The 72,089-nt window shown below is 33.2% G+C and overlaps 6 protein-coding genes, 1 long non-coding RNA gene and 1 pseudogene across 7 annotated transcripts; 6 read left to right on the top strand and 2 right to left on the bottom strand.

Moving 5' to 3' along the window:
• Window positions 1-25,023: 25,023 nt before the first annotated feature.
• On the bottom strand, window positions 25,024-28,635 carry LOC149056748 (uncharacterized). Its single transcript, XR_016191110.1, has 3 exons — window positions 28,548-28,635; window positions 26,554-26,592; window positions 25,024-25,606 (listed from the first exon to the last, which is right to left on the bottom strand). It is a non-coding gene; the product is annotated as an uncharacterized LOC149056748 (long non-coding RNA).
• A 6,753-nt stretch (window positions 28,636-35,388) lies between these two features.
• Window positions 35,389-36,267, top strand: LOC149056747 (uncharacterized). Its single transcript, XM_089223169.1, has 2 exons — window positions 35,389-36,135; window positions 36,211-36,267. The coding sequence occupies exons 1-2, from the start codon at window positions 35,389-35,391 to the stop codon at window positions 36,265-36,267; spliced, it is 804 nt and encodes a 267-aa protein (XP_089079295.1).
• Window positions 36,268-36,780: 513 nt separating this feature from the next.
• LOC107171974 (uncharacterized) lies at window positions 36,781-37,830 on the bottom strand. The gene has a single exon (XM_015522236.2). The coding sequence runs from the start codon at window positions 37,828-37,830 to the stop codon at window positions 36,781-36,783; it is 1,050 nt and encodes a 349-aa protein (XP_015377722.2).
• Window positions 37,831-48,509: 10,679 nt separating this feature from the next.
• Window positions 48,510-51,063, top strand: LOC107170445 (uncharacterized; annotated as a pseudogene).
• A 75-nt stretch (window positions 51,064-51,138) lies between these two features.
• Window positions 51,139-52,212, top strand: LOC149056746 (uncharacterized). The gene has a single exon (XM_089223167.1). The coding sequence runs from the start codon at window positions 51,139-51,141 to the stop codon at window positions 52,210-52,212; it is 1,074 nt and encodes a 357-aa protein (XP_089079293.1).
• A 28-nt stretch (window positions 52,213-52,240) lies between these two features.
• On the top strand, window positions 52,241-53,845 carry LOC149056745 (uncharacterized). The gene has a single exon (XM_089223166.1). The coding sequence runs from the start codon at window positions 52,241-52,243 to the stop codon at window positions 53,666-53,668; it is 1,428 nt and encodes a 475-aa protein (XP_089079292.1). The 3' UTR covers window positions 53,669-53,845.
• Window positions 53,719-57,195, top strand: LOC107172117 (uncharacterized). The gene is made up of 3 exons (XM_089223165.1): window positions 53,719-53,820; window positions 55,348-55,657; window positions 55,769-57,195. Exons 1-3 carry the CDS (start codon window positions 53,719-53,721, stop codon window positions 57,193-57,195), a joined length of 1,839 nt encoding a protein of 612 aa, XP_089079291.1.
• A 2,320-nt stretch (window positions 57,196-59,515) lies between these two features.
• Window positions 59,516-61,057, top strand: LOC107172118 (uncharacterized). Its single transcript, XM_015522393.2, has 2 exons — window positions 59,516-60,040; window positions 60,182-61,057. The coding sequence occupies exons 1-2, from the start codon at window positions 59,516-59,518 to the stop codon at window positions 61,055-61,057; spliced, it is 1,401 nt and encodes a 466-aa protein (XP_015377879.2).
• Window positions 61,058-72,089: the final 11,032 nt, after the last annotated feature.

The raw sequence follows: 72,089 nt of genomic DNA, 5'->3' as shown, positions 1-72,089 counted from the left end.
ATCTTCAGCCATCCGATCAATCTTCGGATACATCTTAGATTTATATAGTCCTACTTAAATAGTAAAGTTTAGCCCCGCTATCCTCTTAAATCTCTTATTCTTCTTGAATTTTACGTCAATGTTATTCGCCCATTGCAATGATACATGATTAGGTATTACGATACAATTGATAAAATTGTTAGTTTTTTGCTTAAAATGAATTGTTTGTACAGAGTATTCAATAAATTAAATTTACGTGTGAAAAAATAATAAAGAAAAATAAATATATTTAATACAATTGCTTGCGTTATAAAGAGCAAAAAACATCATTCACTTGCAAAATATGTTTGAATATACAATTATTTCTACTTGAGTTCCACACATGGTTGTTTAGAACATTTTTTTTTTTTTTTTTAATATGGTGACTTAGTTATAATGTGGCTACGAGATTTGCACACGTGCAATACAATCTTCTTGAAAAAGAAATATAAATAACTATAATTGAACTCAAATAAGTTATTATGGAAAAATAAATCTATATTTGTTAGGAACTAAAAAGAATCCAGATACGCGTTTGTTAAAAACGCTGAAATAGGGAGAGAAAGGAAGAGAAATTGAGATGGTAAGAGAGATGCAGAGAAAGAGAGGGTTGGCAGGAAAGAGCGAGTAAATGAAAAATACGCGGGGAGTATAAATTGAACTTTTATATATTGTATAAAATGAAAAATAATATTAATAATACTAAACAGTTTTTGGCGTTAACCTTTATGGCATAAAGAAGAAAAATGATTTCTCTGTTTCGCAGGCTCTTCAATTTTCATAGTACGACTTAAACTTTTTTTTTTTAATGCATAAAAAAGCTTTTACATTGTGTTCCAAAACCTTTTCGTCAGCCAAAATCACGACCGTTAAAAATCGTTTTTTTATTCGTTGTTATTATTTCATTTTTTCCTCTCTACCGGTCATATTCGCTTAATTAATTTCCATCAGTCGCGTTTCGCTTATGGAAATTATGTAAATCACCAGAGTATAAAACGTTCGAGACAGAAAATAAATAACACACGCGTGGACATTCAAAACGAATAAAATAAAAATGAATATATAAACGCTTAGTTACGCGGACGAACAGTCCGAACAGATTATATATTAATAAATAATAAAGGGAAAAAAGCGAATATATTAACGCTTAATTACGCACGGCCGGATTTAAGTAGTTTATAATAATTTGTATGTCAGTCGTCGTTGCGGAGTGACGTGCTCGAGGGGAGAACGGAAATAATAATTACCGGATAAGTGACGGGTTTTGGAATCGCGAAAAATTAAATGTCACAACGACGAATGGAAATTTAGCGTGTACCATGCTTTTAAGTTGCCGCCTCTAACACGCCAACCCTTCGCAAATCGCTGCTTTTGAATATTTTACATCGACAGTCATTGTAAACGTGTGTTCTGCAATAGTTATAAGTTATAACTACTTATAATTTTATAACATACCCTCGTTTCGTGGAACTAGAGCAAAACTATGAGTACATAATATACGGTGATTAGGTTTACGATATGAATAATATGTTATATCATCGCTTTTAACAAATAAAGACTGTTGTTCTCTAAAAATTCCTCGCAGCACTTATATTATAAAATATGATTATTGAATCGACCGATATAATAAATAATATAATATTCTGCTCGAAATATTGATAGAGTTATCGACCTATTTCTTTCCGTGGTACGCTACCAAATGATCGCATTATACTAACGATTTTTCCGGACTTGACTCGCGTAGAATTGTGTAATTTATTTATTTAATAATGTAATTATTTTAGTATCTCAAAATGATGACGGTGGTGAAGTAAAACTTCCAATTTTTGATCGATGAAATCAATATATAATGTATAGTTTGAGTTTCAACCGTAAAAGCACGTCGTATCATACCTTCTTTTGTACTCATTTCAGCTGATTATACCACAAATCGTATTAATTATTTACAAAATATATTTTTACATGGGTACGTATAATAGCTAGTCGTCCGACCCACCGACCTTATTAGTTTAAATTAACAAATAACTGTTGTTTTGTGATATTTTAACCAAATTAATTTTAAACTTGATATTTTTTCAAATTCCAGATATTTCTAAATTATATGTATAGAAATAGAAGATGCCAATAAACGCTACCTAATATTATTATTAAACAACAATCATTAAAAAAAATAACAGACATCCATGACTCCAATCACACTCAATATTCTAAATTACGTTTTATTCTGCCATTGTCGTTAGGTTAGGTGCTACAAAATGATGTACGGTAGCCACTATGTACATATGTATGTATATATGACTGCATTTAATATATAATATTATAAAATATTATGTTAAGTGTAATACGCGTTTCCAAATCTCTCGCCTATCCGTACATTTATTATAGCCATGGTAGTTGTTATCCACCAAACTAAACCGTTTATGAGGTCAAAATAACGTGATTTCGGGTCAGTATAAAATGTCTAGTTAAACTGCACCTGTCCGATGTAAAATAGGTATACATATACACATGATGGACAATGTCCTCTAATTATCATTAAGCTTTCGGCTCTCGCGCACAATACGTTTAAATTGTATGCCTCACATAGCCGCATATTAATATATTATTATTATCAATTTGTCATGAATTTGTGTTGCATTGTAATACTTCAACTATAATATATGCTATACATTTTACAGTATATTATAATCTTAGCATTTCGAATATGTTACATATTATACGAAACGTTTTTCGTATCAGATTACACATAATAATTGAATATAATAAATTATATAAAACAAGCATTACACCAGACACCTATACTGTAATTTTGATTCAACCATAGAAAACAGAAATAGACGCCTAACAATAGTTGATGAAAATGTTCTGTTAAAAAAAAAAAAAAAACAATTTCTCTAAGTATACACTATAAGGTTAAGGTTAAGGTATCAAATGAAAAATATTAACAATCACGATAGACGTTTTAGAGTTTAAATATACCTATTTCAGGTTGGATGATATTAACAAGAGTTATACCTAAAACATAAAATACCTACTGAAAATTTGACATTAAAAATTAGAAAAATCACAGTACATAAGTTATAAATTATAGTGTACCTATGTTTATAGAATGTTGTATAAAATATATTCCGGGATGTAGATAATGAAAATACGCAACTATTACAATATTACTTTTATGCTACAATTTTTCCAATCCATATAAGTGTATAAAAATAGTTCAACAAATATAAATAATTAAGATAATATGATATGATAAACAATCTACGTTAATTTGTGTTTAACAAAAATAAAACTCAATATATTTAAACTAACGTATTGCTTATTTTTTAAATAAGGATAGAAAAGACAATTTACTAATTTCACGTAGTTAAATATTTTAGTTAAACTGTTAAACTACATTATAATATAAACCTAAAAATTAATTGTATTGTTTAAACGTTCCGAGTTCTGAAAAGTTCAGAAAAAAGTTTTTCTAAGACAGGATAAAAATATGCAAATGCATAATGTAATAATAATAGCCAATAATAAGAAACTTATAGTTATTACTCGGATTGAAGTCCAAACATTAACATTCTTTTTATTTAAATAGGCACCTTTTATTGGAGTTTCAACGATACCACCAACAATACGAGATATTATTGTTACACAAACAATAATAATGAATGTTATTGTCGGTTTGACGATAATATTTTTATGATTATTTATTTATTATACAGCGAAGACGAAAAAATGTATTTTATAATTGGACGTCTCACACTTGTATACAATAATAATAATGATATTATAATGTATAGTATTTTCGGTCACGATAACAGCTGTATAATAATACTCGTTACGGCGATAATCGGTTTTCGTGAGGTCTGTGTATAAATATTCTACACACCCCGCTCGGGGGAAAAAAATTAGCAGCCAATAGAGAGGAAGACTTATTCTCTATATGTATGCGCATATTATGCATATAGATCATGTACAATTTAAAAAGGTATAGAGAGAGAGAGAGAGAGAGTGCGGAAACAAAATGTTTGTACATAATGATAATATGACGTATGTATTTATTATATATGTGTATATTTACGTCATCATACACATTCGTAATTATGTGTTGTGTTTGTATTATTATAACCACCGTGGGCCCACGGGGCGTCATCGGGTACGATTACGCCTACTATACATATAACGCTGCATCAGCAGCGGCGGCGCGTTTCCAAAACTAAAATAACCGGGAGGTTTTAGTGGCGTAATTTATTTTCTCCGTAAATAGGGGTTTTTATTTTCGGCGTGTCACGGTCGCCGCATACACATCGTTACGGCCATCGTATGATCTAATGACTATAATAATATTAATACCTATACCAATTATATTATGTACACGTCGTCGCGATGACGCGATAACGATAAAAAAAAATTTAGATTTCAATTAAAAATGAAATTATATACACTCGTGTTGTATAATATATACAGTGAAAACTCTCTATAACGAATCTGAAGGGACCATGTGATTTCTTTCGTTATTGAGAGTTTTTGTAATAGAGAGTAATTAATAGGTTTTAAATCAAACCAACCATTATAATTTAACTTAATGTTATTTACGTAATATAGAGTTTTTTGTTATAACGAGTTTCGTTATAAAGAGTTTTCACTGTATTATGTGTAGGTAGCTATAAGCATTAAGCACAATACGCATATAAATACCTACTCTGCAGCATCGGTTACGACGTATTCGTGCAAGTCCTTGTACTTCCGCCGGACACGAATATAATATATATTTTATATTTATTACAGAGGATATTATGGGTACTTAGGTATCGACACTGAGCTGTTTGCTAAGTATACTGATGCTGGATATCCTGCGATCGTTTTGTCAATCGTCTCACGGGTATAACAAACCCAATTGATATATCGTACGGACGTACGGTCATAATAATAATACCTAATGATAATATACATATTACATGCAGTGCATAACAAAAACGACAATAATAATAATAAGAAGCATTGAGTGTGTTAGGATACTGTACACTATAATATTATACAAATATTCGATGATGATAATAATAGGTAGTTACAAAGTTACAATATTATTATTTTTTCATATAATAATATCATACCTATAACAATCTCAAAATATGAAAACACGAACACGATTGTCGTACAGGTAATATACATATTATTATTTCACCGAAACGAATATTTTAGCTAGTACTGAATAATAATATAATATATGCTGCAGTACCTACTCTATAATGCACACACGAGATTAATGTCAAATAGGTTTCATATATTATTCGTACGAAAAAGAAAATCTTAGCATAATATATTATTACAATATTATATTATATTATATTCCAGACGTCGTCATCAGGATGCAAGAAGAGTGGATAAAACAGCCTAAGTTCGTTTTGATAATACTTGGAAAATGTATAAATAATACCATTGATTATAAATACTATAGATCGCTCACTGCCGTGTAAAATCCCCTGCGCGTTCAGCGGCGTTTGCCACTATAAGCCGCTGTAGTCGGATTTGAGTACAATGGTGGGACTAATAAAGCGCACTAGCGATTCAAACGTGAAACGCCGGTACTCAAATCCGACTACAGCCGCTGTATGTTATAGTCAGTGTTGCCAACCGTACGGTCCCGGTTGGGGAGGTACGGTAATTTGGCCGTCCGTACGGTGTACGGACGGACCTGTCAAAATCATGGTAAAATACGGTAATTCTATTTACTGACGTCATGATTGTCATTATTCTGAATATTTAAAATATTTATTATTTTTAGGTAATAAACTTTAAGTTATAGGTTTAAACCATTTAACCATGTAACTTGTAGACTGTAGTTAAATTTTTATGATGTTTAATGAAAGTGATGATGACATTGATGCACCTGCGACATCAACACCGCGTGGTGAAAGCACCCATAAACTTGGTCACAGAACGCAGAAGTATAGGACGGAATGGGAGCAGCTACCCTATTGATCTATCCTATTTACATGTTGTACATATTCCAGTATTTATTAACATAGAAAACATGCCACAGAGCTAAAGGTACTAACTACTAGCTACTAGTACCTAATACCTATCTAATATAGTAATAATGTAATGTATATAGTTATGAAGAGTAAATTATGTAACAAGGAGTACAGAGTACGGTCGTGACGTCGAGTTAAAGTACGGACTGGTATAAGTATAAATGTATAATAATAATATAATATTTTGATTTTGATAGTATAGTAAACTTTAACTGATAACAAACATTGCGATACTATAGATTACTATAACTTTTAGTATGCTTATAGTGGCAAACGCCGCTGAACGCGCAGGGGATTTTACACGGCAGTGAGCGATCTATAGTATTTATAATCAATGATAATACATATATTATTATATAATACGTTTCGTCGACCGAGAAGATATTTTATTGGGCGAACGGCAAATTAATAATAATAATATGAGTTACCCTAACATAGGTAGCGATAATAATAATGGGATTTGCGCACGACGAAATACTCAAGCATATTATAAAAATCTTCAACTGAGGTCAAAAAAAATTATTAAACACTTAAAAGGAACATTTTTTTGGTGGGAAGGGGGTTAATCTAAGTAACATGTATAATAAAAACAAGTTCACTAATGGTGTGGATCCGCTGTACTGTTGTGTATAAAACATTAAACTTTATTGACATTCATTGTACCTAGGTAATATAATATGAATTGTACAGCTGCTTATTCTTAGGAGTTATGACCAGTTCATTTATATATTTGAATGTCTTTAGTATAATAAGATATTAAGCAAAATGTTTTCGATTTATTTAATTTAGATAACATTTTATTTTTACTTTAAAGCAAAATAGGTTGATGTCTTTATCAATGATACATTTGAGAGACAAGAATATAAACGAGAATCGAAAATTAAATAAAAATTTTGCTTTTTCCCCATATATAATATAAAATAAACTAAATCAATAATTAATTAATTATTAAATAAAATAATACAAGCCTAAAACGAAAAATATTATTTTTTATTCTTCATAAATAATAACAGACTAAAATCATATAATATGTCCCATGTTACACGTAACGTTTTGTTCAAACATCGAATTTTATCTCGTTAAAAAATAATTTAGTGAAATATTAAACAAACAGATTATTAAGTTCAGTAAATGCAAGTAATAAACGCATCTTCTATACATCATGATTCTGTCAATAATGAGGAGTAGCCTACTCCGAGTAGGTAGATAGTAGATACGTAAATTTAATATAACCATTGTAGTATTTGGGTCATGTGTGTCCCGCATCCGTACCGATGTGAGTTGTGAGTTTCAGTGATAGTAATTTCCAATCGAATAAATGTAGAGAGTAATTTTATCATCTATGAAAAATATATGACAAGACGTAACACTGGCACAATAATACTATACGGTGTATTAAACAATCGAGCAATTTGTGACGATAGACGGGCGACTGATGATGACCGACAGACTTCCTCGTACTTTCGTCTGACCGAGCCATATTATTATTATCAAGCTGTAATGGCCGTACATTTAAAAGTTTTCAAATCGAAATCAAATTTCACAAAAACGTAGCCTGAGGAAACGCACGCGATTACGCCGACGGCGCTCTTTTTCGGAAATAAGAACTTTTTATAATATTGGTAATACAATTTAATGGAAATAACTATTATACCTATTATATCGTCGGCACATTTCCGAAATAAGATTTTTCTCCCCGGAAAGCATACACGATTCACGAGTGAAAATGTTACGATTTGCATCATTCCATAATATTAGTATTTACTATGATCGATGATCGTCGTCTAATGACCGCGCACATCCATCATCCATGCCTCCATGGTTCCTCCTCTGTATTTCTATCTTATAAGCCCATAGTTTACGTGGTATAGACGCCGTGCAGGAGTACAGCTAGCGCTCCGGGTTGACTATTTATGAAGTATACTTACAGGATATTACTACGCACGTTTCATCAATGGTATTTTAAGAAAAAAATATTTGTTATTTGATATTCGTATTTGAAATTGTAACACAATTAATGTAATAAGTTCAATCAATATTTTGAAAACAATGCAGTTGTCATCAGCTATATTGCCTATACAGTATAGGTACTGGCGTACTGCATGTCTGCACTCTGCTTCTGCATATACTAACTGAAAGTATCAAACAACTAATATTTTTAAATAGTTATTATTTGGTTCTTATTTGTGAAAACTGAAATAAACAATGAGTGATTTAATATTACATTATGGTTTTCAAACTATTTTCTCTAATAAAAAATATAATAAAGATAAGTCATTAAATTTACTCAAAAGTGGACATGTCATAAATGTCCAAGAACTCAAAACTGTTATGGGTCCATGTTTTATAAGTGGTCAAGTTATAAGACAAGCTTCTGTTACTTCTCCACCTTACAGAGTAAAGATTGAAGTAAGATCAACAATAATTGTTTTTTTATTAATAGTGTTCTGCGTGTTATTTATGAAATAAGTACCTAATACTATATATTTAAAAAATGTTAGTATATAAATATATTATTAATTTTTAATTTAAAGTTTTCCATTTTTTTTACTTTATAATAAACTCATAATATGAAAGAAACAAAATAAACATACCTACCAATTTTAAACACATTAGTTAAAAATATTCCAAAACTATTTCATTACAATTATAATTAAGACAAGTGTCTAGGTTGATACTAAATACTAATACTTGTATTTTGAACTGTTGTCAACAAATGTTTACTTTGCCTATTTTATTAGCTTGATGGTTCAAGGGTAATCAAGTCTGCAAACTGTGAATGTGCGGCTGGGGCTGGTGAAAAATGTAAACACATTGGTGCTGTTTACTACTATATTAACAATGAAGAATCGTCATCAAAAACTGATTTACCTCAAACATGGGGTAAGCCGTCTAAAGCTGGTGAAGAAAAATATAAAAAAGGCAAACAAATTGCAGAGTTATTTAATCCAAAAAAACTTCGATTAGATGTAGCTCCTGTTGATAAAAATTATTTCATCAAAAATTCCAATCTGTTGTCATTGTCTTGTCCATTGAGTTATAATTTGAAAATTGAAACACAAACACAAGTAGAAAGAGTGTGTGAAGATATATATACAATTCATCATTAACCACATTGAAGAATCAATTAATTTTGATTTTTATAATTCATACTTAAATTTTATCATATGCAAGCAAAAATTATTCCAAGATAATTGTTTTTTAAAACTTGAAGAGTGTAACTTCCCTTTAGACTTCAAATCATCAGAATTTTTTTTTAATTACATTCATATTTCTGAAGAAGATATAAAATATATTTTTAATAAGACTCTAGAACAATCTGGTCATGTTTGGTTAGAAAATAGAAAATTTAGGATTTCAGCAAGTAATAAAGCTCATAAAATCAAGACTTCAAAAACCTCAACAGATGAAAAAAAACTGGCTCTAGCAAAAAGTTTATATAATAACAAACAATTAAAAGGAAAGGCTGCAGTAAATGTAACTTATGGACAACAAACTGAAGATATAGCTTTTGAAGTCTATTCCAAGATTGTTAAGATATTGGTAATAAAATGTGGACTAGTCATTCATATAAAGAAACCATGGATTTGTGCTACACCAGATGGTATAGTAATAGTTGATGGTACACCACAAAATGATCTAGAAATTAAATGTCCAATTTCATTTAAAGATAAGCACATTATTGATCCCATTACTAATATACCTAATTTAAGCTATTTAAAAATGATTGATGGAAAAGTCAGTCTGAAAAAAAGTCATATATACTACACCCAATGCCAGATATTAATGTTCACTACAGGGTTAAATGAATGTGATTTATTTATTTACAACAATATTAAACCAGAATTATTGTTGATTAAAAAGGATGAACAATTTTTATCAGATACAATACCAAAATTAGAACATTTTTATTATTCATTTTATTTACCAGTTTATTATACTTAACTAGGTATAAAATATTATACAACAAATATAAATGTGTCAATAAATAACATACGAGTTTAAATATTAATCATTCTAAAATATGTAAGTAGAAGTAAAATTTTTTTAAAGTTTTACCTAAGTATTAGTCCTATTTCATTCGAATATTTGTATCCTGTGACAATTTAAACTATTAACTACCAGAGCGCACTGTTTTCCGGTGGTTGCACGGTGTCAATATGAAACAATAAATGTACAACAAATAATGTTTAATTATTGTTTTCAAAAAAAAAAATGCTTGTGATGTATAATTTGAAGTATCTATTATAATATACCTACAAAATATTTTGTTTTAGGCAATCAACATTTATTTGTATTCTTATCCTTATCCTTGTCATACTTGTTTTCCATATTTTATTTTTATTTTTATTAACAATATTGACTCAGCTTTTAATATTTCACTTTCTTTATCATACATTCATACAGAAACAAAAAATTATTCTTAAACAACTAAATATGAGTATCGAATAAATAATATTTGCTGTTAAATATAAAAATTTAAAGTTTAGATGAGTACAACTTTCGGAAACAACATTTCATTTTAGTCTACTCGTGTTAAATGCTATTCTTGATTGAAAAGACTGTTCGCTAAAAGTTTTATATCATTATAAAAGTATTCAGTTCCTGATCATAAAGCTAAAAACAAATAGTTGATAAAAACGTTGTTTTTATTTTTAAAACCACGCGGTTTGCTTAGGAAAATAATAATAATTATGATCCAGTTAGCCACGCAAACGATAGCTTTATGTGCGCCCTTGGCAGGCAACCAATTTTATAAATTTATAATGAATTTTTAGTATTTAATGGTATAAAAATTGCACCCCTAGTGCGATCATTTTAAACTGTGCCCTTGGCAACCGCCCACCTTGCCAATGCCTAGATACAGCACTGCCTATACGTACTACAACTTACAAGGATATAGGGTGCAATTGTTCGAGGATTACGTACCGTACAGATTACCACGGCCGTATCGCGATAACGCGCTGCAGTTACGTCGAAAAGAACAGAGAAAAATTTACAAAAAATAAAAGACGAAACCCGAAATCAAAATTTATTACACTTATTGTTTTTAGCCGTTTTTCATTCGGGTGTGCACACGTACCAATCGCACCATTATATTTATATAATATATGCATTTTTATAGTATTACGTTGAAACGATTCAATAATGATCACGTTGGCGTACTTTTTATTTGTAGTCCTCTGAAACGTATGAAACAAATTGCACACAAAAGGAAGATAAACTACATTTCACGTCGATGGCGACGGCGGTGGATGGTAGAAAAAAACATCTATAATGAAAACAATAATTTTATACTTTATACAGTTTGTAGCCTTGCAGGGTAAAAGTTTCTTTCCGCACCGAAGCCAAATATTTATACACCGAAAATCCGTCGTGTACACGGCGTACACGCACAGTGTTTTTATTTTATATATATAACGTTATAATGAGGTATTAATGAGAGTTTTTTCATCCTTCAATTACCACTATATATTAATAATAATAAAAATAATGATAATTATTAACAATATGAATTTAATAGACCCTAAAACAACTGTGGATTGTTATATGTCTTTAAATTAATTACTCATTAACTATTATATTATAAAAATTAAATGATATTACCCCTCTGATCCTTGTCTGTTGAAACCGTAGTCAATATCTGAAGTATTAAATGATATGACCAATAAAAACACTTTTTTCTTTAATTTACAATAATACTTATTAATTTATTTAACCTTTTTAATACACCTTAACGTATATATATTTTAAAAATTTACAACTAATATATCTTTTTTGTATGGACGATCTGTGTAGTATTTTAATGCTCGCTTTTGACCGTCTATACAAATAGACAACAATAACGCGTCTGTCCAGTGACTAAAGACGGATCTCCTTATATCTAATATTTTATGTGTGTGTATGTACTATTATGTATGTATCTTATCTTATTCTTAATGACTAATAATTATTATAATTATTTTATTATATATATTATATTGAATATAAAAAGATATGATGACTTAAGCGCACATCATTACAATTATTATTATGTATATTATAATATATATGTGTGTATGTATTGGCAGTTTCTCAAAGAGTTTATACGGCGCTTTTGTTTTTGGGGAAGACGTAAAAATTCTTATTGAATAATATAACAAAAATTGTTGAATATTATGCAAAAATATTTACATCGTCTCCACGTCCGCTTAATTCAGAATGGGTTTCCATTGTTTTTCCTTCCCATCACCATTTTTCTCCGGATTTCCCGCAGCGAGTGTCTGTCGACGGGTCTCTCGTTTTTGGTCTTCTTCGTATACCTACGTCTAAAACACTTTCCTCATTATCTCAACCTCTCCAATGGGTCTCAACGAGTTGAAATTATCTTAATTCTCTTTGGATTTTTTTCTCTCTCTCCTACCTTACTCTGAATGTCTGTCTCTTTTTCGTTGTCTGTCTCCCCCCCTCTGTCTGTCTCTCACTCCTTCTCGCTTACGCTATATAGTATATACATTATAATAGAACTGCACTCACTTTAAATATTTATACATAATAATACATATAGAACATTTTCCGTTTTTCTGGATTATACAACTTGTTGAAAGAGAAAGAGAAGTAGAGACCACTTTCATATTCATAATGATTTATTAATATTTCATATTATTAGGATATTATATTATATAATAATATGTCTTTAATGTTTTTATACAGTGTAGTTGTATTAAGGAATAGAAATAGGTTAAATTTAATCTATTTAATGGTCGTATTATTAATAATTCAGATAAATTAACTATAAATCATGACAAAATAGATCTATTTTGTCATGCTATAAATAAGACATAAGTGACTAGTGAATGACAATCGGGTAACCATAATATAAATAGCATAATAGGTAGAATATTAATTCTTTTATTTTAAAGTTTCAAACTACTGATACCACTAAAAGATACAATAATTATCTTAACAAATTTTTTTAAAGTTTCGATGTTAGCAATAGATTCGACGCCACAATTTTCGGTCAGAGCTGTTATCAATTTTCGGAAAACTGCTGTTCTCCCAACTTGAGTATCAATCGACAATCAGACCATTCATGGCAACGCTACATAAAAAAAATGTTGAGTACAATATTTTTGATCTTTCAAAAGACTACACTGCAAAACCTTGTCCGTTTGCGCTTCAATATTTCAACAGAACGCCGCCTCTATCTTACTCTATGACCTATGTATAGCATTGTATGATAAAAGTGTTAAATGACACTCACGCTGCATCTCGGACAATGGTGGGCATTAACTTGTTAAAAAGTTAATTTTTTCTAACTTTTTAATTTAACTAGTTAATTATTTTTGTTTTAAACTTATTAACTTATTCAGTTAAATTGTTTATCGTTTTAACTTAACTTTTTAAAGTTAATTATCATTATGGTGCAGTTAAGTTAATTTTAATTTTTTTTGTATATCACGTGGAACCAACAGAAAACTTATTCTTTCGATTTTGGTTATTTATTTTTCTGATGTTATAATATCATCAATTCATAATAATCAGATTATATTTTAATCTTCACTAATAAATAGTATTAATATTATAATACTGATAATTAACGATTGTTGGGACTTGCGATTTTCACGAGTTTTATTTAATGATCTACTCAGTATTGAATAATATGATTTTTGTTTCGTCTTTCCAAGTATAGATCTAAAAACAGGGTTAAAAATAAATAGCATAATGTTTATGAAGATATCAATAATACATACTTTATATTGATTACTGCTTAAGTGCTAAAGTGGTAAATTGTAAATAATAAATACGACAATATTATTCCAATGGACAAAACAAAAAGTCATTCGAGAATCGAGATATTTATATTTATATTGTATTATTATTTATTATCGTATTCGTTATAAATACAAGTATGACATAATAAGAGAGTAGAAAATAATATTATCAAAATAAATATCGAAACAATTCTTGGTAGGACGTACATAGGTATATTATCATTATTCATTGATTTTATAATAGACTATATTATTTTGGTACCAACTTCAAACTGGCAACTAGTAAATATAATATATTTAAAAATAGCCTATAAGGGCAAAATATACAATATTGTTAATTGTCAATTGATAAGAAATATAAAATAATATTGAAAAATTGATATTGTCATTTGTCTATTCTCGGCGATTCTCACCGGAGTATAGCTTATTCAATGTCTCACTCTCAAGTATAGTCAATACTCAGCAGTGATAGTAGTTACTAGTTAGTAGTCACTAGACAGCCGTCAGTCATTTGTAAAATTTACTATTCTGTGTTCAACTGAAGTTAAATAATCAATCTTAAATCAAATATAACGTATTATTTATATTTTGAAATAATAAATAAATATATTATTAATTGACAATGGACAATAGTTATTACATTAAAATTGTGGATAATAATAAATTATACTCATTAACTATTAACTATGTCAGTCAATAATGATGTTCAAATTGAAAAATGGTCATGTATTCATTCTTTTTTTCAACAACTTTTCGATGTTAAAAAAGTGAAACGGGACTTTCATTTAAATGTTTGTTATGTTCACCTAAACAAAATTGTATCTGCATCTCAATCATCCAATGCAAACCTCAAAACTCATATTAAGGTAGGTAATTACCTATGGTTATTATTATTATTTTTACATTTAATTCTAAGGATAAGTCCAGTGTGGCGCCGAACCCTATAATAAGGTCGAGCCATGGCCCGACATATTTTGAAAATTTAAGATATAGGGCCGCTTCATATTGACCATTTTCCTCTCCACGGTATGCCATTTTTCCCGATATTAAGATGTTGGGCCTCTTGAAATATTTTTCGCCCTACTAGATTTTTAGGACTTCGGCGCCACTGGGTAAGTCTACACTATACAAACCCCTGTTTAAAATAGAAAAGTATTAATAAGTCAATGAATGTAATTATTTCATATTTTAGTATGTTATTATTTTTTTTAGCTTGTGCATTCTCATCGTTTAAATGATTTCAATAAAGCATTTAAGAAAAGAAATTGTGATGACATAAGTACTTCAAAACATTCCAAGCAATTGAAACTCAGTGAAGTTGAACACATGCAATTCTATTAAAAAATTAACCCAAACTGAGTTCAATAATGCAAATTTAAAACTTATTATAAACACAGCATCGCCATTTTCCCTCATAGAACACCCAGCTTTCATTGATTATAGTAAAGTAACATCATCAAAAGTACCAGTATCTCGAAGAACACTAATGCGAGATGTAGAAATCTATTCAATAGTTTAATTGAAGAATTAAAAATGGAGTTCAAAACAGTAGAATTTGTTGAACAGAAGATTGTTGGACAGTTTTTCATAAGTAAGTTAATACATTTTTATACTTTAAATTCTTAAATAATTAATATTATATTTTAATGCTATTTAGTTTGCTTAGAGCTCTAGTTAATTAGCTTCTTTGTAATAGGCAGTAGGTACTATACTACTATCCATAATCTATTATCTATTTATCTATAATATAATAATATGACATATTATAAATGCAGTGGCGTAGCCAGGGGGTGCTGAGGGGGCTGCAGCCCCCTCCCCCCCCGAAAAGTTAAGAAAATTTAAAAATTATTTTAATAGTCTATGATATTCGATCAAAAAGTCTTAAATAAAATTTACTAATTTTAAATTGTCATCTTTATTTTGTTAGTTTGCTATAGCTTCGGCCGTGCTAGTAGGTATTTAATGCATTATATTACTATATAACATTGTGCATAGGCCGGTTTCATGATAAAATCTATAAATAAATATTTGTAAGCGATTAGCCATAGATACCCGACGGGTGACGACTGTTCTTATCTTTATGACTTCACACTAATCGTAATACGATTAGTATTACATTATACGATTATCGTATAATGTAATAGATGTATAAATAATAAATATACACAAACGGGCGACGGAAAATATTATAAACAATATAAACCGGCAGTCGGGCAGTATCGCAGTGAAATAGTGAATGCTGCAGAACTTGAATACTCAGAGAAAATGGCAGAGAAAAGAAAAAATCAAACTTTGTTGAATTTTTTCACAAAAAAAACAAAAAATGTAAGTAAAATGTTTAATTTGTATTAGAAGATACGTTGTAGGGGCATATAAATATTAAGAAAAAAACAATTTACTGGATTGTACATACTACATATTTTTTTTAAATGTATTTTAATATATTTTTAAGACTGCATATTCCTCCGTCGCGTCGACTTTATAACAATATAAGTTATAACTAGTGCTCGTTATTTCACGTGTACACACTTTCACGTATTCACGTATTACATAGTATAAGTTTATGTGTATGTTAATAAACTTATGTCAATCTACGATCATAATCTTTGCTATCGTGAATTTATTATATTATAATATTATAATATTGTCCAAAATAAATGCTTACCTATAAATATTAAACCACTTAATCCAATTATGAAAATAAATAAATAATTTTTAAATATTTATTAATTTAAATAAATATTTTTTATATTAGTCAACTTGTAGTGATCCTATCATTGAAGAAAATTAGGTAACACAGAATATTGTCGTTTTTGAAGAAAATAAACAAATTGATAAATCAGAACCAGAATCTGATTCTAAATTTGACATTGGTCTTTATATCAATTGTTCAAAACCTCTAACCAACACAGAAAAAATTACAATTTTACATAATTTATGGGTGCCTGATGTAAATTATAAATTTCCAGCTCAAGATAATGGCAAGTTTAAACGTACTTTTCAGTTGAAATGGCTTAATACATTTAATTGGTTGGCTTATTCAAAACTGAAAGAAGGGGCCTTTTGTATGTATTGTGTACTTTTCTTGCATCAAACAAATGTTGGTAAAGGTTCTCACGTAGAACTAGGCAAACTTGTAACCAAACCTCTTATTAAATTAAAAGATGCATTAGAATCTTTAAAAAATCATGCCAACTTAAATATCCATAAAACTGCAATGTTAAATGCCGATAATGTAATTAAAATTAATAACAAGGAACAGGATAACGTATATGTGCAATTAAATACTAAGAAAAAGCAAGACATTTTAAAAAATCGTTCATCTTTGAAACCTATTATTCATTCATGAATGATTTAAATGCTATGTATACAAGTCCTCAAATCCAAAATGAAATAATTACTATTTTTGGAGAACTAATTCAATCTGAAATAGTTAAGCAAATATCAAAATCCAGTTTTTTTTTCTGTTCTCGCCGACGAGACAACTGATATTAGTCAAATTGAACAATTTTCAGTATGCATAAGATACCTAGATGAAGAATCAATGATAGTTCGGGAAAACTTTTTAGCATTTATTCCTGTTCAGGATGTAACAGGAGAAGGTTTAGCTAACACTTTACTAGAAACATTGAAAAACTTTGGTTTAAATTTAGAAAAAATGCGTGGTCAAGGCTATGATGGGGCGGCGACCATGTCGGGTGCTTTAAATGGTGTACAGGCAATTGTGAGAAAAAAATATCCTAAAGCGTTATACACTCATTGCATATCGCATTCTTTGAATCTTTGTTTGTCTGACGCTTCTAAGACTCAAGATATTCGAAATGCTTTTGGAACTGTATCAGAATGTTGAAAGAACCCACATTTTAAAAGAAAAAGTTTTAGAAATTAATCCAAAAACTCAGGGACATAACCCAGGTTATCGTGATATTATTGAAGCTGAATTTACATTATGGCAGTCTAAGTGGAAAACAGTTAGGCCAAAGTTCAGACCATTAAATGCAATTGAAACCTTAACCAACTGTGACAACAATATGTTTCCAAACATGTATCAACTCCTAAAGTTAATATCAGTACTACCTGTATCGACTGCTACTGCAGAAAGGAGTTTTTTCTTCTTTAAGAAGACTAATAACTTACCTTAGAAATTCAACTTCAGAGTCAAGACTTGTCGGACTCGCACTACTATCCATTCATAGAGATATTGACATTTCAGATGATATTGGACAAATTTGCTAACAGCGGAAAGGCTCGAAGGTTAAAATTGTCACTTTAATTTTTTGTAAATAAATATTGTTAATTTTTTTTTATTCATCATATTATATTCATGTTTATTAAATTCGAGTATGTTTTATTATATAAAATGTTATTAAACTAAATTATCTCCAATTGAAAAGAAAATTGATTAATATTTTTATTGTTTTTTTTTTTAAATAAATAATTTATTGTATATTACTAAACCACCGCTGTGTAAAAAATTGATCAGCCCCCCCCCCCCCCCCCCCCCGAAAAAAAATCCTGGCTACGCCACTGTATAAATGTGTGTCTACAAGGCTACAAATGTCAAATTATAATAGTATAATATATATGTAAATATGTAATATTATAATATATTATAATTTATGATATTATGTTTATGTATAGTTGTATAGGCTAGATGTACCTACCTATGTATAAACATTTTTATACAAATACCTACTTTATATTACTATTCACTATTCAGTATTCAGTCTATTTTTACTTCTTACATAGTTACAGGTATAAAAACCTAATTATTAATATTTTTATTTTTATTATTATGAACTTCAAATAATTCATTCATTGGTATAATAGTATAATAGGTATTCACTTTAACTATGTTTTTTTTATTTGTATGCTTAAATATATTATTAATTCAATAATTCCATTCAGTGTTGAGTAACAATATGATAATTGATATTGAACATTTGCATCTGTTAAATATTAAATATATAAAATAAAACTATTATTTAATATTTATTAAATATGCTAAATGCTTATGCTTATTAAAATTTAAAGGGCTTATATTGGTGTAACTGTGCATTGGTTGGACAGCAATTTGGAGAGACACAGTAAAGCTTTAGCTAGTAGACGAATGCTTGGACAACATACATATGATAACATAGCTGAAATTCTGGATAGAATAAATGAGTTTCATTTACAAAATAAAATAACCTTAATTGTTGTTGCATATTTATATATAACCTATACTGTTTATACTAACAATAATCATAAGTATCATATTACGATCGGTGGGGACTGTCCATCGGTTATTAGCGAGTAGAAATATATTGTACGTCATTACGATTTATACTGTTAACAATAAATGTCTATATAATACGTTTATGTTATTATTTATATTTATAATACATAACAAATGGGCGACGAAGAAAATAATAATTTAATCGTAATGACTAGTGCATTAGAAGTTTCAAGTATTGTATTCATACTAATACAAAATGGCAACTCCTAAGACAGAATCCATAACGAACTTCAATCAAGTTATTGGGTCATCTGGAAACTTTGAAACAGGTATGGATATCACAAATTTTGAGTCAAAATTGACAAATTATTTTTTGGCAAATGCCATCGAAAATAATATTCAAAAAAGAGCCATTATATTATCATCAGTCAGTGAGGAAATTCACAAAGTACTTTTTAGTTTATATGTTCCTAGCACGCCAAATGATGTTGAGTATGAAACTCTAATGAAAAGTTTGAACAAATATTTCAAACCAATAAAATCGTACTTCGCGGCTAGGTATACATTTTATCAAGCTAAACAAAGACAAGATGAATCGGTGTGCCAATGGGGTGCACGTGTCAAAAATCTTGCTTCAAAATGTGGGTTTTCGTCGGAACTAACAACAGTCATTAGAGACATATTTGTTTTCGGAATGGGTTCAGGACCAATCCAAGATCGTCTGTTAGAAGAGGATGCCTCAAAAATTGGAGTTACATATTCAAATCTAATGGAAATCGCGACAGCCAAAGAAGCTGCAATAAATGACAAGAGTGGCTGGAAAAAAGAAGAATACGCAGACTTGAAGTACAAAAAAAAAATAACGGACATACGGCCAAGCAGGGGTTCAACACATACAAGGAATCAAAAATCAAATGCGGGATTTGTGGCCGTTCCAATCACTTTCAAAAAGACTGCAGATACAAGGATTTCGAGTGCAACAATTGTGGTGAAAAAGGTCATTTGTCCACCGTATGTAAAAAGGGTAAGAAAGAAAAGAAAAATATAAAAACACAAAATAAATTTTTGTATGATAATAATGATGATGACGAAACAGTTAATTATGATCTTTCGAATACTTTTTTTTCCATAATTGATCAAAATTCTCAAAATAAAGCGGTGAAACCGTTTACAGTTAATTTAATTGTACAAAACAATAATGTAAAACAGTGAATGGAATTGGACACCAAAATGTGACCAAGCATTCAATAAAGTCAAACAAATTTTAATTTCGAAACCCGTATTGGCACATTATGATCATAATATTCCGATTAAACTCGTTGTAGACTCATCATCTTATGCACTAGGCGCAGTTCTTTCCCATGTGTACCTAGATCGTACTGAAAAACCTATAGCATATGCATCAAGAGTTCTATCTGAGTCAGAATGTAAATTTCCACAAATTGAAAAGGAAGCTTTAGCAATTATTTACGGGGTTACGAAATTTTATGACTATTTATATGGTAGGCACTTTCTATTAGAAACCGACCATAAACCGTTAATATATATTTTCAGTGATAAGAAAGTTATCCCAATTTACGCGGCTAATAGGTTACAACGATGGGCCTATGTTTTATCATCATTCGATTTCGACATAAAATATGTAAAATCCGAAGATAATACAGCCGATTTTTGTATCACGAATAAAAGGTTCAAAATTAAAAATTGAAAATCATAATGAAGAATGTATTAGTCTTAATTTTATTCAAGAACAATCACCTTTCACATTAGACTGGTCTAAAATAAAAATTGAAACAAGTAGAGACACAATTCTCGCCAAAGTATTAAACGCAGTCAAAACAGGTATAGTGATTTTTCCTAATGTTAGGTCGATCAACACGTTTACAACTTGACGCGTTAATGCCGAATACAAGTGAAGTGGTTATTGAACGACAAATATCACAAATAAACAATGGTGGTAATAGGATAGTATCATTTAATACAGGTGATAATGTTTTAGCTAGAGATTATAGGAATAATAACAATAAATAGCAAAAGGGTAAAATTATCAAATCCATTAATTGTAATACACACGATGTAGAGCTCGATGACGGAACTATTTGGAAGAGACACAATGATCAATTACTCATTGATAAATCGCTGACACCAGCGAATAATTCAATTTCACTTACACCCGCTAGACAAATAAATGAAAATACTGAAAATATCGAAACCGTAGGTACAAAACAAAATCCTGATACTATAATAATAAATAAAACACCCAGACCAATTAGATCTAGAAAACCACCTCAGCGATATTCTCCAAGTGATTATAATTAATGTAATTAAACTTACTAACACACTAACATAGCGATTAAGCAATACACAAAATACTACTTATATATATATTTTTTTTTTTTAAGGAAAAAGATGTTGCATATTCAGCATTTATATTATATGATATTACACCTATACTGTTTATACTAACAATAATCATAAGTATCATATTACGATCGGTGGGGACTGTCCATCGGTAATTAGCGAGTAGAAATATATTGTACGTCATTACGATTTATACTGTTAACAATAAATGTCTATATAATACGTTTATGTTATTATTGTTAACAGTATAAATCGTAATGACGTACAATATATTTCTACTCGCTAATAACCGATGGACAGTCCCCACCGATCGTAATATGATACTTATGATTATTGTTAGTATAAAAAATTGGTAAATATTACAAAAACAAATTGTATATATATCCAATCGAACTTGGTTATGGGGTCATTCAATTACGGAAAGCAGTGTCATACAATACATGAGTTCTATCCGAATGTACCTCCGGGCTATAAAGTGATAGAGATTCCAACACATTTGGTTTTTTATTCTATCAATTGTTCATCTATAACGCATGCAGAGATAACTTTAAAAAATCAGGATAACGAGTTAATCGATCTACGTGGAGAACCAGTATCAATACGATTATTAATCAAAGACTTATCATAAATGGGTTTACAGTTTTATAATATAAATACTCGAGTATACGAAAAACCTGCTAGTCGTGTTAGTGACATTATAAAATTAACAACTCTGAAGAAAAAATATAAAAATAAATTTAAATACTCTAAAGTGGGAGGTGGTCTAACACCTGCAAATTTAGCTTTTGTACAATCACTAAACGCTGTTTAATATGGATGATATGTATTTAGACGTATCAGGTGGATATGTTGATGATTGTAGGATAACTCAAATTGATTATCATTCTTTTCTCCCTTATTCAACATCTGCCCTTTCTAATAATGACGAAGTGCGTATTGCTTTACATAATACAGAGTCATATACTCTACCATGTGAAAGTTACATCTACATAGAGGGGACAGTAACCAAACCTGTTGATTTGATAGATGACATTCGATTTTAAACAATGGTCTAACATTTCTTTTCCCTGAAATGAAATATGAACTGAATGGGATTCAAATTCAGAAACTCGTTAACCCTGGTATAACTTCAACATTGAAAGGATATTGCTCGTATAATAAATCAGATATTGTTTCACACTTTAACGCTGCTTGGGATGATGATATGTAAAATGTTAATAAATATTTTATCGAGATTGGTGTATTTAACGGATGTATTAATCTTAAGATCTATTTGGGTTTTGTGAAGACTATAAACGTAAAACTATAATGAACAACTTATATTAAAAAAAGCGTCATTAGATATAAATGCGGTAAAGCAGTACAAAAATAATAAGGTTGTCGCTGACGCACCCAAGCTAAAAGACGTTAAAATAAATATCACTAAAATATTGTGGAGAATGCCTATTTTCAAGGTTAGTGATAAAGAAAAAATACAGTTGTTGAAAGTAGTGAACCATCAGAAACCTCTAAAATGTGCATTTAGATCGTGGGAGTTGTGTAAATACCCATTTCTACCTCAAAATACTTCGCATTCATGGAAAGTAAAAACATCTAACAAATTGGAAAAACCACGATATGTTATAATTGGGGTTTTGACTGTTAGGAATAATAGTATAGTAAAGCAATGTCATATTTTGATCACTGTAAAATAAAAAAATTGAAGGTTTATTTAAATTCTGAAGTATTCCCCTACGAATATCTTCAAAGTGATTTTACTAAGAACAAGATGGCTACTTTGTACCGTGCATATGCAGAATTCCAGAAATCCTACTATGGTCGTGATAATGTCACCCCACTATTAACTCAGTCTGATTTCAAAAAACGATCACCAATTATAGTTGTTGATATGAGCAGACAAAATGATAACGTGAAAACTTCGACTGTCGATCTAAGAATTAAGATGGAAACCGAAGAAGTGTTTCCCGCATCTACTTCAGCATATTGTTTAATATTACATGATCAAATTATAACTTATAATCCATTTAATGGAGAAGTAAGAACATTGTAAATATCGATTGTAAAACTTAAATTATTTTAATAAATGAAAGCATATATAATATATATCATATCTTTTTATTTCAAATAAATTGTTAATACATTACAACTATTAAAAAGTGTTTGCTCTTTTTATTCCATGTAATGGTCTTGAGAACGTAGCGTACGTTGATTGATGTGGAGGAGGTGGGTGTTGCATGTTGAAAAAAAAGGACCATCGTCCTTGTTATAGGGAGAGAAAAACGACTTGACTATTGCTATAATACTTGACTATTTATGCTTAAAATATTATAAGTTAATAGTTTTGTTTACTATATAATTAAGTTCATTAAATAGTTATTAAAATTTGTATACTTTCATATTTCACAATATCATATTTTAACTGATGTTTAAATTATTCTCATGTAATATTTCAATCATATGTATTAAACATTATTATTTAATTTACTTATTCGACTATTATATATATATATATTTTTTTCTGTCGGTGGGGGGGGGGAACTTACAGTATAGGATTGCAAGGGTATGTATGGGAGGGGTTGGGGAAGGGCACTGATGGGTATTGTCGGACACGTACGTCATAGCATAGCGCTATAGGCTGGGCGGGGTAATAGATTTTACAGGTTTTGTGGGGGAGCTAGAACCATAGATAATATATACATGGATAGGACATTAGGTGGTTTGGTATGTGCTCAAAGTGAATATATATTACTACAATGGTTATGTCTGGTTAACACTTGTGTTATCCTCAATAGTCTACATTGATAATTGATTACGTCACAATTTAAAAAGTAAAAATAAATTCATTTTTTATTAGTAAAATTATATTATAGAGATAGACTATAGTTATTATACTATCATTTATTCATTTGTCAATTTGTTATTACTGGTTTTTAAAAAGAATTAGTTTAGTAAATGTTGACCTAATTTTTAATTTTTCGTTTTTTTTTTTTTGATTTCGCAAATTATTATCTATGTTTATACTCTGTGTTGATAACATAGTTTTATCCAGGGACGCCCGGAGGGAGGGGATCAGTGGGGGCCATTGCCCCCCCTGAGATTTTTCGTGTCACTTACGAAATTGGAAGTTTTTTTACATAAAGTTGATCTTGAGCGACTATTCGACAATCCTTGTATCTAACAAGTCATATAGGAGGTATTTAATCGCAATAACGATTATTTTCAATACTTTTGGCTGGTTAGGCGTAATTGCCGAAATCTTGTATGAAAAACATAAAAAAAATTTTGTTTGCCCCCCCTGAGCTGCATCTCTGCGGGCGTGCCTGGTTTTATCATAAACCACTAATGTAACCACGTGTAACCAGTGTGGTAACATATATTGTCTTCGGTCACATTATACCGTGTGTATTAAGTATAGGGATGTCCTATCCATGTCTAAATTATCTATGGCTAGAACCGACTAAAACATACTACTTTCAAATAATAATGAATTATATTATAACAACTTTATTCATTTACTAAGCTTCCTATAATACATAGGTTGCCATAGACACAGCATACTTTATACTATATAGCATACTATATAATATTGTATAAAGGAGGAAATACAATAAAATAATAGTAAGAATTATAGCGATATCAGTAATACAATATAAAGGGAAAAAGAAAAACTTAGTTACAATTTAATTGCGCGCATGGATTAAAAATAAATTAATATTCATTGTCATATTAAAAGGATAATTATATCAAGCTAGGTGCATAGTTTAAGACTAGTACATAAATTAAAATAATAGTTTAAGATACGAAAAAACAAATAAAATACATTTTTAATCCCCCTCATCATGAATGCATTTTTCTTTTCTTTTTTTATTATGATTAAGTACAAAAAAAATCTTTTATAATATTATGTATGATATAATATTAAAATTCAAACATTAATGTGCTGTAAAATAATGAACTGTTATTAGATCAAATGTTTAATACATCCATGTTGGGAGAAAAAAAACCTAACAATATAATTAGAATCAAGTTAATATATTGTATTAAATAGTTTAATTTCTATTAATTATCAACAAAGAACATAATCGTTAAGATTACTATCATTCAGGATATTTATTAATCTTATCTTTTAATACATTTGTATAAAACATTTGTAATTCCATCTTTTCCAGAATTTGTAATATAACGTTCACAGTAGAGTGTAAACATATCAGCCGATGTATGATTTTCTGAAACATGAAGATATATTAGTATTAGAATGGTTGATTGAGTTTATTAGCTAGCTTCACCACAAACCCCCTAGGTCTCGATTGTATATGAATACTAATTTTGACCTTAATGCAACATTTTAATCAACACAGAGTGATTATAAATATTTTCTATTGGCATAAATTTAAAAATTATTTTTAAATATTTTGACCCGATCTGCATTTATAGCATTCAATTGTTGGGTTATACCAGTAAGTTTAACATCAATTTAATACAACGTCATCAAAACATTGCACTTCAGACCATCACTGTGAATCCTACCGGTTCGAAATAAACAAAAAAATTCACCGTGATATGATACTGCCAACAATAGCAGATGAAATGAAAATAATGAAAATTTGTAATATCATAAAATAAAAAATTGTTTTAAATCTCTTGAATTTGAATAATCCTATTAATACTTTTTACCGAGCCGAAAAGATTTTGTTGAACAAAATTTAAAAAAACCAAAAATACCTATATAGAAAAATTTATAGTTCCCAATACGACACCCCAGATTTCTGAATTAATATATTATTATGTCCACATCGGAAATAACCTGTTCTTGATGTGTCATTTACTTAAGCTGGAAAATCTATGAGGTTATTTTCTTCCCATTAATTATTTTTTTTTTTACGTAGGAATGTTACCCATTGATGTTAAATTAAAGTTACAATCGATGCATTGAAATTTGCTACAGTCAAGCATTTATTAGATCTCCAAATTAATATTTTGCATTAAATACAATTCATAATATGACTACAATAATCCAAACACCATATTCTTATATTATTATAAGTCATGGCCTCTGTCTAACATTGATAATGTAAACACTACATAATTAAGTACCTACTATTACTGTATTAAAAATAAAATTTAATTTTCAATACAACTTCATTAGTTATTAGTTATTAATTATTATACGTACTAGAAATTTTAATAAATTCATTATAGCTATGTGTTAATCCTGTAATCATAAAAACCTTGTGAGAGTTTTCAATTGTGCTTAGACTACAAATATTCTACATCATAGAAGTCAGAAACACCTTGGATTAAATATTCAATTGAATCAATAAATTAATCATAAGTTGAAACATCTTAATTACAATTTTATATTTATTCTATGTTCAAAACCTATAGGATTTTCCTAAACTATGACTTTGTTATAAAATACAATTTAAATTAATAAAGAATATATTATTAACAATAATTGTTTCTGTATTTCACAAGCAAACTAATATTGTTTTATTTTTTAACGTCAAGTTTTTCACCTCAATATTTAGCATTTATTTGTAACATTTAATTAAAAAATTTAAACGATATTATTTATTGCACCAAATCTGATTTTTTATTTTTCACTGGTTGGATTCAAAATAGAAAAAAAAATAAGAAAGCCATACAATTGCAGTTATTGCGGTTACCGTCACTCTTCGCCAATAATTAAGGTCATTCAATCTTCAAGTTTGAGAATAGATTCCGGTAGGAAATGGAGTTAAATTGATATTTTGAGAAGGTTAAAGTAAAATATTATGGTTAAACGCTAATATTTATAAGCAACACTATTTTTTGGTCAAACGAATGTAAAATATATCTATTGTTTGAATAGTTACACAATTCGGCAGTACTCCTTGAATCCGATCTGCAACCGGTTGATTTATGGTTGTTGAGGATTGAAATTCTAAGCAGTAAGGTAGCGATATCGACTTCTCGAGACTCAAACTCAAAACAGACTCAAACCGGTTAATTTATGGTATTATGGTTACTCAAGTGTCAATAGAGGTATACCACCTGAAAGGTGCGTATACGATATTTCCAATGTAATATTATATAATAAATATGTAAAAAAATTGGGAATATTTTAATGTTGAGATGGATTAGGTCAGTGAAGGTAAATTTGCTGAGATTTCAATAATATTTTACTATGTATTTTAATACGATTAGTGGTCAGTAGCAGTAGGTATCGCAGCTGGCGGCTATGATCAGTGAGCGTTAAACGTTTGGAGCGTATAATATGAGCAGACCATGTGAGCCGGCAGTCTAAGGTTAGTCAAAGATATTTGACGTTTTGAGAGCCGGGTAGAATTTTATTATTGAGGAATTTTTGTGGACAGTTTCTGAGGCGTAGTGTGAAGGTAGAGTGGAACGATTTCGTTTGGTTTAATTTCAGGCCCCATTCTGTGACCCCACTCTTGGCTTGTAGGTCAAGATGAGTTTGCATAAAAGAGGCAGTTATGTCTGGGTCAGACTGACATGCAAGTAGTGCTTTGTTTTCCGCAAAGTCAGCTACTATTGTGTTTTGAGTAGGTAGTTGGTTGGTCCGCGGTATAGATGTTAAAAAGGTGTGGTGCAATTACTGCACATTGCGGAACACAGGCTTCTATTTTAGAAATATTATAAAAAGTTGTTCCTGAGCGTAAAGATAAGTGGCGATCACTAAGATATGATTTCATAAGTAGGTACAAGTATAGGAGGGAAATTGCTTTAATTTTGTGGAGGAGCCCTTGGTGGCATTGCCATACTCAATCAAATGCCTGTTCAACGTCCAACAACACTTCTGTGCATATGAGATTTTCTTCAAGAGAAAAAGAGATCTTATCTACAAGACGGTAGATCTGATATATTGTTAAATGATTGTGCCTAAATACGAATTGGAAAGGTATTTTCACAAAATTGACATTTATTTTTTTTTATACAATTTGAAATTGTATATCTGAAACATTTTTATTGTATTTTGTATTGTTTTCATAAATTAAAATTTCCATTTTTACTTCTAATTTAATTATATAGTTTTTATCAATTATTATAATTTAAATAGGTCATCAAAAGCATATTTCAATAATTTTTACTGTAAACAATTAAACTCAATGATTATGATTATATAACTATTTGACATTGAATTAATTGAATATAATATATACGTACTTTGGAGTACTGTTTCTGTAAAAAGACAAATCATAATAATTAGTTTTGCATCTGATATTATTTTAAATAATGAATGTAAATTCCTACACGGCGAAACAATTATGTTGTACATAGATTATACAAAATTTTTTAAAGTTTTAAAAACTGCTTAAATTTTTTAATTTTGACCCCTTAAATTCATCAATTAGATTCGCTTTCATTTCAGGAAAAATATTGAAAACGAAGGAACATTTTTACTACCTACACCAAAATTTGATGACTGAGAGAAAAAATATGCATATCATTTCAAAACCAAACAATTCACTGAAACGTTCAGAATAACAGAATCTAATACAATAAAAATAGTTCACAATACTATATTTTTCTCAATCACTTATAATAATTATGTAAATATACTGTTCCCTTGTTAGTTATTTTTATAATAGCTTCATTAGTCTGGGACCTTTTCACAGCAGTTGAATTTTCCCATATTGAACTGACCCTAAGACGAGCTTAAGCTGTATTGTCCATATTTAATAAGCATTCACCATCATCGGTACAAATACTATCCAACTATATTCATCCTTGGTTTTGTCCCCTTAGTAGTGTGGTAATATAAAGTAACAGTGGTAAGGCTAACTTTTAGATTCTGAATGGAGTGATGAATGTATTGATTTAACAATGATGTGTGATTTTTATTTATTTTTTTTGTGTCTGTGACCTGACCTTACTGATTAACCTTCAATTTCAAACTTTGGGAGTGGTTTCCGTTGTAAAAGTGAATATCCTTGGTGCATTATAGAGGTCAAAAGTAAACATTTTCCAACGGTTTTCAAAAAAATCGAGAAGAACAAAAAAAAAGTGACAGAAAAACTGAAATTTTTTACGCAAAACCAGTTTTCGACCAAATTGATTTTTTTATATGGTTGTAATTATTTGAAATTTTTACTGAATGTTTATGTTAGAGTTATCTATATACAGTTTAATTTTCAAAACTTTTTGACTTTTTTTGAGTTATTTATAGACCACTGAAATTTTCAATATTTCTGAAAATTAGTTTTTGAACTGTCAAAAAAAGTTTTTTGCCCCTATCAAAATACTTGAAAATTTAATACAAAGTTTCTCAAAAGTTATTCTTATAATTATTAAAAAATTATAAGAATACATATGCACAATTTTTTTTATTAGCATTTGAATTTCAAATATTTACAAAAATTCGTCAAAACCATGAATATTTGCGAATTATTTTGTAGTTCAAAATTCATAATATTGTTTGTATTTTTATCTAAGGTTATAAAATTCAACACTAAGTGTTCCATAAGTTTTGCTTCAAATAGCTATAGAGAAAATTTGAAGCGTCATTATAGGAAAAATGTTTTGAGCGTCTTTGAGTTTTAAATTTTTATGAAATCGCGTAATGATAACGATTTATCCTCAAACTAGGTATATGTATATCTATGATAATATAAGGTGTTATGAATTATGATAACTACATGCAATGTTTTTGGAAAAATTGATTGACCATGCCTTATGCAAAATGCGTCCTAATTGAAAAATAAAATATTTGTTTCAAAATAGAATATATGACAATATTTAAATATAATATATCCTAGACTGACAAATCATCTCTGTTCCGAATCGTTTTTCGTATACAATGATGCCTATCATTGCATTCAAATCTAACCTACCCTAGTCAGAGGTCCACCCCACCACCTAATGTACAGCAGAGTGATACCCACTTTCCCGCTTTTTTTGTATACAATGATACCTATCATTGCATTCAAATTTAACCTACCCTAGTCAGAGGTCCACCCCAATTCCTAATGTACAGCAGAGTGATACCCACTTACCCGCTTTTTTATTTTTGAGTTTAAATTAATGGACGTATTGATCCACTTTGCCTTCCAATAAAAAATAAAATAAAATAAAAAATACGTACTATCTTCAACTGAAATAAAATAAAAATTATGGTTTTTAAACATGAAATATTAACAACAGTTCGTGCCATGCAATTAAGCTTATCGCTATCTGCACGCCGGCGACATCTCCGTTCATATCTACATACCACTCCGTCATTTAATTATTTAAATTATTATAATTGTTATGTGTATTTAGTCTATTTGTTTTTGTGTGCTGTGTTGATGATTATTGGTCGGCCTGTTGCCTCATTGTTATCATTTTCTTCGTATCACTACATTATGTCATTTATGTAGTTTTTCTTTGTATGACCAACGCTCTTTGTTTTTGTTTTTCTTTGTTGTTGTTTGCATGTATATCGTTCTCCCGCTATTTTAGCGAACATTTTTTTTTCTGTCGTAAATTATTATTATTATTCATAAATTATAAATTATAATATTATGTTTTATTAAGTCACATCGTGCGCAGCCTATTTACGTTGATTATTTTGTACTACTAATTTTTTGAAGTCGCATTGTGCGATCTGTCAACAATAAACTTACCAACTACAAAATCGTGAGTAAATTCCTACACTTATGTCAATCCAGCGTGTATGTATATACCAACAATTTGTTTGTCAGTGAGAATCTAATAGTCACAATCTACTGTGCACATCATTCTCACCAGTAACGCTGAGTTCGGCTGGTTGTGGGAACCTATCTGATATCGGATTTGGTGACAGCCGTCGTGCGTAAGTCCACCAGCCACCAGTTAGTTTTAAGTACCTACTGTCCTGGTGATTTTTGTGAGCTCTGTGGTCATTGCACCAAATCGATTCCACCACAGAGAACCCCTCCCACAACATTAACCGGCATTTTCCTTTTTTCCCATGTAATCCACCTCCCATCCTCTTCGACGTGTGATACGTTGGTTAGTGTCGTTTCGGTTAGGTGAAAGTAAGGTGGCTTTGTCTTGATTTTCCGCGATTGGTTTTTCAGTAGCCCTCCCCTTTTGTGAGCGCATACACGCATCATTGAATGTAAATATACTTTTCCCTTGTTAGTTCTTTTTGATAATATGCTTCAGTGGTCTGGCACCTTTTAGTGGAATAATTTCCAATATTGAACTGACCCTAAGACGAGCTTAAGCTCTGTATTGTCCATATTTAATAAGCATTGACCATCATCGGTACAATTACTATCCAACTATATTTAACCTTGGTTTTGTCCCTTTAGTAGTGTGGTAATATAAAGTAACAGTGGTAAGGCTAACTTTTTATTTTTTATTCTAAATTAATGGACGTTTAATTAATCCACTTTACCTTCCAATAAAAAAATAAAAAATACGTACCATATGTCTCTGAAATAAAATAAAAATTATAGTTTTTAAACATGAAATATTAACTGTTATCGCATCAAGCATTTAAGCTTATCGCATGACGCTATCTGCACGCCGGCGACATCTCCGTTAACATACCACTCTCCCGATATTTTAGCGAACATTTTTTTTTTCTGTCGTAAATTATTATTATTATTTAAAATATTATGTTGTCCGCTGTCCAGTGGACGCCCTAGCGCAAAGGTGGCGAAACCACGGCGCGTATGCCAAAAAATGTTGCTTGTATAAAATCAAAGAAACAAATTATATACAATTTAAAAATTATAATATTCCTAAGTATAATCATTGGTTATAAATACTATAAATTGCTCACTGGCCGGTTTTTCGGTGGCGTAAAATATTTCTCCCGGTAGATGGCGATATCCGAACAAACAATATTTATAAATTCGTATTATATTGCAGCTACGGGTATTATGGCCGAGTACGGTGTGGTGTATACCAGTTTTTGGAACAATATTATTGTTTATTAGTTTATTACTTAATAATAATAAAATTGATGACTGTCGTAGTCGCAGTCCGCATTCAAATGAAATAATAATAATAATAACACTCTGTCAAGCGCCGATCCGATCTCGACAACGCGCGAAGAAATTACGATATTTTTATTATTATTAAATAATACAAAAATAATATAATTAATAATAATTTAATTTTAGTTTTTATAATTCCAACGCCTGATGTCAATATTTCAAATGTATATAATAATTTATATATAACCTGTAGTGGTGCTAAAAAATTTAAATGTTTAAAATATAGTAATATTATGACATCGTGCATCGAGGCCTCCCCCTATCATCGTCCCCTAACAATCAGACACAATCAAAGCACTTACGTAATGCAAGGTTTAATAATTTATTTTTACGTTTCAACGTTCAATAAATTACCAAGATCTAGTAAACATTGTAGACTACGAGTGCTGATTTCAAAAATAGGATTTTGATGTATTATAAAATATATATTAACCAATGATTATTCTGAAATAGCTTTAAATAACTTCATGTGAAATACTTGTTATTACTTATTTTTAACTAGGTACCTATACAATTTCAATTAAAAATGTATCTATATGACAGTTTGGTTAGATACGTAGTACAACTAACAATCTATTCTAATCAAAATATTTTTCATTTGACAAAAATTTAAGTATCGATTTTTAATATTTAATATTTTTAATTTGCATGCCTATATTTTATTTGGTCACCATTCTTATTATCAATATTTTTTGGTTTTTACTAATATATTAACATGTCTGGTGGTGATAGATGTATGTTTTTTAATTGTAAAAACACTCTGAAAACGAGTAAAACGGTTTTTCATTCAATTCCATCAGATAATCAAGAAATATCAAGAGAGTAGATAATTAATTCAGGTAACCATTTTTAGATTCTGAACGGGGTGATAAATGTATTGATTTTACAATGATGTGTGTTTTTTTTTTCGTGTCTCAGCATAACTAGTTCCTCTATCAAATATTTGTTATTATTCAAAAAGTATAAGACGTAGATACTTGAAAATTTTACCAGTTATTTAGATTGGCATTTTCTTTACATTATTTAATTTTCAAAATATTTTGACTTTCTTTGAGATATTTATAGACAACTGAAATTTTCAATTTTCTGAAAATTTTTTTGGCCCTATCAAAATACTTGAAAATTTAATACAAAGTTCCTCATAAGTTATTCTTATAGTTATTAAAAAATTATAAGAATACATATGCACAATTTTTTTTTATTAGCATTTGAACTTCAAATGCTGATAAAAATTCGTCAAAACCATGAATATTTGCGAATAATTTTGTAGTTCAAAATTCATAAAATTGTTTGTATTTATATTTAAAGTTAAAAAATTTAACACTAAGTTTTCCTTAAGTTTTGCTTCAAATAGCTATATAGAGAAAATTTGATGCGTCATTATAGGAAAAATGTTTTGAGCGTTTGAGTTTTAAATTTTTATGAAATCACGTAACGATAACGATTTATCATCAAACCAGGTATATTATCTATGATAATAATATATATAATATTTATTATAATATAATTTATAATATATATATTATATTATTATTATTATATATTTATATTATAAGGTATTATGAATTATGATAGTAGTGTGAAATAGCCGGTTCTGGCTCCCCCCCCCCGCTTCACCCCTCCCCTCACCACCATGCGCCCTTCCCTCTCCCCAACTCCCCCAGCCTACATTTCCCCTCTTTGCCCTTCCCTACGTCATCATAGCCCCTCCTTGCCCTTCCCTACGTCATCATGGCCCCTCCTTGCCCTTCCCTACGTCATCATGGCCCCTCCTTGCCCTTCCCTACGTCATTATAGCCCCTCCTTGCCCTTCCCTACGTCATCATTGCCCCTCTTTGCCCTTCCCCACGTCATCTCTCCCCTCCCTACACTCCCACCGTATTACGTCATCCTGCGCGTACCTCCTCCACCGGAACTACGTCATCCTGTGCCTCCTACGTCATTATGGGCTTCCCCGAGCGCCTATTATAATATATATAATATATATATATATATAAGACTTCTATTTTATTTACTCAGGAATTGACCACAAACAAATCAAACCAATAATGTGTTGCTCTAAATATAAAGTTTTTATTTATTATTATTTTACATATTATTTATATTATATACAGAACTTACCTAAATATAAAGAAACGACAATAAATGTTTGTTATTCAATTAAATGTCAATTCCTAAACTACTATATTATAACTACTAACTAGATATTACATATTTCATAATATTTCATATTACATATTTCATAATATTATTACATCTTAATATCTTATTACAAATTACAATTAATTTATTTTATCATATCTTGCTTATCATTATTATTGTTATCACTAATCACCTTATAACCACACTAACCGTGCAGAGCGCGGTTAAATACAATTTAAAGAATTATAATATATTCTTTACATATATATACATACTATGGTATATACTTAGGTATATATATATATATACTCTATACATACTATAGTATATACGTATGTATACCGGAGTATATACTCTATACATACTATGGTATATACCTATATATACTAAAGTATTTACTCTATACAAATATATATATATATATATATATATACTAGATACTGTGTTATCGTGTAGCCCAGTCGGATAACGCGATCGAGTCCCACCGTTTTTGCAGCTGCAGCCTAGCGTGATAGCTGTTTCCCACCCCTTCTTCTCTCTCTCTCTCTCTCAAGAACTCATTGTATTTAATTTATATATTATATATTATATAACATATGTATACATATATATAATAATTATACATATACATATAATATGATAAAATCATTCCCTCCCTATATATTATGCGGTAAGTATATTATTCACGCTTGCCGCTGATGATCTATTAACTAAGATGATTATTAATTCGCATGATTCGCAAAATGTATGACGATAGCGAATCATTCCCGGTGCAGCTGTTTAACATTCAGCAAGTGTGTTTTGATCCTTTTTTAAAGTTAAATAATTTCATAACATTGTTATTATTTTAAATTTTTAAATAATATTTAATATAATAAGATAATATAATTATAAAAATGACGCAACGTGACGTGCAACTGCGACTAGATGGGGATATGTCACCCGCCAGTTTAATCGACACCACTAATTTCGTCATAGACTTTTACGGCCGCAAGTCTATCAGCATAGGACTCGACCCGTCTAGCGATTTCAACGTATCTATACAGATAATAGCACCGTCGCGGTTCGTATGTATCACAGCCGATTTTTTACGGCGCATTTACTCGTTGATGGGGAATATTCTGTCGATTATATCCGATCCGCCGATTAAAAGTCGCGAGAGACTTTTCCTCAAAGACGAGACAATTACACTATCCAAAACTAGTTATCGTGGCGCCAATATGTTGCTAGTAGAATCGCACCACCAACAAGGATTTCGCGTATTGTTGAGCAGGCAGGACCTGTTAAAGCTTCAAGACATGCAATTTATTATCAACGAGGTGATTGCACTGAAATCTAACGTCATACGTCACACAGTGATAGGACAAGCTGATCTTATGATTACATACCTATATTTAAACGCTAATGTGTACGCTGAAAATTACCCATCCGTTGAAGAAATTACCACGCCCGTTCGCAATATCCACTGCGATTTATCAACAATGATCACCGTCCCGAAAAATGAATACAATTTCGTGAATCAGATCAAATTGTTTGCATACAGGCAACTTGCAGAGTGTTGGTACAAGAAAATTCATGAAAATGATGTGGAGTACGTGATCAACAATAACGGCGGCCATGCTGAAGCCGACATCGTCGAATGGGTAATATATTATATTATATTATATTATTATTATTATTATTATAAATTATAATGTCTATATCATATTTTATTTTAGCCGATCAGACTAGAAGAAATTGACGAGTCAGCGGTGTTTTCTTACACAAACTATTGATGTGCGGCATATATAAATAAATAAATAAATAAATAAATAAATATATATATATATATATATATATATATATATATATATATATATATATATATATATATATATATATATATATATATATGCTATATGTTATATATTAATATATGAATACGTTGTTGTTATTGTTACATAATATTAGTATAGTAGATGATGAAATATAATATAATGTAATATATATATATTACATTCACTTCACTGTTAATATTTTATATAATATAATTATATTATTATATAGAAAAAACAAAATGCGTTATATTTATTATTATTATTATTAGTTTATTATTTCTAAAGTATAATTAAAATATGAATATCGTGCGTTACATATTGTTACAAATTATAACTTAACTATAAAATAATAGTATACATTCCAAGGAAAAAAAAAATACGATATTCACACACATATATATGTGTGTGTGTGTGTATATCGTATTTTTTTTTTATTTTTTTTTTTGATATATATATATATAGGTAAATGAATTATATTTTCCTCACTTCGCCCGTAAACGGATTATATTGAATAATACGGTCGTGTATGACTAGGCAGTATGCGGCTGTATTGGCTGGGAAATTATTAGCTGCCTCTATCTCGATACGTAAATCAATACTTGAAGTCTTAGCGTCATCGTTTTGTCGCGAACAATCTATACATATAAATGGACCCACCTCTTTATATGTTTCCCTCGACAAGCACGGCTGAGCGCTAAATCGTTCATAATAATGTTTCTGGAAATCAACATAATTCTGATAGAACATGGTGAATAGATTTTTGTCGAAGCTTTCGTTGAAATCTTCATATGGGTATTCGACAGAATTAATATATGCTTTAACGTTTGTCAGCGAGCACGCGTCATAATCGACGTTATAACCGTCTGACACGGTCCCGGCTGCGTTCGCGAGAAAAGCGATTATTAAGCATCTAGGTCTCTCTACCTGAGAGCATGTCTTTACCATCCAACTGTGCTTGCTGGCCTGAGGTAAATTGGGATACTCGCAAAGCTCCCAATTTCTAAAAGCACAATTTATCATTTTTTTACTATCGATGATTTTAAGCAGTTTCAATCTCTCTCGGTCATCGACTTTGATAACAGGTATTTTCCACAATACTCGTGTCAGCTGTATTTTGACTTTTTTCACCATAGTCTTAACCGGCTCGGTCGTCAAGTCCTTCCCCGCCACGCTAGTGAAATGCAGTGAACTCAGATCCGACATCGATCTATTCAATATGAGCTGCTGACTGCAATTCACCAGTATCCGCTTGTAGTCCTCACAAAAACCGAAAACATGCTTTAACGGTATACAACCACTGAACGAACCATCTTTAATGAAATTAGCATTTTTATTAGTGATATCCCAGGCAGCGTTTTGCAAGATATTAGCGTCAGCAGGTGTATACGAACAAAAGCCTTTCATTGAGCTAGTTATTCCGGGTTTTTTCACCCGTTGTACTTCGGTAGAGTTTATCTCGTATTTCATTTCGTTGAAAAAATTTGTCAAACCGTTGTGGGCTAGGCTAATTCCTGTTTTCATTTCACCGGGCTTCGTTATTTTACCCTCGATATAAATAAAACTATCGCTCGGAAGCGTATGTGCGTCTCGGTTTTAAATAGCGATACGGATTTCGTCCCCATTATCTAGTGCACTCGTGGAAAACGGCAGGAAAGAATGTATAAACATTTCACGAATAGGCGATTCGTTTACATATGCACCGCCCACATCTAAGTACGATTTATCCATAGTGTTAATGCGTGATATAAAGTAAAAAATAAAAAATAAAAAATGTCTACTTGTTTGCGATCAAACGTAAAAATTTACGATTATCGAGCGTCAGCGTTTTTTTTTTCTTTTCGATATTATTACTACTAACTTTACCACGAACAGCTGCGGTGTGTTGGGGTGTGTGTCTGTCAGCAGTCGCGACTTTAATGCGTGCATCGCCATTGTCCGCGGTATATTTATCGACATTAAATTTCAAACCCATTTTTTATAAGCAACCTTATGTTTACAGCTTCACCGCGGAAATTAATTAATTTCCCGTTTTGATCGGTCAATGAAACTCGCACGAAATCGATCGTATTTGTTTTCAATTTATACATCATGCTATATTTAGGTATTTCAACTAATTTATAACCGGGCGGCGCGATCGGATAAAATTCGTGTATCGTATGCGATTGCCGTCCGTTGTTGAATGAGCCTAAAGCTAAGTTACATTCGACTTTTATCGTGTTGACGTTCATAATTTTCACCACGTGATCAGATTCATGTCTATGGTTGCGTACCAGAATACGCTTATCAAAGCCCAACAACGACGCGATGCTATCTTCGGCGGTTAAATCTATATCATTAGTACAATGTATCGTACATTTCAACGTGCTGCTATTAGTTGACAAACTAAAAAAATGCACATCGACGTCCTTTAGAAGTTCACGTATTTTAGTTTCTAAAACAATTATTTCATAACACCCGGTAGGTATTTTAATCTTAGCGACCTCCGTCTGATTACCGTGAATAATATGTAGAGTATCGCATCCAGTCTTGACGTTAGGTATGGAATTATATGCTTGCATACTTAGAAGCCCGATTTCTGATTTATCACCCACTTCTATTGGTGGGAAAAAATGACATTCTAATTCGGAGCTGTTCCCACTCAACGATAGTGTCTGAGACGACATGAAACCGTCGATAATATTATAAATGTATTTTAATAATAATAATAATAATAATAATAATAATAGTAATATTATAATTATTATTGTTTTTCGTTAAAAAATTTTAAGCATAAATGGCCACAGTTAAAAGTATTGTATGCTTGTTGACGTTCGTAATTATATTCGATGACACAGCCTTTAAAATACTTCACTAATTGTGGCGGCGGACGAAGGTCGCCGTAGCTGTCGTAATAAAAAACTGTTTTTCCGATTTTTTTATAACACACCCAATGCGTGCCTTTATTTTTTTCAAAGTCGAGGTTAACGACAGCGCATTCCATGCGTTTAGGACCGGTGGCAGGCAACCTGTCTATGATATATACACTTTTGAAATGACGTATTTTCTTAAATTTAGCGTATGCCATAATTTCGAAATCATAAAGAGCACGATTGGGTAAAATTAGTTTTTTGATCTCGACGATTTTCTATCAGTTTTTGTTTTCGCTGATTTGCGAATTATTAGCGCTGATTTTTTATTTTTTCGTTTTTATTTTTATCCGCGGCCTTCTTTATCCCGTTACCTGTCCTTTTACGTGAACCTTTAACACCGGATTTCCGGGCAGTAGTATACAAACCCCCACCTTTGTGTGGGTTTAGATACAAGCCTTTACCTAATTGCAGAGCCGGCCTTAGGGTAAAGCGAGGCCTAGGGCAATTTTTTTTAGATGAGGCCTATAGTATAGACTTTTTTTTTATTATTTGTAAGTCGACAAACAGTAATTATAATGTTTTAGTTGGTAAATTGTTGAGACCGTCTCCGCCCAATAATAATATGGTGCTTTTGGCATCAGAATCTAAATAATAAATAATATAATACATCATTAAAAATTATAATTTCAATAAATATTTTATTATTAGATATTAGTTTATTTAAAATATTATAATATTATACACACTTAAAAGTAAAAATACACTGAACGTTGACGCTTTCTCTTTACTACATCATCACTAGATTTTATTGGAAAATCGTGATTGGTTATTTCAATTGGACCTTTTTCGATAATTATATCTCTTTCTCTAATGTTTAAATTACTAGGCCATTCACCGGGATCTTCGAAATTTTGAAAAACTTCATAATTTGGTTTACTAGTCATTTTATTAAAATTCGAATTAATAGTAATACCTTGTTCATCATTTATATTTACATTAATATTTTTAGACATATCTTGTTCGTAATCAAGACTTAAAACAGAATAATTTTCATTTTCATTCAAAGAGGAAGTACTAGTAGGAAGCAATGGGACATCAATTTTACATTGCAATTCTAGTGTATTTGGGTTATTTTCTTTTGAAGGTTTTAAAAATTTTTGAAACGCACCAGTTTGACGTTTCATAAACTTTTCTTTTTCTTTTCTTTTTTTTAATTTTTGACTACCAGATTCGAATTTTCTGAATTTATCTCGATCACGACCCATTATGACGAAGTAAACTGTTGAAACAGAAATGTAAAATATATAATAATATAGATTTACGCCTCAAACACACTCATTTTATTTCAAATTTTATTAAAAAAAACTAATAAATATATAAAAATAAAATTGTGTGTTACAATACATTAAATTTATGTACTCATGTATTATTAATTATTATTTATCATACACTTTCTTATTTTTACATTACACGAGTAGTTAATTACAAATTATTAATTATTTTATCGAAATATATTATAATTATTATATTAAATTATTGTAAGATACGTATTATATTTTATACAATAATTTAAATTTTTGTTTAAACCTATTTAGTCTGCCAATATTTTGTTATAAATGGTATTATTACGAATGCACAAGTAGATAATGAAAGAATATAATCGTATTATACCTATAGAGTTTTTCGTTGTAAAGTTTCGTTATAGAGTTTTTACTGTATTTGGTAAAAAATTTAAGATTTTAGAACTATTGTTTACTATAATTTAATAATTATCATATTTGTATAGTATTACACATATAATATTAATATCAATAAGAATTAGTACTTACTAAATGACGAAATGAAGATTCTGATTACTAGAACGAATGCGCCACGCAAAATGAACGATTTCCTAAATGTCAAATTAAATTTTATCCGAGCGGCATAACGATTAATATGTGAAGTTTGGAACAGATATAAGCCGGGTTTCGTGATATTGTCACAATAACACGATAACATTATAACAATATAATAAATTAGTATTGTTTGAAATCGTTTTCGTTGACAAAATGATTTTATTACAATAATATACGTATTACGTATAGCATCGGAATCTCCAACACAAGTACATCAATCGATAAGTCAATCATTATCAATAATGTATAGTATATGGTATAAACTAATAATAATAAAACTCATAACGACAACTGTTTCTTTGTTTACTGTATGTAATCTGTCCATTAAATTTAAATCGTATATTTTTTTATTTATTTTTTTTTAATTTCGCCGAAAAATTATAGTATAAAATAATGAATAATTTCATTTACGCGAGGCCCAAAATGTCATACAAAAGCGCGAGGCCCGGGGCAGGGGCCCCGCTAGCCCCTGCCTAAGGCCGGCACTGCCTAATTGTATAGGTGATCCGTTGTTTTATCTAATACTACGTATTGTCTTCATAATGTTGGACACTCCACCCGCCACCGTGCCTAACGCTGAAAGCCCAGCCAATATAGGGATTAGCGCTAATGAGCCGCCAGTTTTAGGGATTTTGATCACACGAGGTAGTTTATTTTTATTTTTTCTCGACCGTGCACCCCCGATTGATTTCACATGGCTCCGTGCGACGCATACAGTCGATTTAATTAATTTGCCCATATTAGGCGTTGACGAACACGTTTTGATCGATTTTTTTTATCGCTTTTTTACACACGCCTACAATATTACCGAACCCACATCCAGCACCGATTTTACGTTTAGCCTTCATGCCAGTGGTTACGAGCCACGCGGCAGCTTTTTCTTTATAGTCGGCGTCTTTCGCACCCACTCTGCTCCAAGCGCGTTCTTCCAATACACTGTCAGCAACACTACGTTCGGATAAAGAATTACTTTTATCGTAAGCTATATCATGGTCTCTGCACGCTGAATCCAAACCGTTTATACCGGTCTGACCTAGAGCTAGTCTTTTTCCTAAATTAGTTCCCGGTCCACAGTACTGATAACCTGGTAGATGTAATTCGACTGGTAAACTATTTAATATAGTGTTCAACAGTCCCGTACCGCTATTGGACTTGGCCTTCCGACGGGTAACTTATATGGGCGCATCGCACGATCGACACACGTATTTATACAATGCGATTCATCAGACAAGCCGTAAAAGTGCAATAGCGATGTCGAGAAGCTACCGCCTAAACATGGTTCACTGTTTCCAAATTCTATCAGGGCACTGATTGTAGGATCTTCGGGGTGCGGGAAAACGAATCTTATTTTCACGTTATTAGTACACGAGAACGGGATTAAATTTGAAAACGTATACATTTATTCTAAAACACTACATCAGGCCAAATATACGATGCTAGATAAGATTTTATGCGGCGTTCAGGGTATTAGTTTATTCAAATTCAATGACAACGAGGCGGTTATATCACCCGAGAAAGCTATGCCAAACTCAGTTTTCCTATTTGACGACGTGATAACCGAAAACCACAATATCATTCGCTCGTACTTTTCGAGATCTAGACATAATCTCATAGACGTCTTTTATTTAGCCCAATCGTATTCACGCGTACCGAAACAATTGATACGTGACAATGCTAACTTCATAGTGTTATTCAAACAAGGCGAAATTAATTTAAAACATATTTATCAAGATCATTGCTCAGGGGATATACAATACAGTGAGTTTAAAGATTTTTGTATGGCGTGTTGGCGTGGCGGAAGATTCAAATTTATCGTCATAAGCAGTGAACACGGACGCGATACCGGCCGTTATAGGCACGGGTTCGACACATATGTTATTATATAATAAACCGCTAAGTCGGGATATAACGCATTTACCCGGTGTCATGGGAAAGTTAAACAACTCGTCGTCGGTGTCACTGTCACCGTCGCCGTCGCCGTCATTATTGGCGGATATTATTCAAGCAAGAATGAATATTAAAAAAAAATATAACGCACTGAAGACCGGTCGTTTCGAAACCGAATCATTAGGAAATAATACACTCAGTTCTATTATTGATCCTCTTAATCAAATCCGCGACAATATCAATACCCCCCGCACGCATTCATCGTCACAGCGACCACCGCCACTCCCACCCGCGACACCGACCACATCAAAGAGCTCCCCGCCGTCCCTCTCACTATCGTCGTCGCTGCAGTCCTCGCCGCGCTCACTACCGGATGTTTACGATAAAAATTCCACAGTAACCGCCTCGGCATCGTCGCTTACCACAGATTACGATTTAAATGAACTATTTAACCAGTGGCCGAAAACAGAATTAGATAAATTATACGGACCTAAAAAATTAAATAGTGGCGAATTTATTTTGGGTAACAAAGAAATTAAATTTATTGATAATAAAATACATATTGAGGGTGATAGCTGTTTATATCCTATAACGCCCGGACTTATCGAGTTATTATTTGACAAGTCTCCGGTGGTGGACAGATATACGCACAGGGATTTAAGTACATATAAACGAATTTTAATTCAAACATCGGCGCATAAAACGACTGACGGTACGCGTATCCGCACCTCCATAGGTGTGAAATATATGAAATTAATTTCGAAGCTGTTTGCGGTTAAGACCGACAAGACTGGCAGTGATATAAATATACGATTACAGAAACATAATATTGTGTACTGGAACGATCCCAACGAGTTGGTCGATAGATTAAGATTATTGTATTCGTCTCTCGCGGCTGGCAATACAGGAGTGCGTAACGAGATAATCTCGATTTTTAGTGAATTAGTCGATGCCGGAATATTGAAAAAAAATTCCTAATGTCTAACCACGAGATCGCGGCTGAACTTCACGGGGCGGCGAGAAGGACATATCCGCGACGTCGCGTCATGTAACGTCAAAGTCCGTGTTAGCGTGTACAAGGGTGTGTTCACCAAAGGATATCTACCCAATTGGTCTACGGAAATATTTACAATTATTAAAGTGAACCGGACCACGCCATATACATATATCTTACAAGATTATACGGGTGACCCTATAGCTGGTGGATTTTATGTGGAGGAGATTCGGAAAACGAGACCACCCGATGATTATCTAGTGGATAAAATAATTCGCACCAAAGGTCAGCGAGTATTCGTCCGCTGGTTAGGTTTTACCGACGAACATAACAGCTGGATTAATAAGTCAGATCTTAGAATATAAGTTCAGTTATCATCACATCATGGATGTGTTCGGTGGGTCACCGTCCAGTCAGTGGTCAGCGACATGAAAGAAAAGTTTTCCGAAGAACTCGACACCCACGTTGATTTGATTGGAATACATTGTTCAAAAATCGCGAAGCTTGATGAAAAGATAACCGATAAACTAGATTTACACACTAATTTAATCGAGACTAATGATAAACAATTACTTTCGTTCAACGATCGTGTCCTAGCGTGTGAATTGCAAATAGTTCAGCTAGGAAAAATCAGCTCGGTGCCGGTGACCGATAAATATTTTATAGAAAATAATAATAAAATTGATTCGTGATCGAGTCTATAGAGGATATAAATAAATAGATTAAAGATTCTAAAGTCTCATTGACTTATGCGTACGCCAGAATAATTATACTTGAGGACAGATTTGCAGAGAATTTGAAACAGTCAGTGAACTAACCTGTCACCGGAAAGACGCGTTATACATAACATATACTACGTATATACTCAGCAACTGTATTGCGCTCTCAGTGATTATGACGTCGGCTATCATAGATATTCAATGCATACTAAGTTCGAATAATAAATATCTAGTAAAAGAAATGTCGATTCTCGATGTAAACAACCGTGCTAGCCAACATTATATTTTCAAACACACTCAAACACCGTATACGGCGAAAAGCAAAGCGGTGAACATTTGGTTGTATCGTAACTATCACCAACTCTCATTGGATTGTGGTGACGTGGAATATTCGCAAATCGAAAGAATTTTACGATCGCTACATTTCAAGTGCATCTACGTCAAAGGCGAGGAGAAGCGTAAGATTATACAAGATTTCATTCCAGAAGTCGATGTCGTCGATTTGGGCGTGGATCACGACTGCCCACGATTAAATCAGCTGAATCGACTTTATATGTTATCTACCGACAATAATTACAATGATAATACTAATAATAATAATTATTATAATATTAACTATCCACACAATCGTGTTAAAAACTATGACCTAGGATCTCCATGCTGTATATATCATATGGACTTAGATCGCACACAATGTACATATCATAGAGTTCATGCATTACGCAGATGGCTTATGAATAGTTCGTAAAATAATATTTATTTTTTCTAATTTCATATATATTTATATTATAATGTTTAATTTATCTAAATAATATTATATTTTAATGAATAAACACATACTTATTATATTATGCAGTCGTAGAGTTTTTTATTCGAACGAAAATGTTCACATTTACATACACATAATATGGTGTCATAATCGTGTGGTAATACATAAACAATGCATATTGCACTGTTCGATCATCATTCATGGGCCATAATATAATTAATATATATATATATGCGATGAGTCGGTATGAATGATATTTGGTGCCACATGCATAAGACAAGGAATCATAAAAAAAGTATGCAATCTCTGCAATTATTTGCTGTATTGCTAATAATATTTATAGAACAATGGGGTGTCATTGTTCCACCCGCCCGTCAAAGTATGTCTATACAGCGACATTTTCACACGCGCAAGGATCGTTTCGATCGAATATAGCGTGATCAAGGGGGGTAGTGGAGTGTTAGTGTCTCTGTTGTCATTAAGTTAATCGAGTTAATTAAATTGTAGTGAATGATAATTTACTGTTAAGACCAGTACGCGTACGTGTGTCGTTACCGAGCCTTTTCACGCCACGCTAATGTAACGCAATTTGTAAACCGTGCATTATTCGGTTGTCACGTGTTGTTTGTGTGTTTGGTATACGGCCGTAAATACGTGTATTCCCGAGTGCGCACGGTATGGCATGCTAATATCTTCGCTGTCGTTCACCCGCGAGTTTTTCTCCGGACTTCGTAATCGTTAAGCGGTCGATCATGTGTTGTGTTGTCGCCGTTACTGGCTGTTGCGCACATGGCTTGATTATTCGCGTTAACTAATTGGTAGTTGTTATACGTGCATTACGTCATTACGTGACATACGCTTGGTCAACTATTATATTGTTTGGGTTCCTGTGACGTGAATCATAAAACGCCGTAATGTATACTTGATTGGGGGACATCGCCTTAGTCGACACGTCGTATGGGGAAGCCGATCAGCGACCAGGTCAGACGTATCACTCCGTATTATCATTTTGTACTAAATTATCATTTTATATCGTATTATCATTTTGTATCGTATTGTAGCGGTTGTTAATATAAACACCGTGTGCTTACGTTTATAATATTATTATTATCACGCTCATGTTTGTGATTTGTTGATCAATTATTATTTGTATTATTATTTTGTAGGACTAACATATTGTTTAAGGTGTTCTCGTGTATATCATATTTTCCTACTTATATGCAATAAATTTCTACAGTCCACTAATAAAATATTGTTTGTTTTATTTCCATATTTTGCATTACATTAAAGTATTAATTATTTATTAATTACCAGTGAAATAGTTAGGATACAACCATGTTTATTTAAACTGGCTATCACAGCTAAACATTTGGTCCTTTCGGCCACGGATCAATTAATGTACCTGTTCGATCCTTTTGTCCAAAATTGATTACCGCCGGTCTTGGACATGGGTATGATAACTGACCGCGATCGGTCACTCGCGTTGTTGGCAGCACTGACGTGTCCGTCGCCCTGGTCCGGGCAACGACGCGTACGCCGCCGCCAACGGTAGTCGCGGTTGTTTTACGTGTTGTTGTGTGTGGTTCTGTTCCGTTCGCCGTTGCATATTATTCACGTGCTCTCGTGTTAACGGCCATCTTGCCAAAAGTGTGCGCACACTACTAAATTACTGCTCTTTTGCTATTGCTATATTAGCATATTATAAATCCGATCGATTTATCCGTCGTCCTCATCGAGCTCTCGACCGAAGTTATTATCTAACGTTCCGGTATACAACTCGACGTTGATCCGCGTGTGAGACGTTCCGGTGCTTCCCGTCACTCACGTGTTCTTGAAGTCTTCAGTTCCGAGATATAGCCGTTCCGCCTTCAATCAACGATCCACCAGCAGTTCAGCGAAGTCACTGGCAGTTCCGCCCGACATTGAGTGCTCCCTCAGAGCGGTGTTCCCCGTCCCCTTATTTTGTTGTTTATTATATATATGTAAAATATATCGATTGTGTTGTAACTATAAAATCACTGTCAGTTATTATTACAAGGTGTTACCTATTTCCCACCAGGCTCCGGAGGACCGTGTGACCGACGACAACCTTGTTAAAAGGCTCGTTGGCACAAACATTTGGTAGCAGAGCGTGGTTTGATTGTTCCATCAGACTTTGGTACTCAGGATCCGGGTGAGTGATGCATTATTGTTTGAAGTTATAGCATTTGGTTATAAGGTGTATTGTTCATTTACTCCTATTATCTTATTTGTATGTCACATCTAGTGTCAGTGGCGTTGAGCTGCCATTAGGGCTGCGTTAGCAGTGACATATACTGGTGTTTATATTACTAATTATTACCATTGTGCTCCCAATGTTAATATATTCAGTATAGGTGCTATTTGTCAATATATTTATTTAAGTTAATGACTGCTCAGTCATTAATGTGTTATTGACATAGCTAATTAGCAAAATTAATATTTTTGGGGCTGATTGTTAAATTATATTCACTATAGCTGCTCGAGTGAGTGATATAGTATCAGCTTTTCATTATTTAAATTTAACTGTCAACATTTAATTTAGCTATACACATTTATGTGGTGTTAACAGTGCTCCATGTGTTAAATTGACATATAATTCCTTAATATTTGTATATTAGGTATAGGTATTGCTCGCTAGCTGCTGGTCTAGTTATTACATACTACATTATTGATATTTAAGCAAGTTGCTCATTTGTTTATTATTTTATTACATGCTGGTTAATAATTTATTTTAATAGTAATATAATTAATGTGTTTGTTATAAGCCTATACTAGTGTATGATAATATACTATATTATGTTTTTTGGGTTTAATTATTTAACTTGATCAAGTTATTATAATTGTATTGTTATCATATTGTATGAATGGTCGCCCGGTTACACTTTTACATTAAGCAAGAATTATAAAGGGTGCTCTCCTGTCGTTGTTGATAATTCTTAATTGTTGATTTTGTCCTTATGCATACCTACTGTTAAGTGGTGTCGTTAACTTAAACAAGTGAGCTAGTACTGCTCTGTACTATTATTGTTAATTTATTATTTTGTTAGCTACCAAGGTTTTGGCAATATGGCTGGTGCTGAACGTGACGTTAGAGCTAAGGAACGACTGATCCTACGTAGGGATCAATTAATAGCTCGGATTCGTCAAATCCACGCGTTGGCTACTAGTTCAGCCTCAGATCAGTCCAAACAAGCTCAGCTAGCTATAGCTATTGTCGACCTTGATACTCTGTGGAGTAATTTTGAGATAGAAAACAATAATTTATTAGATATACTTTCCAATTTAGATCAATTGGGGGAGTATTCGTTAGATATTGAAACTAATACTCGGTCTCTGGTGATTGAAGCTAAGGCCTTATGTAATGTTCAGTCTACTCCGGTTGTTGGCGTCGGTGCCATCGTTCAGGTCACTGATACGGTCACCACTGACAGTTCTAGTTGCTCTGCTAGTACTGCAAAGGAATGTGCTAGTCCTCTGGTTGAAAGGGCTTTGGTACCATCCAAGTTACCAGATATTCCGTTACCATATTTTGATGGTGAATGTCAGAACTGGCCAGCGTTTCGGGACAGGTTTAAGGCATTAGTTGATCAACGTCCTAACATATCGAATATTTAAAAGTTTTACTATCTACTAGGCTGTCTTCATGCTGGTCCGCAAGATGTGGTTAAGGGGTTCGTCGTTTCTAACGAAACTTATACCTTAGCCTGGAACGCATTAGTTGAGAGGTATGATCGACCTCGTAAGCTTGCCTCGTCGATTATTGATAAGTTGCTGACTGCTCCTGTCGCCGCTTCTGAAACATTTGCTGCTCTGCAAGCCTTTCTTGCAACTTTTGATGAAAATATCGCTATTCTTGAGGCTCTGAACGTTCCAGACCTGTCGTCGTTTTTGCTATTTTCCTTGGCAGCCAGGTGTTTACCTCTGTCTTCGAGGCGTTTGTTTGAGACTGAGAACACCGAAGAATATCTGTACATACACAACGTGATCAAATTTGTTAAAATGAGGATGCAGGTCATTGAAAATGCCGGCGTACAGCAGGCTGGAAGCTCGTCCAAACCTCCTGTGCACAGCAAAAATAGTGTTCCTCGGCGTGAAGGAAAGATTGCGTTAGTGTCCTCGTCGAAACCTGCATCGTTAAAATGTGCTGTGTGTTCGGGTGCTCACCCGCTAGCCGAATGTTTAACTTTCAAAGCGTTATCGGTTGATGAGCGGTATAAGGTCATATGCACTCATGCATAGGCGATGCATGGTCTGTTTCGGTGAAGGTCACATGTCTTTCAAGTGTCCTTCCTCTTGCTCTGTCTGTAAGCGACGCCATCATGCACTACTTCATAGGGAACCTAACCCGAAGAAGACTAGTCCGCCAGCTGCTCTGCTAGGTCGGCAACCCACTCCTACAGTACTGTTAGGAACTTCTGTGGTACATGCTCGAGATACCGTCGGGATCTGCCGTTCTGTTCGTGTTCTAATAGATTCCGCGTCGCAAATAAGCGCGATCACTTCTGCCTGTTGTGATAGGTTGGGATTACAGCTGTCGCGTTGGACGGTACCTGTCACTGGACTGTCAGGGCAAAGGGTTCCGGATGTGCAGGGTGTGGTCCAGCTGACGATCCAGCCTCGTGACAAGATTACTCCGGCCATCCAAGTGAGACCTTGGGTGCTCTTCTCGATCACTTCCGATATGCCGGCCCGACAGTTGCCAAGTCAGGTTCGGGCAAGATGTAGTCACTTGTCGCTTGCCGATCCATATTTCGATAAACCTGCTCCGGTTGAATTACTTATTGGCGCTGATATATTTCCACAGATTTGGAATAACCAGAGTAGCTCGCTTGGTCCAGGGTTCCCTTCAGTTTCAGTTTATAGTTCGATATTTGGTTGGGTCCTGATTGGCCCTGTCCAGGCACACCCGGATATAGGTGCGCAATCCATGTTAGCCTCCTCAGAATCGTCGATGGAGACTATGATCGAGAAGTTTTGGTTGGTTGAAGATCCTGAGGCCGCTCCGCCTCAATTTACTGAAAATGGTCAATGTGAAGAGCTGTTCCGCTCCGAGATGGTCCGAGATTCTAGTGGTCGGTTTTCTGTCCCTCTTCCCTTCCGCTCGGGTCGATCATCAGAAGCTTTTCCGGGTTCTCGACAGGTCGCTCTTAACCGTTTCTTAAACTTGGAAAAGAAGTTGTCTGCGGATAAGATCTTGCACAGAGCTTATTGTAAGTTTATGACCGAATACGAGGAGCTGGGTCACATGTCTCTCGCTGAAGGCGAAGGTCAGTACTTTATCCCTCATCATGCCGTACGGAAGGTCGAGGGGGATGAACTCAAGTTGCGTGTGGTCTTTGATGCGTCCGCCAAATGTCATTCCGGGATCTCTCTCAATCAATGTTTGTTGGTTGGTCCGAAGTTGCAACAGGATATTGTTGATGTCTTGGTCGGATTCCGGATGCATAAGGTTGCATTCACTACAGATATATGCAAGATGTATCGGCAGATCGAAGTCTTACCGCAATACCGGGGATACCAGTATATCCTTTGGAGGGATTCCCCGCAGGTGTCGGTGAAAGAGTATACCCTCAATACCGTTACCTACGGGGTGAATAGTGCTCCCTATCTCGCCTTATGAGTTCTTCGGTTTATTGCTGACAACGACTGCGAAGCTCTTCCAGAAGTCAAGGCCGTATTATACAACCAAACATACATGGACGACATCTGTGTTGGGACAGATTCGTTGGACGCTGCTAAAATGCTCCAGTCCGACTTGATTAAGACGTTCGCCAGATCCGGCTTACAACTGAAGAAGTGGGCCAGCAATAATCCGGATTTATTGTCTCATATACCAGCGGAAGATTGTTCAAGAGCTCCCTTGACCTTCGACCAGGACGATGCATCACAGGTGCTAGGTATGCGTTGGAATCATGGAAAGGACTACTTCTCATTCAACACCAACAACTTTAAAATGATTTTAACTAAGCGCGGTGTACTCTCTATGATTGCTAGGATCTTCGATCCACTAGGTTTACTCGCACCGTCGATCTTTTATGCTAAGGCGTTTATGCAGCGTGTGTGGCTCGCACACATCGGATGGGATGAGCAGCTCCCGGCAGACTTGGCTGAAGAGTGGACTGATTTTTATCACTCGTTAGGATGGCTCACGGGAATCGAGATCCCTCGCTATATCGGTTGTTCTGCCGGATGCAATTATGAGTTGTGTGGTTTTTGTGACGCTTCAGGGAAAGGATATGCTGCTGTTGCTTACCTTCGTGTGACTGATCCGTCAGGAGGTACGCATGTATATCTTATTGGGTCCAAGACCAAGTTAGCCCCGATGAAGGCCGTGACTATCCCGAGACTAGAACTTTGTGGAGCAGTGCTGTTGGCGCTGTGGCTGTGCAGATTGAGACGAATCTTAGAGAACCAGTTGGTGATCAATGAAGTGTTTGCGTGGTCGGATTCAACCATTGTGCTCGCATGGTTGAGTAACCCTCACTCATCGTTCAAGACATTTGTGTCAAATAGAGTTCATCAGATCAAGTCAACAGTTCCCGATTGTCAGTGGTTTCATGTCAGCTCAGACAAAAATCCAGCTGATTGTTGTTCAATGGGTCTTCGTCCTTCAGATCTCGTGAAGGCAGCTATTTACTGGAAAGGACCTGAGTTTTTAACAACTCCAGTCGAAAATTGGCCAAAGGAAGTCGTGAATCTAGCTTTAGATCAGCTACCGGAAGTCAAGCAGGTGTGTTTGTTGACACAAGTTCAATCGGCCTCTGAATAGGGTTGCTCGATTTTCTTCATTTGATAACATGATTCGAGTAGTAGCTCGATTACGTCGTTTCGTGTTCAGATGTCAAAGGAAAGATGTCCAAACTGGTTTTCTGCAACAATCGGAGTTAGACGCTGCCTTGATTGCTGTTGTCAAATGTGCACAGGTGAACTTCTTGCGTGAATTGGTCGAATGCTTAACTAACGGTGAAGAGATCAAACATAGGTCGTTGGCTCGACTTTCCCCTTTCATAGACTCTGTTGGAGTAATCCGTGTAGGAGGTCGGCTTAATAATTCTAATTTGTCTCAGCGTAGAGTTCATCCTATTTTGATACCCAAAGAATCGCACCTTGCAATGCTCATTGCTAGACACTGGCATCGTTATGCCTGTCATGCTAGTCCTCGGTTACTTACGGCAATAATATCGAGACGATTCTGGATTGTTAACATTCGTTTGATTGTCCATCGCGTGATCCGAAAATGTACAGTCTGCGTGCGAGTAGCAACAGTCCACCCTCAACCTCCGATGGCAGATCTGCCGGGGTTCCGAGTTCAGGAAGCTCATCCGTTCTCTGTTGTTGGCGTTGACTATGCGGGACCTCTGCAGATGAAAGAGCTAAGTCTCCGTAAGGCTCGTATATGTAAGGTATATATTGCTGTTTTTGTGTGCATGACTACCAAGGCGGTACATTTGGAGTCAGTTACTGCTCTGTCGACAGATGCGTTTTTGTTGACGTTAGATAGGTTCGTTGCTCGTCGTGGCCTACCTTCTTCAATATATTCGGACTGTGGCACTAATTTTGTTGGTGCAGCAAAACAGTTACGTCGGTTGATCAACCACCCAGACCAAAGAGATAAGATCTCAGGTCATGTGCCGTGCGAGTGGCATTTCAATCCCCCTGGTGCTCCCCATTTTGGTGGGGTTTGGGAGGCCGCCGTGAAGTCTGCTAAGTCGTTGCTTTTACGTACGATGGCGTCTCAGATTTGGACGTTAGAGGAGTTTTCTACTGTACTGTGTAGGGTAGAAGCTGCTTTGAATTCTCGTCCGCTTGTTCCTGCGTCTTCTGATCCGAATGACCTGGAATGTTTGACTCCGGGCCATTTCCTGATTGGTAGACCGTTGTTGGCGATACCAGAATCGGAGAGTCCCGATTCGCAAAGGTCAGTCCAGACCCGCTGGAAGCTTATCCAGCAGTCGTTCCGTTGGTTCTGGCGACGTTGGTCGCAAGAATACTTAAACACTCTTCAAGCTCGTGGAAAGTGGGTCAAGTCAGGTGATAACTTGAAAGTCGGCACTATGGTGGTAGTGAAAACTGGTGATGCTCCGCCCCTCTCCTGGCCCTTAGGTAGAATTGTTGAAGTGTACCCGGGACCAGACCAAATAGTACGTGTGGCCAAAGTCCTCACTAGTCAAGGAATACTTACTAGACCAGTGGTGAAGCTGGTGCCTTTGCCTACTGATCCATAGACAAAATTGTTGAATCCATTCTTATTTACACCTTATATACCTATTTTGCTATGACTATGTTCGTGGTGTTGTTGCTCATCGGTGGTTCCATCACCTCTGCTACCATGGGTCTCGTCGGCTGCTCGGCTTCCGGGATCTTGGTAGTAGTAGATGTTAGTTTTTTAGGTATTAAGATTGTTTAATGAGCAATGGTTGTTTTTATATATTATGTTGTATAGATGAAAAAAAAAATATAATGTTATAGTTCCTATTGGACTTTGTGATAATTAACGATCGTTCCTATGCTCATGCTCAGACATATGTATTATTCTATGTTTATTTAATATTTAATATTTATTGTTTGTTATATTAATTGATCTATTAATATTGTAATGGTCAACGACCAATGTTGTCCCTTTGTGAAATCCCGTTCATCGCTCTGTTGGTAGCTGCTCCGCTCATCTGCTCAACCGCTCAATTCCACTGCGCTGTTCAATCCATGTTTAACTGCTCCGTTCAACTGCTCTGCTCGACTGCTCCGTTCTACCACTGCTCAAGCTGCTCCGCTCAACTGTTCAAGCTGCTCCGTTAAACGGTTAAATTGTTTAACTTAAACCGCTCCGTTTTTACTGCTCCGTACACCGGCTCAATAGCCCACCTTTCAGCTCCGAAAAATCGAACTCGCTTTGCAAGGAAACGGGTACTTGCAAGGGGGAGTATGTTCGATCCTTTTGTCCAAAATTGATTACCGCCGGTCTTGGACATGGGTATGATAACTGACCGCGCTCGGTCACTCGCGTTGTTGGCAGCACTGACGTGTCCGTCGCCCTGGTCCGGGCAACGACGCGTACGCCGCCGCCAACGGTAGTCGCGGTTGTTTTACGTGTTGTTGTGTGTGGTTCTGTTCCGTTCGCCGTTGCATATTATTCACGTGCTCTCGTGTTAACGGCCATCTTGCCAAAAGTGTGCGCACACTACTAAATTACTGCTCTTTTGCTATTGCTATATTAGCATATTATAAATCCGATCGATTTATCCGTCGTCCTCATCGAGCTCTCGACCGAAGTTATTATCTAACGTTCCGGTATACAACTCGACGTTGATCCGCGTGTGAGACGTTCCGGTGCTTCCCGTCACTCACGTGTTCTTGAAGTCTTCAGTTCCGAGATATAGCCGTTCCGCCTTCAATCAACGATCCACCAGCAGTTCAGCGAAGTCACTGGCAGTTCCGCCCGACATTGAGTGCTCCCTCAGAGCGGTGTTCCCCGTCCCCTTATTTTGTTGTTTATTATATATATGTAAAATATATCGATTGTGTTGTAACTATAAAATCACTGTCAGTTATTATTACAAGGTGTTACCTATTTCCCACCAGGCTCCGGAGGACCGTGTGACCGACGACAACCTTGTTAAAAGGCTCGTTTGCACAAACAGTACCTATTATAATATGTATTAATTATTGCATTATTTGCTGCCATATATTATTATTATTTCTTTATCCTATTAGAATCTTTGTGTTTCTTTTCTTGGTTGTTGGTTTTGCGTTGTTAGGTGTTTAGGTACTACATCACTTATACGATGACGAGAAAAAACCAGCAACAAATCCACAATGAACAAAAAAGGATCGAGCTAACGCTCGCGCGTGCCGCAAGAGACGTCGCGTTACGATCAATTAATAAAATATTAAGTAAATTGCTAAGGATGCGGTAATCAATTCTGAAAATCGTCCCACATTAGAAGCGCGAGTTATGTCATTAGGTCAACTTGTCACTGATTTCAATAATGAACAAAAACATATTCTTTCAACACTCGCGGGGACCGATGAAGTTGGCCAGTTCGTGAAGGTGGATGAGAACGTCACCGAAACGATGCAATCGATGTGTAACCAGATCAATGCCATTGTAGCAAAATTAAAACAGAATACTTCGATGCCCACTCCGTGCAATGATAGGAATCAGTCTTCTGCGCAATCATTGATTTTACCAAGAATTGAGATTCCTAAATTTGATGGTAATATTATTGAATGGTGATCCTTCCGTGATATGTTTACATCTTTGGTGCATGACAACAAACATTACGAAGATATTGAGCGTTTCCATTACCTATTGTTTTACTTATTAGGTCCAGCGTTAACAATAGTAAAAGCAGTGCCACTTACAGTTGACAATTATTATTCTATTGCTTGGAACGCGCTTAAAAATCGATATGACAATAAACGCTTATTGGTCACTGCCCACATTGAAAAATTATTTACATTCGCGCCGTTAACAAAGGAATCCCCTGCATCACTTTCATTATTCGTCAACACCTTTCGGGAAAATGTATCAGCTGTACAAGCTCTTGGAGTCGGAGACTTGGCTGGTTTTATACTGTTCTACATTGGTTCACACGTTATTGATCCCATGACACGACGATTATTTGAGGCTACTGTTGCGAAAAATGAAATACCTGATTTGAACTCATTATTAGAGTTCGCATCACAACGATGTAACGTTTTGGAAAACGTTGGCAGCAGTTTGAGCATTAATTGTGTGGAAAATAATGAAAAGACCGTAGGGAAGACAACTACTAAGAAGATCCAGGGCAAGAGGTCTGAGAAGACATCGTTAGCCGCGGTTGCCCCCACCAAGTCAAAAAAGTGTTTGTTTTGTGGACACCCACATGCAATTTACAAGTGTTTTGGATTCCGAAAACTAGCAATTACCAGTCGTCGTGATTTTGTCAATAAAAATCAATTATGTTTTATTTGTTTGAATAGTGGGCATATGAGCAATGCGTGTCCTACGTCTTTTACGTGTCGTACGTGTTCGAGTAAGCATAGTACATTACTACATTTGACAGATGATACTACAAAATCGAGCACCGATAAGACAAATGACAACTCCGAACGAGCCACCACAAGTTGTAATGCAACACAGTTTTCGGGAGTTACACATACTGAAACCACTGTTTTGTTGGGTACTGTTGTAGTCAGGGTTTGGGACAATACAGGAGTTCTACAAGAAGTCAGGGCAGTATTAGACAGTGGGTCGCAGGTGTCTGCAATGACAGTGGATTGTGTCAACCGGTTAGGTTTGACCCGTAGGAAGTTTCCTGTTGAGGTCATCGGACTTTCCAAACAACCGGTCAATACTGTTAAAGGTCAAACTAATTTTAATTTTTTTTCTGTACAATCCGACGTTCCAGTGTTTCAAGTAACAAATGTCATAGTTTTACCTCGAATTATGTCATCAATGCCTAACAGGGTTTTGCCAGCTGAGATACGAGATTGCTATCGGCATCTTGTCTTTGCCGACCCCCGATTTGATCACCCGGTGCCAGTAGATATGTTGATTGGAGAAGACTTATATCCGTCCGTCATTCAATCTAGAGCTGACGTTATACATACCGAGGGCTTACCATCAGCGATGAATACATTAGGTTGGGTCATAATTGGCGCGTTACAAAAAAATAATACACATACTCTTCTTACATCCCTGTCAATTAGTACAACCTCTCCGATTGAAGAGTTGATGCCACTTGGGCTTGCTACGATGAAATGTAACTGATATGAGTGATATGTAAATGTTATAGGTTGTGATGACGTTCTCCTGGGATGGTTGACATGGGCAACTTAATGTGCACTGCCTTATAGTCGACGGGGTATGCAACTCAATGTGCACTGCCTTAAAGTGACCGGGTAGGCAACCAGACGACGACGACGACGATAGGAGGGGACCAAAGACTTAAAATTACTGGACCAAGGAAGTTAAATTTATGCACGGGAATAAGGAAGATGAGTTTAGTTAATGTACAGGGGGGATGTCTTGGTGGTCGGAATCGGTCTGGTGCAATGACCACCAAGCTCACATAAATCGGCCAAATACTTAAAATCTAAACTTAAACCTACGATTATGATGACGATGTGGGTGATGGCTGCAATGAACGACAGCCGACGGCGAATGAACTCGAAGACCCTAGCGACCTCTCACACACCACGGAGGGTGCTGGCGGTCTTACGCAATCAATGATGGCACCAACCCCGGTCTCGGCGATGGAAGAGCCCCGTCCAGCGATGTCTCAATGACTAGCTGGTGTCGACGAGTACTCGACAGTAATACACAACCACAAATACAATAAAACTCACGTAAATGTTGGTAATGATGGTGCTTTATTATAATAATAAACACGATGCAACGGTTCCGTGTCGTACTGACTCGGTCGGCGATAATTTGATAAATATGTGATATTATTATATAATAAACAGGTGAAAATGTAATATACATGTATTGCCGCAGTGGCAACAAACAGACAATTCCGCGTTGCTCCAATAGCAGAAAAACGATTAACACGACCACACGGACCAATTATACAGCACTTTTTTTTACAATTAAAAAATAAGTAATAGGTACGTAGATGAGTATAACAACACTTATTGGTAACAAAAAAAAAAAAAATTTAAGAATAATAACAAAGGCGTTGGCCGCGTAATCACAACAAACATTAAAACAGATGATATAAAAACAAAGACGATATGGCGACAACGATAATAATTAATATTTTATAAAGGTGATTATAAATCACATACCTAACGAGTAACGGTTAGATGAGGACGAGGAAGAGGGAGAGAGATAAAGACTGATCGTCGCCGCCGTCCTATATTGCATATCGCATAATAGTCAAAACAACAATGTGTCGCGGCAACAAGAGTTGATGCAGCGTTTTTGGACAGTAGAGGAGCCCACAGAGTGTACGATGCCAGCTACACAAGACAAGCAATGTGAAGGTTGGTTTGTTAGAACCACGAAACGAGACGCCACCGGTCGATTTTATGTTGGTTTACCATTTCGAACGATAGTATGTTCCCCAGATACAACTGACATCGGATGTCAAGATAAGAAGTCGGTCGTTTTAGGGTCATCCAGAACTTCAGCTCTTAACCGATTTTGTATAATTTAGAACGTCGTCTTGAGAAGGATTCAGCATTGTATACTGCCTACCGGGCCTTCATGGATGATTATAGAGCGTTAGGACACATGAAGGTAGCGACTGAGCCAGGCAAATATTTCATACCACATCACCCAGTAGTCAAACGTTGTAATGAAGAATTGAAGATTCGTGTGGTGTTCGACGCCTCAGCTACGTCTTCATCCGGAGTCTCATTAAAAGACTGCTTGGTGACTGGACCAAAGCTTCAGACTGAAATCGGTGATGTCTTGTTGCGCTTTTTATTTGTTTTTACTGCCGACATAACTAAAATGTATCGGAAAATATGTCTACATGAACAAGATAGAGTTTATCAGCACATAGTATAGCGCAATATTCGCCTAGTGACAAAGTGCAGGAATATGAGTTGTGTACAGTCACATATGGTGTAAGCTCGGCTCCGTTTTTAGCGATTTGATGCCTTCAACAGCTCAATCTGGAGGATGGACCTGATTTTTCGCTCGTCAAGGATGTCCTATTAGCTGACACATATGTGGATGATATTTTTGTTGGCGCTGACACTTTGGAAGACATTTTAGAGGCAAAAATTCAAATCATGGGCTTGCTAAATCGAGGTGGATTTAGCCTGAAAAAATGGGCTAGCAATTGTCCCGAGATCTTGAACACTATCGAAATTGAAGACCGGGCTGGCTGTGACACCGTGGATAGAGCCAACCAAGGAACAGGCAGTCAAGGTTTTAGGAGTTCATTGGGACCCTGTACTTGACACATTCGGCTGTCATTCGATGATAGATCAAGTTAATCCTACAAAACGGTCAGTATTATCAACTGTTGCTCGTTTTTATGATCCAATCGGCGCGTTGGGTTCGATGTTTTTCTGGGTGAAGTGTTTAATGCAGAAATTATGGATGGATAAATTAGATTGGGATAGGTCTGACGTCGATGTGGCAAAGTTTCATCGACAAACTTTCTGACTTAGCATGCTTGTCGTTGCCACGACACGTTGCAGTAGTTAATAGTCAAGATATACAATTATTAGGATTCGCTGACGCGTCTCAGGTTGGATACGCAACAACAGTGTATTTGCGAGTGGTAGATCAGGATAGTAATGTCAGAGTGTATTTTCTAGCGTGTAAAACAAAGGTTGCACCACTGAAGTCATCATCAGAGGATATGTCGTTAATCATACCTCGGTTGGAGCTTTGTGCCGCGCTCCTGTTGTCGCGTCTACTGTCTCTACGTTTGAAAACCTTAAGGGACAAAGTCATGATTACGCGTGTCCGGGCATGGACAGATTCAACCATTGTTTTATCTTGGCTCACAGCCGAACAGAGGCTATTTAAAATATTCGTCACTAACCGTGTATTTAAAATACGAGACCTCGTGCCCCAGTGCGAATGGGCACACGATGGTACTTCGGAAAATCCAGCTGACCCGGCATCACGAGGGTTGCTACCAGATGCTTTGGTAGCGTAATCATTTTTACATGGACCGAAATTCCTTCATTACCCGGAATTTCAATGGCCGGTGGTAACTACATCAAGTATAAATCCTGAAGAGCTTCCTGAATATAAACGCCCATCAAAAAATGTACTTTTAACCCGACAGGTTGATGCTAGCTTGATCCAACGTTTTTCCGTGCTGCGCAAGATGCAATGGGTGTTAGCATACTGCCTGTGGTTCGCTGACAAGGCTCGACAACGCACGGTTGTGAGTGGACCAATCACTTGGCAAGAGTACGAGAGAGTATTGATGAAGGTAACAATGTATACACAAAGGTTATATTATTCAGATTTGTACCACCAACTAGTAACGTCAAATTCTATCGTCACCCAGAGTTCCATCGCTCAGCTTGCACCCTTCGTCGACGCTCATGGTATCATTAGAGTAGGCGGTCGTTTGCAGCATTCTGACTTGAGCACCGACGCCAAACACCCTATTTTGTTGTCGAAATCGTCTCACCTTGCTCAGCTTATTGTCCATCATTACCATCATAATACTTTACATGGTGGAACGCGCTTAATAGCTTCGTTAATTCAACGCCGTTTCTGGATCGTCTCGATTCGCGCTGCCATTCGTCAAATAATATTCAAGTGTACAGTGTGTATTAGATACAAGGCCGCAGCACCCCAACTATTTATCGTGGATTTACCATCAACAAGGGTCCAACAATGCCGACCATTTGCCAACGTGGGAATGGATTACGGAGGTACGTTCACCATTAAGGAGAGTCAACGCCGTAACTCAAAGACGCACAAGGCATATCTTGGGTTATTCGTATGCCTATCTACCAAGGCTGTGCACCTGAAGGTTGTCACAGATTTGACGACAGAGGCATTCCTAGCGTCTTTCGATCGATTTGTAGCTCGACGAGGGATTCCGGTGCAGATTTATTCCGACTGTGGAACTAATTACGTTGGCGCAGCGAAACAACTCAAGACATTATTCCACGATGCAGCAACGAAGGAAGCACTTCATGCCTGAGTTCCATGTCAATGGAGGTTCAACCCGCCTGCAGCTCCGCACTTTGGCGGTATTGGAGAGGCTGCTATCAAGAGTACCAAGTTACATCTAAAAAAGGTAGTAGGTAATCAGGTGTATACTTTGGAAGAGTTAATGACAGTAATCACACGTATTGAAGGTGTACTCAATTCTCGGCAATTAGTCACCATGTCGATCGATCCGAACGATTTATCTGTGCTAACGCCAGGACATTTTCTGATCGGAAAACCTATACTGGCGATTCCCGAACATGATATCAGTGATATTCCTCAGAATCGCCTCAAGCGGTGGCAATTAGTTAGACAAGCCCTTCACTCTTCAGTCCTTCTGGAAACGATGGATTCGGGAGTATCTCCATACGTTGCAAAGTAGAAAAAAATGGTTCCATCAAAATCCCAGTCTCGGTGTCGGAGATGTCATCGTCATAAATTCACCTTCTCGACCTCCGTTGATGAGGCAACTTGGTCGAGTCATCGACGTCCACCCTGCTGCTGACCAGGTGGTTCGTGTAGCCACCTTCAAGACAGTGGAAGGGATACTGAAATGCCCGGTCGTAAAGTTGGTCAAACTACCTACTGACAACGCTTAACTAACTTTCCTTCCTTGTTCCATCTTCCGTCATTTCCCAAAATGTACATATATTTTTTTTTGTTCGTTCATTACTATTTCTGTTATCTTTTTATATGAATTTTAGTATATATATTGTTATAACATGTAAACGCACAGTGATACGGTCTGACCGAGAAATGTCTACTTTGAAAGCATCCTTTCAAAGCGGGGGAAGATTTTCGGACCAAGTCCGACTAGAGGGCGCTAGTCATTTCAAATTCGAGTTATAAACCGGTGCCGGTTACGCATGCGCCGACGTTGTCGGCGGGCCATCGTCGCGTTCGCTCACGAACCGTTTACCGTTAAGACCAGTAAGCGTACGTGTGTCGTTACCGAGCCTTTTCACGCCACGCTAATGTAACGCAATTTGTAAACCGTGCATTATTCGGTTAGGTGTTCTCGTGTACATCATATTTTCCTACTTATATGCAATAAATTTATACAGTCCACTAATAAAATATTGTTTGTTTTATTTCTATATTTTGCACTACATTCAAGTATTAATTATTAATTACCAGTGAAATAGTTAGGATACAACCATATTTATTTAAACTGGCTATCACAGCTAAACACACTTGTCTCCAAATTCGTTTCAAAAAATGTCCTGTAAATTAGCCGTACAACTTTTAAGCAAATCAGTTTCTGCAGCAATTAAAACATGCGTATCGACTGGGGAACTTAAGTCAAATACTGCAATTAATACAGCTGAATTTATTGACATAGTCAATGATATGTTCGATTCATGTAACAGTAAAAATTTATTTGAACCAAATCCAAATAGAAAACCAATGTGTGAAAAAAATTCAACTATTTTTCAAATTCAGAAAAATCTCGGTCCATTTTTAAAAAAACAGAGAAGATATGTAACAAATCAAAAAAAATTAGTATACCACTTTGTTTCACAGGAATTGTTTGGACCATAACTGCGTATTTCGAACTTTATAGTTCAGAAAAATTGGATATGATTAGTCATCAACCGGAAAAAGAATTCTTTTTACTAACAAATAGGCTAACTTAAGATGCTTTGGAAAATTTTTTTTCAATAATGCGTCAGAAACATGGGTATGTTAACAATTATTTCAATGATTTCAGAATTTTTTTATTCTAAATACTAATTTCCAACCATTCCAAAAAAATGTTCTTACTTCTTACTCGTATTTCATGACAAATCCAATTTTCGTTAAATTGTATGGTTTTAATTTATAATGAACAGTTTTTTATGTACCTACACTATTTTAACATATTTTACCTAAATTTTGTACGCACACATTTCAATTTAAACTGTTCAGTATATATTTTAGGCTAAGTATAGTCATTGATTTTATAATCAATGGTATAATCTATATTTTTACAGATACAATAAAAATCCTACAGTGAGAACCTTTCGTTGCTGTTTTGGACATATTTATTCATTCAGTTTAATGAAATGTTCTACAACAACTAACTGTGAGCCGGATACTAATGAGTTTATAAACGTCGATGTATTAAAAGATATTTAAGTAGATACTCAAATGGAAATAGTTAAACCACCTGAAGACGTAGAAAGTGAAACTACAGATATAGATGCTGATTCTACAGACTCTTCGTTTGCAAGTCAAAATAAATCTCTTTTAGAAACTTGTTCAGAAGTTTATTTTTCCGGATACTTGACGAAAAAATGTTTAGTTAAATTTATGTGCACAGATTGCCAATCATATTTAGTAAAACCAAATCATGATTTGAACAACGCACAACAGCTTTTAATTATGTACAAGATGTACGACTACATTGGGCCAATGCAGGGTCTCAAAGCACCATCGGAAAAACTTATAAATATTTCAAAAATGTGTTTTGATATTTTTTCAACAAAGTACACACACACACATTAAAACTGAAAAAAATGTCTTAGGCCAACTAAAAGAAAAAAGCGCTTCAGAAAATCAATATCAGGTATTCCGATTTACAAAACTCAACATGCTACAATCATTATTTGTATTTCATTGAGCTACTTTTTCGAACTTTGATTTTTAAACAATTTTAAAAAACATGCCCAAAATATTGCAAAATTACGCGTTTTTCAAAATAAGTAATTATCATAAATAATTTGTTATTTTTGACTTTTGTGATGTATAATATTATAAAATGTTGTCAATTAATAATTTTTTATTAAATTCAAGTTTTTATGTTTTTTTTTTTTTTATCCTAGAAGAACTTCTATTTAGATTGTTAATTATAATATCATACTGAATATTTATTACAACAATTATTAGTTAATTTGTTTAGGCAGACAATCAGTGGAAATTTTATTATTTTAAGTTTATTATTAGTCACCTTTATCATTTAGCTATTATTTAAAAAGTAATACAGTTAAAATATATAATGTCAATTACTGTCAATTTTGATAACCTATTGGTTATTACCTATACTGTATCATTGTATTGGAAAACCTGTAAACCAGTGACGACCCAACGGATCTCGAGTAAACGAATGTCGAACGTATACTCTACGACCTACGGTATTACTATAATGATCGAACTAATGTAAAATTAATATAATAGTTATAATATTGGGAGTCGATTATGAACTGATGCGCCTCTCCTGAATACGCTATGCAGTATGCCTACACCTGCCAGACGACGTGACAACTAGCGTTTACAACGTTATCCGATCTAACTATCCAAGCGTCCGCAGTGCCCTCTAGCGGCACCCGATTATTATAACCTACTGTTCTATGTTATTATCGCGCCACCGAAAAACCGACCAGTGAGCCATCTATAGTATTTATAATCAATGGTATAATTGAATAGGTATGTTACAATATTATTACTATATTTATTATGTTTTATTTGCCATTTGGTGTGTACAAACTTTAGGCACGTGAACCATTTTTAAATTTTAAAATGTAATATTTTATTTTATACTTTTTCTATTATTACTCATAAGCTATTACTAACAAATGGAAACAACACAGACGTGCCGCATTGGGGCAAACAAGATAACAATAATTGTCATATTTGAATTTAATATTGAACCAATAAATATAGTTATAAATTAATATTATAAAATATAAATAGAACAATAATCGTATTATCAATTAATATTTCGTAATACTGAGTAACTAATAGCATCGGGAGTTTAATTGATAAATTTAAACATTATATTATTTTCTTCGTAGGAAATACTCGATTTAACTAGAATTATAAATAATGGAATTAACTTTATAAAATTCGAAGAAACCGATATTAGTTTTAAATTTTAATCGGTTTTTCAAGAGCGGATCAAGAACGGTTTTCAATTCTATGATTTCGGTTTAGGTTTTGTAAACGGTTTTTTGAAGATCTTGGTTTTCAGTTACGGTTTTTTAACTGGTGTTTTGAAACTTTTGGTGTCAGTTACTGTTACGGTGCTCAATATTGAAAAAACCGTGGTTCTAACCAATTTTAACCAATTTGTCAGAAACCGGTTTCGATCCCTGAGATTTTGTTATATATAGGTATTATGATAGCCTTGAGAAGGACCTTGTTAGTATATGTGTTGCAATATAATATATAAAAAGTAAAATTTAATCAACAGATTATTTAATATTTTTTGGTTCAAAGCAAACGAATATTAATTTTTATACGCAAATAAAATTATGAAAATAATAGTGCAGTATAGTGCAACTAAATAAGAATTACTTACCTACGTCAACTAGAAAAATATATTTTAATTCCGTTGTTACTAATATTAGGTATAACAATTAATAAGTTATAGTTCATTATAAATGATCATGTTTTAAATATATAGTTGGAAATTATTTTTATAATTTAGAAACTGTTGATGAACCTACACAATTTTATTCCTATGTAAGAGATAAATTTACATTAACTGGAATCGAAAAAATATTTAATTTTGAATATGTCCTCCCAAATAATGAAAGCTTCTTTTTTTAGTTATCGACAAAAACAAAACAAAATGTATTAATCACACTACTGTATAGTAAATTTCGAATGTAGGTACTTTATCATTTAGAATACACAAAATGCAAGTATTACAATCAAAAGTCCTACGTGTAATTCTTATTGCCCCATGGTTTGTCCGAAATTAAGCACTGCACACAGATTTAAAAATACCAATTATCAAAAACTACATAAAATAATTATCGGTAAGCTTATTTAACGAATTAAGAAAAGCAACTGGTCCACAGAACTTCAAGTTCAGCGATTCACCCGTCAAAACAGTCGTAGACTCCAACGTGGCCGTCCACACGAAGTCCTAAATCCTTTATCTACTATTGTGTTATGGAAATATTGTTTTCTATTTTATTATGTTTATTATCTGTTAATGTTTCACAATTTTATCCTATTCAGTATATTTTAAATCTTAGTTTTAACTATTTATACCATAATTGCGATCTAATTTAAAAATGTTAAAAAATAATTAATTCTTTACACCTAAGTTTAGATGATTTCGACTATCAGGAAAACATTATAATAAAAAAAAAATCATTTAGATTTTATATTTAGGTATTTATGAAATTTGATTTAATAGTTAATTGTTTAAATTTAAGATTTTGTGTTAGGTGCCAGTTTATATTAAAAATGCTTTTTATAAGGACAGATATTTTTTTGATTAGTTTTTCAATGATTGGCAATACTTTTCAAATTCTGTAGATAAATATAAAGGTATTTATTTAACAAAGAGTTTTTGTTTTGTATGTATTTTTCTATGTAATGTACACTATTATGAACATATATTATGTAAGCTTATGTAATAGTAAACTTTTATGAAATACTAAACGGTATATGATCTTCAACGTTGAGGGTAGATGGTGATAGTGACACGTATACATATAGTTAATAAAGAAAGTTTTCGAAAAAAACAATTATATTTTTTTGTTAAATACTTAAAGTTTGCAAAATAAATTAATGTAGAGATTTGAAATCTTCACCAAATATTTATATAAACAAGAACTGAAATTAAATCGTTTAAATCATAACTTTCATCGTTACAAAATAAAATAGATGGATTTTGAAATAGCTATAACAAGTTGAAATATCGATTAAAATAATATATTAGATTAAATATTCAAATGTCTATAGTTCATATTTTTTTAACTGAATAGTATCAGTTGACTATTAATTCACCCAACATCCTCATTCCATATTATTACCATCTAATCTTATTTCAGTCAGAAAAACTCATTGTATAACAGATTACTGTTTTAAAAATTAAAATATAAAAAAAAATCACTTTAATAACTAAAACATTTTCGTTGTTTTATAAATTCATCCTAAATATTTTGAATTATTTGTAGTCATTTTTTATTTTAAAAGCCAATCAACAAAAATTGATCAAATTTTCTGCTAAAAATCTTTATTACAGGTACAAAATGCAAATAGAAGCATATTTACTGTTTCGAAACATGAAATACAAAAAAACTTATTATTGTAACTGATACTTCTCCCATCAGAATCCAAAACTTAAAAAAAAAAAATACTTTCCACAAAAAATAAAATTATTGAACAATACATACTTATTCTTACTGTAATCCATCATAATTAATTAATTTATAAAATATTTTACATAAATTATACTATACTATATTCATATGTTTATAAATAAACTTACTTATTTCCGCTGCAAAAAATATATTATATACAATGTTTATTAATAATACAATTAAAAAAATAGGACATAGAGGTATTTCATGCGTTTGAATACAGTGGTTTTCACTAGTGCTAACGAAAATGTTTAAATTATTGTCGTGGGTGTTTATTAATAATATTAATGGTGATTTATTTAAGTGGGTACACTAATTATCTAGAAAAGTATTAACTTTTTATGAATTTTTCTAAAACTATAATATTTTTGTTTTTTTAACCTTATATTCTATTTGTGAAACAACTATCAACTTTTGATTTTCAAATGGTAACTATACTAAAAATATCATGAATTAATAAAACCATTTTTATTATGAATTTACGCGTTACCATTTATATTTTTCGTTGATGGGTTCGTGAGATATAGTCATATATTACCTATATTATATATATTATACTTTATTACTATGTGCATATTTGAGAGCTTTGCAAAAATACTCTTATTATTTATGTGCCTCACATTGAAAGGTGTGTGCTCTATCACTTTATTTGTTTTCTATTATAATGTCATAAAACATTACAAATAACAATACAATTAAAATTTTCGTTTTTCAGATGAATTTTTCGGAAAAATCTTATATAATAAAACGTGAATCCCTATATATACTAGCACGGAGGGCTAGTCTATATATATAAAACGTGAATCCCTATATATATCGCTCTAAGCAACCCATGGAAGAATTACGTTTTTCTTCCATGGGTTTCTTAAGACCGGCCAATCGCGTTACTTCCTCGCGGCGGCGGCCGAGCTATCACGATTTTTCAGTTATCGTATCACTCATCAGTCACAGATATCGTGTTTTAGATTTTTCGAAACGTTTTACGCTCATTTTTTCGACTTTTTACTCGATTTTTCTGCTTTTACGCCCTTTTCCGTCGCCTTTTTTTACGTTTAATTCAAGTGCGTTTCTTTTAAAATCGGTTTTCACTCGAAAACGCGGCCGACTTTCGTTTTTATCGTTTTTTTTTTTCGATCTTTTTCGTCTTTAAGACCACCGACTGCTCTTTTTTCGCGTAGTATACTTATTTTCGAACCCGTAGACGTGCGGTACCTACCTATTGTACTGATAATAATAAATATTATACTGTTTTTGATTGATTCAATAAATATTGTTTTAAATACGTTTAATTCTGTCTTTTGTCCGTTCGAAATCCTTATTTTAAGCTCATGTCGACGGTGTTTGAGTGTTCCTACTTTTTTTAAATTATTACAAAAACGGCTACTCGGTTAGTAGCCAAATATTTAACACAGCACATAAAAGGTGCGACTACATGTGATATAATAATATGTAATATTTATTTACACTTTTGTTCGTCGACGGCTCAAAGAACGTAATCATATGATGCTATGTATAAGGTGTTTAATATTAATTGCTGTCGATAGGTGTTATGAGTAGTCTACGACGGTGGTTAATCGACAACCGTAGTATCTGTGTATATGTAATCTCTTTAGGGTTTTTATGTTTAAATTGGTTAAATAACTACTCGGTTATACCATGAAAAGAATATTTTGGTGGTAATGTTAATAATTTAGTAAAAGTGAGTATGTACTGCTACGGATGCATTATTAAATATCATTACTTATAGGCAATGTAGTTTTTATTCATTTGTGGTAATTAAATAGTTACTAAATTACACCAGTAGTAGAATATTTTTTGGTAATAATATGGACAGTTTTATTTATCAACGGCTGTATGAATGTCATTCATGGGACGGATAAAACATTAAATATTATTGTTGATAAATAATTTAGGTTCTATGAGTAGTCTATACATTTGTGATAATCAAATACCTACCCAAATTTACCAGAAAAAGCATATTTTGGTAATTATATTAACGCTTTGGTTCATCGCCGGCTCTATTATTGTCAGTGTGTTATTAAATATTACTGTTTATAGGTAAGTTAGCTACTGTGAAAAGCCTATTGTTTTTAAATATTTGATAGATTTAAATAACACTTTAGTTCATTGACGGTGTTAGTTATGAAATGGATACAGTATTAAATTATGCTATTGTTGGGCAAGGTAGATTCTATAAGTAGGTAATCTATATTGGTTAGGTAAATTATTTAACCAAGCCCACAAATGTACACCAATGTAATATAATAGTATAGTCACAAAACAGTTCGTTGACAACATTAAATGTTATTTGTATTAAATAGTATAATACACAGGTACATGCATATAATGTTAAACTTCCTTAATTTGACAAATTGTGTAAAAATCGTTAGAATTAGAATAAATTAATAAGCAAATTTAGTTAAACCAACTTCAATAGTTTGATTTTAATAAAATTACTCAAACATAGACTATCAAAATAAATTATTAAATATGTGATAGATCTAAATAACACTTTAGTTCATTGACGGTGTTAGTTATGAAAGTCTACATGTACTGAAATGGATACAGTATTAAATTATGCTATTTATGGGCAAGGTAGATTCTATAAGTAGGTAATCTATATTGGTTATGTTAATTATTTAACCAAGCCCACAAATGTACACCAATGTAATATAATAGTATAGTCACAAAACAGTTTGTTGACAAAATGAAATGTTATTTTTATTAAATAGTATACATACATGCATATTATGTTAAACTCCCTTATTTTGATAAATTGTGTAGAAATCATTAGAATTAGAATAAATTAATAAGCAAATTTAGTTAAACGGACTTCAATAGTTTGATTTTAATAAAATTATTCAAACATAGACTATCAAAATAAATAAAAAATAATATATTGATATTACACTACATTTAGAAGTAACGACTAATTGTAAATTATTTAACATTTACCTAGAACTTAATTATTTAGCCGTGTATATGTATTTTTAAAATATACACAATGATTTTGTATATATTACAATATGTTTTGATTTTATTTGATACCTAACAAAAAAGAAATTGCTGTGTATTCACATGACTTCTTGATTAATTTTGTTAGTTACAATATGCAATAAAATAATGGTAGGTTAACTAAATGTTATGACTAAACAGTGAATAGAAACATAACTTAGTACAATATATGAACAGAATCATAGATGGATATACTATACCGAAATAGTATAAACACATCGATTAAAAACAAACATACCTACTATATTATAAGGTTAACTGACACATAATTAACACGTTTGAACGTTTTTAGTATTAATCGCCGCTAAATAAAAACGGTTTAAATGCTAAAGTTTTTCCACATTGCAGTATCTCGGTAGGATGTCCCAGTAGGTTAGGCGTTAGGCATTAGATGTTAGGGTATAGGGTTCGATCCCGGCGGCGGAGAATAATAAATTTGACAGATTTTTCTCCGACTTCTTAAGGAAAGAAGGAGTTCTAATGATAACAAAATTAATTGATTTAATTTGTTTGATCTTTTTTTTGTATTTTTTTTAATTTACCGATGTCCTAATGTTTTTTTCGTTTTTTTTTTTTTTTCATAATTTTCCAATGTTCTAATGATCATAATTTGTCACTCGAATTACTGTTGCATATTATACCTACAATAAATACTTGAATACTAGGTAGTCCGTGTTTTTAGTCTGTTATATTTAATAACTACGCGTGATCTATTTATTGATATCAATGATATCGATAAAAGTGTTTTTGAAAATACTGTGGTCTCTGGATATCGCTTAGTACCGTTAATCACTTCGCATCTTATATCTACGCGTACATCGTATTATTTATTAATTAATTAATAATAATAAAATTGTTAGTTGTAGGACTAGCTAAGTTATTGCGGTGGCTCATTTAAATAACATAGCCACCTGAGATCTTTTGCATTTTTTTCGAATTTTATTTAATTATTTTTTGTTATATTATTACTTAGTTCTTTTTTTAGTGAAGGTTGCTCCACCATCACTGAAAACCAATTAGAGCTATATGCCTAAATGTATTTGGATTTGGACAACGACGATAAATGATAATTGATGTGTACCTAACCATTTACGATCCGTCTTCCATAATAAACCGTTTTCAAGAAAAAAAAAACCATTTAATTAAGCTATGTGTGTGTATACTGTATAGTATACAAAATAGTATATAGTAGTATATAATATAAAATAAGCCATTGGTTACACTAAATAAATTCCAATTCCTTAAAACATACAATATGTTGTCTTCAGTATTATTCAATAACCTATAGGCTACACAACTACCAGCAGTAATTTGTTCGAACTTATGATGACGTATATAATTTTAATATAAGTTAGGTTCGATGATATAGGTATATAAAAAAAATTTACTATATAGGAACACCTTGAAGAAAAACACATATATAAAAGGAATATCTTTTATATTACTCATTTCATCAATGCAAATGTAACAGAAACACATTAAAATAAATCATCATTGTATTAATACTTATTACTAATTTGTGACTAAACCATAGGTACTCTGTTAATCATAAGAATTTCTACACGGCATGCACACCATTTTATTTGTGATATTCATTAATTTCTTAATTCACTTAATACTTTATTATTATTCATCGTGAATTTCTATTGCGAATTGCGTGTTATTTATAAAATTGACTGTCTATATGATCAAATGCTATTGGTTTATCAGATTAAATACGTTTATATGCGTTTTGTTATTCATATATTTTTCGTGAACAAAATAGATATATATCTACTACCAAAGTAGCGCAGTTTTATTTATTGCCGTGGAACAGAGGGTCTGCAATCCACCGCAGGTGGATTGCCTACCTGATAAGCTGCTGCACATATGTTAATCGATATTCACTTGGGGAGATTAACTTGCTAGACACCAAAACATGGATTTCAA

This window comes from Diuraphis noxia, unplaced genomic scaffold, assembly GCF_037042655.1.
Source record: "Diuraphis noxia isolate RWA-SAM2 unplaced genomic scaffold, SU_Dnox_SAM2 contig0003, whole genome shotgun sequence".
Classification (NCBI taxonomy): Eukaryota; Metazoa; Arthropoda; class Insecta; order Hemiptera; family Aphididae; genus Diuraphis; species Diuraphis noxia.
This window is presented reverse-complemented; position numbering and strand designations above follow the sequence as displayed.

Excerpts from the sequence above, each read along its gene's own strand:
- LOC149056747 (XM_089223169.1), top strand. The coding sequence starts at position 35,389 with ATGACGCAACGTGACGTGCAACTGCGACTAGATGGGGATATGTCACCC. Across the intron at positions 36,136-36,210 it reads AAGCCGACATCGTCGAATGG|CCGATCAGACTAGAAGAAAT; the intron begins GTAATATATTAT and ends ATTTTATTTTAG.
- LOC107171974 (XM_015522236.2), bottom strand. The coding sequence starts at position 37,830 with ATGAAAACAGGAATTAGCCTAGCCCACAACGGTTTGACAAATTTTTTC.
- LOC149056746 (XM_089223167.1), top strand. The coding sequence starts at position 51,139 with ATGGACGACATCTGTGTTGGGACAGATTCGTTGGACGCTGCTAAAATG.
- LOC149056745 (XM_089223166.1), top strand. The coding sequence starts at position 52,241 with ATGATTCGAGTAGTAGCTCGATTACGTCGTTTCGTGTTCAGATGTCAA.
- LOC107172117 (XM_089223165.1), top strand. The coding sequence starts at position 53,719 with ATGACTATGTTCGTGGTGTTGTTGCTCATCGGTGGTTCCATCACCTCT. Across the intron at positions 53,821-55,347 it reads GGATCTTGGTAGTAGTAGAT|GATGCGGTAATCAATTCTGA; the intron begins GTTAGTTTTTTA and ends TAAATTGCTAAG. Across the intron at positions 55,658-55,768 it reads TGAGATTCCTAAATTTGATG|GTCCAGCGTTAACAATAGTA; the intron begins GTAATATTATTG and ends TTTACTTATTAG.
- LOC107172118 (XM_015522393.2), top strand. The coding sequence starts at position 59,516 with ATGTGGCAAAGTTTCATCGACAAACTTTCTGACTTAGCATGCTTGTCG. Across the intron at positions 60,041-60,181 it reads GGTTGCTACCAGATGCTTTG|GTTGATGCTAGCTTGATCCA; the intron begins GTAGCGTAATCA and ends TTAACCCGACAG.